Here is a 70,550-nt window from a genome sequence, read left to right as displayed (position 1 = left end):
AACCCGTGTATCTGAGATTCAGGAACTTACTGATCGACAAGCCTGGAGGTACGTGGACACCCGGAGCAACCCAGCCGACGATATAACCCGGGGTAAGACTCTCTTGGAGCTGATGGAGCCAGGTCGTTGGAGTCAAGGGCCGCCGTTCCTAAAGCAGAGCACTGAACACTGGCCAAAGAAGCCTGAGCAGACTACAGCAGTGACTTCAACCGAACTAAAGGGCATCACATTCTGCGGCCTCACAACAGTGGAACCTAATGACAATCTTCCTGATGCTGCTCAGTTCAGTATGTGGACCGACCTGGTGGAAGCCACTCGCCAAGCAAGCCAGAAGGCTCAAGGGGCGGCCCAGGGTTTGAGAAATCACCAAGCTGCAAACCCTCAGGAAGCGGAGACCCTTCTGCTGAGGAGGTCTCAAGCCCATAGCTTCCCAGAGGAGGTCACCGCTCTCAAAGCACAGAAACCTGTGCCAAACCACAGTCGCCTGGTGAGCCTGGCCCCAGAATGGGACCCTTTAACCTGTTTGGTTCGAGTAGGAGGGAGGCTGCGAAGGTTGCAGAACACAAGCCTGGGAGAGATCCATCCGATTGTTCTCGATCCAAAGCACCCAGCAACAAAACTCCTTATCAAACACATGGATGAACGTCTGCTACATCCAGGTACGGAGCGGGTGTATGCAGAATTACGAAGGCAGTATTGGATCTTGCGAGGACGACAAGCTGTTAGACAACATCAACTCAAGTGTCCATCCTGTCAACGCTGGCGAGCTCAACCTAAGGTCCCGCAGATGGCGGACCTGCCACCACAGCGCCTGCGGCTTCTCTGCCCACCTTTCTATTCAACAGGCGTCGACTGTTTTGGCCCTTACCTGGTCAAAATAGGCAGGAGGACGGAGAAGCGCTGGGGCGCCATCTTTAAGTGTCTCACAACCCGCGGCATCCACATAGAACTTCTCAACTCTCTGGATGTAGACGCCTTCCTTCTTGCTCTTCGGCGGTTCATCGCGAGGCGAGGCAGACCGAAAGAGTTACTCTCCGACTGCGGTACTAATTTCCGTGGTGCTGAACGGGAACTTCGTGAGGCTTTCGCAGCCATGGAACCACGGCTGAAGGAACACCTGACGGAGTACCAGATCGACTTCAAGTTCAACCCACCTAGTGCCCCCCACTTTGGTGGAGTGTGGGAAAGAGAGGTCCGTTCCATAAAGGCCGGCCTTCAAGTGGCAGTTGGGAGCCAGTCAGTCTCTGAAGATGTCCTCCACACAACCTTAGTAGAGGTCGAAGGGATCCTCAACTCAAAACCACTAGGGTACGTGTCAGCTGATGTCGCTGACCCGGACCCCATCACTCCTAACATCCTGCTCATGGGGCGGCGGGATGCCTCACTGCCTCAGGTGGCCTATGCTCCAGCATGCATAGGAAGACGGAGATGGCGACACTGTCAAGCACTTGTGGACCAGTTTTGGATCCAGTTCACACGGAACTATTTGCCCACTCTTCAAACACGGCAGAAATGGCAGAAGGCCGTTAACAACATTGCTGTTGACGCGGTCGTTCTGATCGTTGACCCATCGCTTCCCAGAGCTCAGTGGCCGATCGGGAAGGTTTGTAAGACAGTCTCCAGTCACGACGGATGTATCAGGACTGCAGAGGTCTTGGTGAACGGTAAGGTCTACACCAGACCGGTAGCTCGTCTAATCCAGCTCCCTGAGTTCAAGGATGATGCTAATGCTGCATGAAGAATTCCCGTTATTACACATTTGCTGTTCAAATGTGGGGGCGGCTGTTGTGAATTCTTCACGGGAGAATGTCGATGCTTTTATTTTGAAGTTTTATTTTGACAGCGCATGTTGTTTCCGCTTCCGGTACCGCGAATACACGCTACGCGACACGGACAGTAGATCCGTTAGATCGAGTCATTGATGATAAACTCCATCCATCTTTACGGTCATCTTACTGTCCACTATGTAACTCCTTCTGTCAACTAATCTGTAAGCCTACAACGGGTAAATACAGAAGGGTATAAAACAACCAGATGTCCGTGTGTTCTCTGACCGGAACCCTGTAGTGGTCAATGTCCTACAACAAACAGCATCTCCGGGGGGCGAATCCCCAACAAGCTACTAATGGTTTGAAGATAAATAATCTGATGCAAGACCTGTGACATTACAGGTGTTTTTCTCCGTGTGTTCTCACAATGGTCGTCGTTGACGTGTCTGTGGTATTTAATGGCGAACTTTCGGTTTGATTGTGAGGCTGATTGTGAAGCTCCTTGAAGCAGCCCAATCACCCCAAAATCACATGAAGACCTGAACCAGAGCACTCAGGGTCTTTTTCTCACTGTCTAATCGTATGGCCCGAAAGGCGGGCCTTCTGCTGTCTGTCATTCCCCGGATCCCACAAGTGGAGGCCTGGAGGCAGAATTCTATAGTAAGTTGTGCTTATTGAATTAAACCAACCTGCGCTCCCTCAATAGGGAACGTTTAAAGCCAAAGTATGTTGGACATAAAAAGAATCTGACATGGGGGTTTGTGCATAACATCGGAAAACAGAACAATGAGACAAAATGTTCAGTTTACAAATTTATAGAAGAATAAATGGGGTATGAGCAGTGTTGGGTAAGTTATTGAAAATTGGTAATTAGTTACAGTTACTAGTTACTTATTTTAAAAGTATTTAGCTACTAAGGAAATTAACTTTGAAGTTACTTTTATGTCCGCTGTTTAAATGTAAATATGAACAGTGCTATTCATACAACAGACCTATTTATTGAAACCATCAGGGAGGATGCATGTCATCTACAACATACCTCGCTACAAATTTATTAATTTCCCAGTTGATTTATCGGTTGCACTGCGGACCGTGTAGAGTCAAGCTCTGTTTGTTTGCAATGCTGACCGTGTAGAGTCGAGTTCTATTTGTTTGCAATGCGGACCTTGTAGAGTCAAGCTCTGTTTGTAGGCAATGCGGACCTTGTAGAGTCAAGCTCTGGTTGTTGTTGGAAATGCGGACCGTGTAGAGTCAAGCTCTCGTTGTTATCATGCATTTGCTTCTTCAACATCTGTAGGGCTGTCTTTTGCTATCAGCTGAGTCGAAGAGTGTTTTTCCAACAGTTGCTTCATGAGATTTAAATTGATACACTTAGATGAAACCATTATTGAAACCATCAGGGAGGATGCATGTCATCTACAACATACCTCGCAACAAATTCTTTTATTTCCACTTGGTTTATTGGTTGCACTGCGGACCGTGTAGAGTCGAGCTCTATTTGTTTGCAATGCGGACCGTGTAGAGTCGAGCTCTGTTTGTTTGCACTGCGGACCGTGTAGAGTCGAGCTCTATTTGTTTGCAATGCGGACCGTGTAGAGTCGAGTTCTATTTGTTTGCAATGCGGACCGTGTAGAGTCAAGTTCTATTTGTTTGCAATGCGGACCGTGTAGAGTCGAGCTCTGTTTGCAATGCGGACCGTGTAGAGTCAAGTTCTATTTGTTTGCAATGCGGACCGTGTAGCGTCAAGTTCTATTTGTTTGCAATGCGGACCGTGTAGAGTCAAGTTCTACTTGTTTGCAATGCGGACCGTGTAGAGTCAAGCTCTGTTTGTAGGCAATGCGGACCGTGTGGAATCAAGTTCTGTTTGTTTGCAATGCGGACCTTGTAGAGTCAAGCTCTGGTTGTTGTTGGAAATGCGGACCGTGTAGAGTCAAGCTCTCGTTGTTATCATGCATTTGCTTCTTCAACATCTGTAGGGCTGTCTTTTGCTACCAGCTGAGTCGAAGAGTGTTTTTCCAACAGTTGCTTCATGAGATTTAAATTGATACACTTAGATGAAACCATTATTGAAACCATCAGGGAGGATGCATGTCATCTACAACATACCTCGCAACAAATTCTTTTATTTCCACTTGGTTTATTGGTTGCACTGCGGACCATGTAGAGTCGAGCTCTATTTGTTTGCAATGCGGACCGTGTAGAGTCGAGCTCTATTTGTTTGCAATGCGGACCGTGTAGAGTCGAGCTCTGTTTGCAATGCGGACCGTGTAGAGTCGAGCTCTGTTTGCAATGCGGACCGTGTAGAGTCAAGTTCTATTTGTTTGCAATGCGGACCGTGTAGCGTCAAGTTCTATTTGTTTGCAATGCGGACCGTGTAGAGTCGAGCTCTGTTTGCAATGCGGACCGTGTAGAGTCAAGTTCTATTTGTTTGCAATGCGGACCGTTTAGAGTCAAGTTCTATTTGTTTGCAATGCGGACCGTGTAGAGTCAAGCTCTGTTTGTTTGCAATGCGGACCGTGTGGAGTCAAGCTCTGTTTGTTGGCAATGCGGACCGTGTGGAGTCAAGCACTGTTTGTTGGCACTGCGGACCGTGTAGAGTCAATCTCTGGTTGTTGTTGGAAATGCGGACCGTGTAGAGTCAATCTCTGGTTGTTGTTGGAAATGCGGACCGTGTAGAGTCAAGCTCTCGTTGTTATCATGCATTTGCTTCTTCAACATCTGTAGGGCTGTCTTTTGCTATCAGCTGAGTCGAAGAGTGTTTTTCCAACAGTTGCTTCATGAGATTTAAATTGATACACTTAGATGAAACCATTATTGAAACCATCAGGGAGGATGCATGTCATCTACAACATACCTCGCAACAAATTCTTTTATTTCCACTTGGTTTATCGGTTGCACTGCGGACCGTGTAGAGTCGAGCTCTGTTTGTTTGCAATGCGGACCGTGTAGAGTCAAGTTCTATTTGTTTGCAATGCGGACCGTGTAGAGTCGAGCTCTGTTTGCAATGCGGACCGTGTAGAGTCAAGTTCTATTTGTTTGCAATGCGGACTGTTTAGAGTCAAGTTCTATTTATTTGCAATGCGGACCGTGTAGAGTCAAGCTCTGTTTGTTTGCAATGCGGACCGTGTCGAGTCAAGTTCTGTTTGTTTGCAATGCGGACCTTGTAGAGTCAAGCTCTGTTTGTTGGCAATGCGGACCGTGTGGAGTCAAGCACTGTTTGTTGGCACTGCGGACCGTGTGGAGTCAAGCACTGTTTGTTGGCAATGCGGACCGTGTGGAGTCAAGCACTGTTTGTTGGCAATGCGGACCGTGTGGAGTCAAGCACTGTTTGTAGGCAATGCGGACCGTGTAGAGTCAATCTCTGGTTGTTGTTGGAAATGCGGACCGTGTAGAGTCAAGCTCTCGTTGTTATCATGCATTTGCTTCTTCAACATCTGTAGGGCTGTCTTTTGCTATCAGCTGAGTCGAAGAGTGTTTTTCCAACAGTTGCTTCATGAGATTTAAATTGATACACTTAGATGAAACCATTATTGAAACCATCAGGGAGGATGCATGTCATCTACAATATACCTCGCAACAAATTCTTTTATATCCGCTTTGTTTAACGGTTGCACTGCGGACCGTGTAGCGTCAAGTTCTATTTGTTTGCAATGCGGACCGTGTAGAGTCGAGCTCTGTTGCAATGCGGACCGTGTAGAGTCAAGTTCTATTTGTTTGCAATGCGGACCGTGTAGAGTCAAGCTCTGTTTGTTGGCAATGCGGACCGTGTAGAGTCAAGCTCTGTTTGTAGGCAATGCGGACCGTGTGGAGTCGAGCTCTGTTGCAATGCTGACCGTGTAGAGTCGAGTTCTATTTGTTTGCAATGCGGACCTTGTAGAGTCAAGCTCTTTTTGTAGGCAATGCGGACCTTGTAGAGTCAAGCTCTGGTTGTTGTTGGAAATGCGGACCGTGTAGAGTCAAGCTCTCGTTGTTATCATGCATTTGCTTCTTCAACATCTGTAGGGCTGTCTTTTGCTACCAGCTGAGTCGAAGAGTGTTTTTCCAACAGTTGCTTCATGAGATTTAAATTGATACACTTAGATGAAACCATTATTGAAACCATCAGGGAGGATGCATGTCATCTACAACATACCTCGCAACAAATTCTTTTATTTCCACTTGGTTTATTGGTTGCACTGCGGACCGTGTAGAGTCGAGCTCTATTTGTTTGCAATGCGGACCGTGTAGAGTCGAGCTCTATTTGTTTGCAATGCGGACCGTGTAGAGTCGAGCTCTGTTTGCAATGCGGACCGTGTAGAGTCGAGCTCTGTTTGCAATGCGGACCGTGTAGAGTCAAGTTCTATTTGTTTGCAATGCGGACCGTGTAGCGTCAAGTTCTATTTGTTTGCAATGCGGACCGTGTAGAGTCAAGCTCTGTTTGTAGGCAATGCGGACCTTGTAGAGTCAAGCTCTGTTTGTTGGCAATGCGGACCGTGTGGAGTCAAGCACTGTTTGTTGGCAATGCGGACCGTGTAGAGTCAATCTCTGGTTGTTGTTGGAAATGCGGACCGTGTAGAGTCAAGCTCTCGTTGTTATCATGCATTTGCTTCTTCAACATCTGTAGGGCTGTCTTTTGCTATCAGCTGAGTCGAAGAGTGTTTTTCCAACAGTTGCTTCATGAGATTTAAATTGATACACTTAGATGAAACCATTATTGAAACCATCGGGGAGGATGCATGTCATCTACAACATACCTCGCAACAAATTCATTCATTTCCGCGTAATATCTGTTGCACTGCGGACTGTGTAGAGTCAAGCTCTGTTTGTTTGCAATGCGGACCGTGTAGAGTCGAGCTCTGTTTGCAATGCGGACCGTGTGCAATGCGGACCGTGTGGAGTCAAGTTCTGTTTGTTTGCACTGCGGACCTTGTAGAGTCAAGCTCTGTTTGTTTGCAATGCGGACCGTGTAGAGTCAAGTTCTATTTGTTTGCAATGCGGACCGTGTAGAGTCAAGCTCTGTTTGTTGGCAATGCGGACCGTGTAGAGTCAAGCTCTCGTTGTTATCATGCATTTGCTTCTTCAACATCTGTAGGGCTGTCTTTTGCTACCAGCTGAGTCGAAGAGTGTTTTTCCAACAGTTGCTTCATGAGATTTAAATTGATACACTTAGATGAAACCATTATTGAAACCATCAGGGAGGATGCATGTCATCTACAACATACCTCGCAACAAATTCTTTTATTTCCACTTGGTTTATCGGTTGCACTGCAGACCGTGTAGAGTCGAGCTCTGTTTGTTTGCAATGCGGACCGTGTAGAGTCGAGTTGTATTTGTTTGCAATGCGGACCGTGTAGAGTCAAGCTCTGTTTGTAGGCAATGCGGACCTTGTAGAGTCAAGCTCTGTTTGTTGGCAATGCGGACCGTGTGGAGTCAAGCACTGTTTGTTGGCAATGCGGACCGTGTAGAGTCAATCTCTGGTTGTTGTTGGAAATGCGGACCGTGTAGAGTCAAGCTCTCGTTGTTATCATGCATTTGCTTCTTCAACATCTGTAGGGCTGTCTTTTGCTATCAGCTGAGTCGAAGAGTGTTTTTCCAACAGTTGCTTCATGAGATTTAAATTGATACACTTAGATGAAACCATTATTGAAACCATCGGGGAGGATGCATGTCATCTACAACATACCTCGCAACAAATTCATTCATTTCCGCGTAATATCGGTTGCACTGCGGACTGTGTAGAGTCAAGCTCTGTTTGTTTGCAATGCGGACCGTGTAGAGTCAAGCTGTTTGTTGGCACTGCGGACCGTGTAGAGTCAAGCTCTGTTTGTTGGCAATGCGGACCGTGTGGAGTCAAGTTCTGTTTGTTTGCACTGCGGACCTTGTAGAGTCAAGCTCTGTTTGTTTGCAATGCGGACCGTGTAGAGTCAAGTTCTATTTGTTTGCAATGCGGACCGTGTAGAGTCAAGCTCTGTTTGTTGGCAATGCGGACCGTGTAGAGTCAAGCTCTCGTTGTTATCATGCATTTGCTTCTTCAACATCTGTAGGGCTGTCTTTTGCTACCAGCTGAGTCGAAGAGTGTTTTTCCAACAGTTGCTTCATGAGATTTAAATTGATACACTTAGATGAAACCATTATTGAAACCATCAGGGAGGATGCATGTCATCTACAACATACCTCGCAACAAATTCTTTTATTTCCACTTGGTTTATCGGTTGCACTGCAGACCGTGTAGAGTCGAGCTCTGTTTGTTTGCAATGCGGACCGTGTAGAGTCGAGTTGTATTTGTTTGCAATGCGGACCGTGTAGAGTCAAGCTCTGTTTGTAGGCAATGCGGACCTTGTAGAGTCAAGCTCTGTTTGTTGGCAATGCGGACCGTGTGGAGTCAAGCACTGTTTGTTGGCAATGCGGACCGTGTAGAGTCAATCTCTGGTTGTTGTTGGAAATGCGGACCGTGTAGAGTCAAGCTCTCGTTGTTATCATGCATTTGCTTCTTCAACATCTGTAGGGCTGTCTTTTGCTATCAGCTGAGTCGAAGAGTGTTTTTCCAACAGTTGCTTCATGAGATTTAAATTGATACACTTAGATGAAACCATTATTGAAACCATCGGGGAGGATGCATGTCATCTACAACATACCTCGCAACAAATTCATTCATTTCCGCGTAATATCGGTTGCACTGCGGACTGTGTAGAGTCAAGCTCTGTTTGTTTGCAATGCGGACCGTGTAGAGTCAAGCTGTTTGTTGGCACTGCGGACCGTGTAGAGTCAAGCTCTGTTTGTTGGCAATGCGGACCGTGTGGAGTCAAGTTCTGTTTGTTTGCACTGCGGACCTTGTAGAGTCAAGCTCTGTTTGTTTGCAATGCGGACCGTGTAGAGTCAAGTTCTATTTGTTTGCAATGCGGACCGTGTAGAGTCAAGCTCTGTTTGTTGGCAATGCGGACCGTGTAGAGTCAAGCTCTCGTTGTTATCATGCATTTGCTTCTTCAACATCTGTAGGGCTGTCTTTTGCTACCAGCTGAGTCGAAGAGTGTTTTTCCAACAGTTGCTTCATGAGATTTAAATTGATACACTTAGATGAAACCATTATTGAAACCATCAGGGAGGATGCATGTCATCTACAACATACCTCGCAACAAATTCTTTTATTTCCACTTGGTTTATCGGTTGCACTGCAGACCGTGTAGAGTCGAGCTCTGTTTGTTTGCAATGCGGACCGTGTAGAGTCGAGTTGTATTTGTTTGCAATGCGGACCGTGTAGAGTCAAGCTCTGTTTGTAGGCAATGCGGACCTTGTAGAGTCAAGCTCTGTTTGTTGGCAATGCGGACCGTGTGGAGTCAAGCACTGTTTGTTGGCAATGCGGACCGTGTAGAGTCAATCTCTGGTTGTTGTTGGAAATGCGGACCGTGTAGAGTCAAGCTCTCGTTGTTATCATGCATTTGCTTCTTCAACATCTGTAGGGCTGTCTTTTGCTATCAGCTGAGTCGAAGAGTGTTTTTCCAACAGTTGCTTCATGAGATTTAAATTGATACACTTAGATGAAACCATTATTGAAACCATCGGGGAGGATGCATGTCATCTACAACATACCTCGCAACAAATTCATTCATTTCCGCGTAATATCGGTTGCACTGCGGACTGTGTAGAGTCAAGCTCTGTTTGTTTGCAATGCGGACCGTGTAGAGTCGAGCTCTGTTTGCAATGCGGACCGTGTGCAATGCGGACCGTGTGGAGTCAAGTTCTGTTTGTTTGCACTGCGGACCTTGTAGAGTCAAGCTCTGTTTGTTTGCAATGCGGACCGTGTAGAGTCGAGCTCTCTTTGTTTGCAATGCCGTGTAGAGTCAAGCTCTGTTTGTTGGCAATGCGGACCGTGTGGAGTCAAGTTCTGTTTGTTTGCACTGCGGACCTTGTAGAGTCAAGCTCTGTTTGTTTGCAATGCGGACCGTGTAGAGTCAAGTTCTATTTGTTTGCAATGCGGACCGTGTAGAGTCAAGCTCTGTTTGTTGGCAATGCGGACCGTGTAGAGTCAAGCTCTCGTTGTTATCATGCATTTGCTTCTTCAACATCTGTAGGGCTGTCTTTTGCTACCAGCTGAGTCGAAGAGTGTTTTTCCAACAGTTGCTTCATGAGATTTAAATTGATACACTTAGATGAAACCATTATTGAAACCATCAGGGAGGATGCATGTCATCTACAACATACCTCGCAACAAATTCTTTTATTTCCACTTGGTTTATCGGTTGCACTGCAGACCGTGTAGAGTCGAGCTCTGTTTGTTTGCAATGCGGACCGTGTAGAGTCGAGTTGTATTTGTTTGCAATGCGGACCGTGTAGAGTCAAGCTCTGTTTGTAGGCAATGCGGACCTTGTAGAGTCAAGCTCTGTTTGTTGGCAATGCGGACCGTGTGGAGTCAAGCACTGTTTGTTGGCAATGCGGACCGTGTAGAGTCAATCTCTGGTTGTTGTTGGAAATGCGGACCGTGTAGAGTCAAGCTCTCGTTGTTATCATGCATTTGCTTCTTCAACATCTGTAGGGCTGTCTTTTGCTATCAGCTGAGTCGAAGAGTGTTTTTCCAACAGTTGCTTCATGAGATTTAAATTGATACACTTAGATGAAACCATTATTGAAACCATCGGGGAGGATGCATGTCATCTACAACATACCTCGCAACAAATTCATTCATTTCCGCGTAATATCGGTTGCACTGCGGACTGTGTAGAGTCAAGCTCTGTTTGTTTGCAATGCGGACCGTGTAGAGTCAAGCTGTTTGTTGGCACTGCGGACCGTGTAGAGTCAAGCTCTGTTTGTTGGCAATGCGGACCGTGTGGAGTCAAGTTCTGTTTGTTTGCACTGCGGACCTTGTAGAGTCAAGCTCTGTTTGTTTGCAATGCGGACCGTGTAGAGTCAAGTTCTATTTGTTTGCAATGCGGACCGTGTAGAGTCAAGCTCTGTTTGTTGGCAATGCGGACCGTGTAGAGTCAAGCTCTCGTTGTTATCATGCATTTGCTTCTTCAACATCTGTAGGGCTGTCTTTTGCTACCAGCTGAGTCGAAGAGTGTTTTTCCAACAGTTGCTTCATGAGATTTAAATTGATACACTTAGATGAAACCATTATTGAAACCATCAGGGAGGATGCATGTCATCTACAACATACCTCGCAACAAATTCTTTTATTTCCACTTGGTTTATCGGTTGCACTGCAGACCGTGTAGAGTCGAGCTCTGTTTGTTTGCAATGCGGACCGTGTAGAGTCGAGTTGTATTTGTTTGCAATGCGGACCGTGTAGAGTCAAGCTCTGTTTGTAGGCAATGCGGACCTTGTAGAGTCAAGCTCTGTTTGTTGGCAATGCGGACCGTGTGGAGTCAAGCACTGTTTGTTGGCAATGCGGACCGTGTAGAGTCAATCTCTGGTTGTTGTTGGAAATGCGGACCGTGTAGAGTCAAGCTCTCGTTGTTATCATGCATTTGCTTCTTCAACATCTGTAGGGCTGTCTTTTGCTATCAGCTGAGTCGAAGAGTGTTTTTCCAACAGTTGCTTCATGAGATTTAAATTGATACACTTAGATGAAACCATTATTGAAACCATCGGGGAGGATGCATGTCATCTACAACATACCTCGCAACAAATTCATTCATTTCCGCGTAATATCGGTTGCACTGCGGACTGTGTAGAGTCAAGCTCTGTTTGTTTGCAATGCGGACCGTGTAGAGTCAAGCTGTTTGTTGGCACTGCGGACCGTGTAGAGTCAAGCTCTGTTTGTTGGCAATGCGGACCGTGTGGAGTCAAGTTCTGTTTGTTTGCACTGCGGACCTTGTAGAGTCAAGCTCTGTTTGTTTGCAATGCGGACCGTGTAGAGTCAAGTTCTATTTGTTTGCAATGCGGACCGTGTAGAGTCAAGCTCTGTTTGTTGGCAATGCGGACCGTGTAGAGTCAAGCTCTCGTTGTTATCATGCATTTGCTTCTTCAACATCTGTAGGGCTGTCTTTTGCTACCAGCTGAGTCGAAGAGTGTTTTTCCAACAGTTGCTTCATGAGATTTAAATTGATACACTTAGATGAAACCATTATTGAAACCATCAGGGAGGATGCATGTCATCTACAACATACCTCGCAACAAATTCTTTTATTTCCACTTGGTTTATCGGTTGCACTGCAGACCGTGTAGAGTCGAGCTCTGTTTGTTTGCAATGCGGACCGTGTAGAGTCGAGTTGTATTTGTTTGCAATGCGGACCGTGTAGAGTCAAGCTCTGTTTGTAGGCAATGCGGACCTTGTAGAGTCAAGCTCTGTTTGTTGGCAATGCGGACCGTGTGGAGTCAAGCACTGTTTGTTGGCAATGCGGACCGTGTAGAGTCAATCTCTGGTTGTTGTTGGAAATGCGGACCGTGTAGAGTCAAGCTCTCGTTGTTATCATGCATTTGCTTCTTCAACATCTGTAGGGCTGTCTTTTGCTATCAGCTGAGTCGAAGAGTGTTTTTCCAACAGTTGCTTCATGAGATTTAAATTGATACACTTAGATGAAACCATTATTGAAACCATCGGGGAGGATGCATGTCATCTACAACATACCTCGCAACAAATTCATTCATTTCCGCGTAATATCGGTTGCACTGCGGACTGTGTAGAGTCAAGCTCTGTTTGTTTGCAATGCGGACCGTGTAGAGTCGAGCTCTGTTTGCAATGCGGACCGTGTGCAATGCGGACCGTGTGGAGTCAAGTTCTGTTTGTTTGCACTGCGGACCTTGTAGAGTCAAGCTCTGTTTGTTTGCAATGCGGACCGTGTAGAGTCAAGTTCTATTTGTTTGCAATGCGGACCGTGTAGAGTCAAGCTCTGTTTGTTGGCAATGCGGACCGTGTAGAGTCAAGCTCTCGTTGTTATCATGCATTTGCTTCTTCAACATCTGTAGGGCTGTCTTTTGCTACCAGCTGAGTCGAAGAGTGTTTTTCCAACAGTTGCTTCATGAGATTTAAATTGATACACTTAGATGAAACCATTATTGAAACCATCAGGGAGGATGCATGTCATCTACAACATACCTCGCAACAAATTCTTTTATTTCCACTTGGTTTATCGGTTGCACTGCAGACCGTGTAGAGTCGAGCTCTGTTTGTTTGCAATGCGGACCGTGTAGAGTCGAGTTGTATTTGTTTGCAATGCGGACCGTGTAGAGTCAAGCTCTGTTTGTAGGCAATGCGGACCTTGTAGAGTCAAGCTCTGTTTGTTGGCAATGCGGACCGTGTGGAGTCAAGCACTGTTTGTTGGCAATGCGGACCGTGTAGAGTCAATCTCTGGTTGTTGTTGGAAATGCGGACCGTGTAGAGTCAAGCTCTCGTTGTTATCATGCATTTGCTTCTTCAACATCTGTAGGGCTGTCTTTTGCTATCAGCTGAGTCGAAGAGTGTTTTTCCAACAGTTGCTTCATGAGATTTAAATTGATACACTTAGATGAAACCATTATTGAAACCATCGGGGAGGATGCATGTCATCTACAACATACCTCGCAACAAATTCATTCATTTCCGCGTAATATCTGTTGCACTGCGGACTGTGTAGAGTCAAGCTCTGTTTGTTTGCAATGCGGACCGTGTAGAGTCGAGCTCTGTTTGCAATGCGGACCGTGTGCAATGCGGACCGTGTGGAGTCAAGTTCTGTTTGTTTGCACTGCGGACCTTGTAGAGTCAAGCTCTGTTTGTTTGCAATGCGGACCGTGTAGAGTCAAGTTCTATTTGTTTGCAATGCGGACCGTGTAGAGTCAAGCTCTCGTTGTTATCATGCATTTGCTTCTTCAACATCTGTAGGGCTGTCTTTTGCTACCAGCTGAGTCGAAGAGTGTTTTTCCAACAGTTGCTTCATGAGATTTAAATTGATACACTTAGATGAAACCATTATTGAAACCATCAGGGAGGATGCATGTCATCTACAACATACCTCGCAACAAATTCTTTTATTTCCACTTGGTTTATCGGTTGCACTGCAGACCGTGTAGAGTCGAGCTCTGTTTGTTTGCAATGCGGACCGTGTAGAGTCAAGCTCTGTTTGCAATGCGGACCGTGTAGAGTCAAGCTCTGTTTGTAGGCAATGCGGACCTTGTAGAGTCAAGCTCTGTTTGTTGGCAATGCGGACCGTGTGGAGTCAAGCACTGTTTGTTGGCAATGCGGACCGTGTAGAGTCAATCTCTGGTTGTTGTTGGAAATGCGGACCGTGTAGAGTCAAGCTCTCGTTGTTATCATGCATTTGCTTCTTCAACATCTGTAGGGCTGTCTTTTGCTATCAGCTGAGTCGAAGAGTGTTTTTCCAACAGTTGCTTCATGAGATTTAAATTGATACACTTAGATGAAACCATTATTGAAACCATCGGGGAGGATGCATGTCATCTACAACATACCTCGCAACAAATTCATTCATTTCCGCGTAATATCTGTTGCACTGCGGACTGTGTAGAGTCAAGCTCTGTTTGTTTGCAATGCGGACCGTGTAGAGTCGAGCTCTGTTTGCAATGCGGACCGTGTGCAATGCGGACCGTGTGGAGTCAAGTTCTGTTTGTTTGCACTGCGGACCTTGTAGAGTCAAGCTCTGTTTGTTTGCAATGCGGACCGTGTAGAGTCAAGTTCTATTTGTTTGCAATGCGGACCGTGTAGAGTCAAGCTCTGTTTGTTGGCAATGCGGACCGTGTAGAGTCAAGCTCTCGTTGTTATCATGCATTTGCTTCTTCAACATCTGTAGGGCTGTCTTTTGCTACCAGCTGAGTCGAAGAGTGTTTTTCCAACAGTTGCTTCATGAGATTTAAATTGATACACTTAGATGAAACCATTATTGAAACCATCAGGGAGGATGCATGTCATCTACAACATACCTCGCAACAAATTCTTTTATTTCCACTTGGTTTATCGGTTGCACTGCAGACCGTGTAGAGTCGAGCTCTGTTTGTTTGCAATGCGGACCGTGTAGAGTCGAGTTGTATTTGTTTGCAATGCGGACCGTGTAGAGTCAAGCTCTGTTTGTAGGCAATGCGGACCTTGTAGAGTCAAGCTCTGTTTGTTGGCAATGCGGACCGTGTGGAGTCAAGCACTGTTTGTTGGCAATGCGGACCGTGTAGAGTCAATCTCTGGTTGTTGTTGGAAATGCGGACCGTGTAGAGTCAAGCTCTCGTTGTTATCATGCATTTGCTTCTTCAACATCTGTAGGGCTGTCTTTTGCTATCAGCTGAGTCGAAGAGTGTTTTTCCAACAGTTGCTTCATGAGATTTAAATTGATACACTTAGATGAAACCATTATTGAAACCATCGGGGAGGATGCATGTCATCTACAACATACCTCGCAACAAATTCATTCATTTCCGCGTAATATCTGTTGCACTGCGGACTGTGTAGAGTCAAGCTCTGTTTGTTTGCAATGCGGACCGTGTAGAGTCGAGCTCTGTTTGCAATGCGGACCGTGTGCAATGCGGACCGTGTGGAGTCAAGTTCTGTTTGTTTGCACTGCGGACCTTGTAGAGTCAAGCTCTGTTTGTTTGCAATGCGGACCGTGTAGAGTCAAGTTCTATTTGTTTGCAATGCGGACCGTGTAGAGTCAAGCTCTGTTTGTTGGCAATGCGGACCGTGTAGAGTCAAGCTCTCGTTGTTATCATGCATTTGCTTCTTCAACATCTGTAGGGCTGTCTTTTGCTACCAGCTGAGTCGAAGAGTGTTTTTCCAACAGTTGCTTAATGAGATTTAAATTGATACACTTAGATGAAACCATTATTGAAACCATCAGGGAGGATGCATGTCATCTACAACATACCTCGCAACAAATTCTTTTATTTCCACTTGGTTTATCGGTTGCACTGCAGACCGTGTAGAGTCGAGCTCTGTTTGTTTGCAATGCGGACCGTGTAGAGTCAAGCTCTGTTTGCAATGCGGACCGTGTAGAGTCAAGCTCTGTTTGTAGGCAATGCGGACCTTGTAGAGTCAAGCTCTGTTTGTTGGCAATGCGGACCGTGTGGAGTCAAGCACTGTTTGTTGGCAATGCGGACCGTGTAGAGTCAATCTCTGGTTGTTGTTGGAAATGCGGACCGTGTAGAGTCAAGCTCTCGTTGTTATCATGCATTTGCTTCTTCAACATCTGTAGGGCTGTCTTTTGCTATCAGCTGAGTCGAAGAGTGTTTTTCCAACAGTTGCTTCATGAGATTTAAATTGATACACTTAGATGAAACCATTATTGAAACCATCGGGGAGGATGCATGTCATCTACAACATACCTCGCAACAAATTCATTCATTTCCGCGTAATATCGGTTGCACTGCGGACTGTGTAGAGTCAAGCTCTGTTTGTTTGCAATGCGGACCGTGTAGAGTCGAGCTCTGTTTGCAATGCGGACCGTGCGCAATGCGGACCGTGTGGAGTCAAGTTCTGTTTGTTTGCACTGCGGACCTTGTAGAGTCAAGCTCTGTTTGTTGTTGGAAATGCGGACCGTGTAGAGTCAAGCTCTCGTTGTTTTCATGCATTTACCCACAATGCAACGGGGCAGCTTTGGCCTGTTTTTAAAAAACAAAAAAATGTTATGGTTGCACCATGACTGAGTCAACTCTGGACGACTACAAATAGGGGCAGTGGTTCAGCATTTGCGTAGAGCTCCGTGATTCCTCTCTGATGTGGTCGGGTTGTTATCTCAGTGATGCATGTGTACCCATAGGCTCACCGCGGTACGAGCAACACCATTTGCAATTAAAGGGTATATAGCTGCCTCTGATGTGGGGATGTGGTTCCCCCGCACAGGACGGTCCCTACCGCACAGGACCGATGCGATGCGGTACACTTGTTTGCTGAGGAGCTCCTCCGACCGCGACATATAGGAGAGCTCATTTTAAAATCCCAAAACAATCAAACTGTAAAATGAAGCACCGTTCTAAATAGAAACGCAAATCGACATTGGTATGGGCAGTGTGTTTAGAACTGTTTACATATTTCTTTACAACATAGAATGATTTGCATTTTACGATATTAATGCAAAATGATACTTTTTTCCAGTAAATATTTAATATTTATTTCAACATTTAGCATAATAAGTACATCTTTACTTACCGGCCCCCAGACTCCAGTCTCCGCCCGTACCGGCCCCCAGACTCCAGTGTCCGCCCGTACCGGCCCCCAGACTCCAGTCTCGGGGCCACGGGGTAATGAGGTGACGTGCCCTCAGCCGCCTCAACACTAACCACCTCCAGTTCCTCAGAGCTGGATGGCTGCGTGAGTGGTGCTTCATCCTGGGTGGAAGAACCCGCCACGCATGATTACGATGCTCGGTTTGAGGCCCTGGATGTTGGCAGTGGATGGCCCGAGTATGGTTTGCGGACCTGATATCTCTCCTCGTCGGTTCTCCTTTGCAGATTCCGAACAGGGTGGACTTGCTTTCGCAGGCGTCGGGGTCCATCGTTCACCCCCGCCTGGAGCTATGGAGACTATGGGTGTGGCCTCTGAGGGGGCCCGCCTCAAAGGATCTGGTCTCTCAATCAAGGTTCGTCTCCGGTGCTCCGTTCGAGCCCATCAAAGAGGTCGCAGTGAAATATGTGGCTCTTAAGACCATCTTCCTATGAGGGGCCGTTAAGGACTTAACTACTGAGACACTCTCACACACTATTGAGACACTCTCACACACACTATTGAGACACTCATGCCATCACACTAGTGTGCGTGAGAGCATTTCACTATACAACGTGAGGGCATTTCACTATACAACATGAGAGCATCTCACTATACAGTGTGAGAGAATCTCAGTTACACCGGAAAAGTAGATACAATGTAGGGTGACCATATCCATAACACCATAAAAAAGGACAATATTTCGTGAGGCTCTAAATCAGGGGTGTCAAAGTCGTTTCAGGTTAGCGGGGGTGGCGCGGACGTTACGGCCAGAGAGGGGGGGCGACAGTTTTCCCAGCGCAACTCCAAAAAAGGAGGATAAATACGCGTCAGGGCATTGCAAATCAGGACGGTCCAACATCCCCCTAATACAAGTAGTCAATTTCACAGAAGTCTGGCCGAGAACAGGCTGCTGTCTGCGGCGTGAGATGAGGCTGACCGCCCGGTGCTGGAGGCATCAGATGGTCCCGTTAACTACACCTCACATCTCCGACATCCTCAATGGATTTTTTTACGATGGCTGAATGTTAACAAACCGAACGCAGAAATGTTGCTTAAACATCTAATTTCTCCCCTGAAAACGTCCCGAAATGACATTCCGTCCCTTGAATATGATAGTATTTATGAACTTGGACGGGCGAGCCCGGACTTCAAGGCATGTGAAGGAAGGGCGTATGATTGGCGCATTGCGCTGTTCAAAAGCAGCGCTCTTTTCTTCCGCCTTCTGGTGTAACTGAGATGCTCTCACGTTGTATAGTGAGATGCTCTCACGCACTCCAGTGAGATGGCATGAGTGTCTCAATAGTGTCTGTGAGAGTGTCTCAGTAGTGTGTATGAGTGTGTCTCAATAGTGTGTATGAGAGTGTCTCAGTAGTGTGTGTGAGAGTCTCAGTAGTGTGTGTGAGAGTGTCTCAGTAGTGTGTATGAGAGTGTCTCAGTAGTTAAGTCCTAAACGGCCCCTCATAGTGTAGAGTCAAGCTCTGTTTGTTTGCAATGCGGACCGTGTAGAGTCAAGCTGTTTGTTGGCACTGCGGACCGTGTAGAGTCAAGCTCTGTTTGTTGGCAATGCGGACCGTGTGGAGTCAAGTTCTGTTTGTTTGCACTGCGGACCTTGTAGAGTCAAGCTCTGTTTGTTTGCAATGCGGACCGTGTAGAGTCAAGTTCTATTTGTTTGCAATGCGGACCGTGTAGAGTCAAGCTCTGTTTGTTGGCAATGCGGACCGTGTAGAGTCAAGCTCTCGTTGTTATCATGCATTTGCTTCTTCAACATCTGTAGGGCTGTCTTTTGCTACCAGCTGAGTCGAAGAGTGTTTTTCCAACAGTTGCTTCATGAGATTTAAATTGATACACTTAGATGAAACCATTATTGAAACCATCAGGGAGGATGCATGTCATCTACAACATACCTCGCAACAAATTCTTTTATTTCCACTTGGTTTATCGGTTGCAATGCAGACCGTGTAGAGTCGAGCTCTGTTTGTTTGCAATGCGGACCGTGTAGAGTCGAGTTGTATTTGTTTGCAATGCGGACCGTGTAGAGTCAAGCTCTGTTTGTAGGCAATGCGGACCTTGTAGAGTCAAGCTCTGTTTGTTGGCAATGCGGACCGTGTGGAGTCAAGCACTGTTTGTTGGCACTGCGGACCGTGTAGAGTCAATCTCTGGTTGTTCTTGGAAATGCGGACCGTGTAGAGTCAAGCTCTCGTTGTTATCATGCATTTGCTTCTTCAACATCTCTAGGGCTGTCTGTCTCTACCAGCTGAGTCAAAGAGTGTTTTTCCAACAGTTGCTTCATGAGATTTAAATTGATACACTTAGATGAAACCATTATTGAAACCATCGGGAGGATGCATGTCATCTACAACATACCTCGCAACAAATTCATTCATTTCCGCGTAATATCGGTTGCACTGCGGACTGTGTAGAGTCAAGCTCTGTTTGTTTGCAATGCGGACCGTGTAGAGTCGAGCTCTGTTTGTTTGCACTGCGGACCTTGTAGAGTCAAGCTCTGTTTGTTTGCAATGCGGACCGTGTGGAGTCAAGCACTGTTTGTTGGCAATGGGACCGTGTAGAGTCAAGCTCTGTTTGTTTGCAATGCGGACCGTGTAGAGTCGAGCTCTGTTTGTTTGCAATGCCGTGTAGAGTCAAGCTCTGTTTGTTGGCAATGCGGACCGTGTGGAGTCAAGTTCTGTTTGTTTGCACTGCGGACCTTGTAGAGTCAAGCTCTGTTTGTTTGCAATGCGGACCGTGTGGAGTCAAGCACTGTTTGTTGGCAATGGGACCGTGTAGAGTCAAGCTCTGTTTGTTTGCAATGCGGACCGTGTAGAGTCGAGCTCTGTTTGTTTGCAATGCCGTGTAGAGTCAAGCTCTGTTTGTTGGCAATGCGGACCGTGTGGAGTCAAGTTCTGTTTGTTTGCACTGCGGACCTTGTAGAGTCAAGCTCTGTTTGTTTGCAATGCGGACCGTGTAGAGTCAAGTTCTATTTGTTTGCAATGCGGACCGTGTAGAGTCAAGCTCTGTTTGTTGGCAATGCGGACCGTGTAGAGTCAAGCTCTCGTTGTTATCATGCATTTGCTTCTTCAACATCTGTAGGGCTGTCTTTTGCTATCAGCTGAGTCGAAGAGTGTTTTTCCAACAGTTTCTTCATGAGATTTAAATTGATACACTTAGATGAAACCATTATTGAAACCATCAGGGAGGATGCATGTCATCTACAACATACCTCGCAACAAATTCTTTTATTTCCACTTGGTTTATCGGTTGCACTGCAGACCGTGTAGAGTCGAGCTCTGTTTGTTTGCAATGCGGACCGTGTAGAGTCGAGTTGTATTTGTTTGCAATGCGGACCGTGTAGAGTCAAGCTCTGTTTGTAGGCAATGCGGACCTTGTAGAGTCAAGCTCTGTTTGTTGGCAATGCGGACCGTGTGGAGTCAAGCACTGTTTGTTGGCAATGCGGACCGTGTAGAGTCAATCTCTGGTTGTTGTTGGAAATGCGGACCGTGTAGAGTCAAGCTCTCGTTGTTATCATGCATTTGCTTCTTCAACATCTGTAGGGCTGTCTTTTGCTATCAGCTGAGTCGAAGAGTGTTTTTCCAACAGTTGCTTCATGAGATTTAAATTGATACACTTAGATGAAACCATTATTGAAACCATCGGGGAGGATGCATGTCATCTACAACATACCTCGCAACAAATTCATTCATTTCCGCGTAATATCTGTTGCACTGCGGACTGTGTAGAGTCAAGCTCTGTTTGTTTGCAATGCGGACCGTGTAGAGTCGAGCTCTGTTTGCAATGCGGACCGTGTGCAATGCGGACCGTGTGGAGTCAAGTTCTGTTTGTTTGCACTGCGGACCTTGTAGAGTCAAGCTCTGTTTGTTTGCAATGCGGACCGTGTAGAGTCAAGTTCTATTTGTTTGCAATGCGGACCGTGTAGAGTCAAGCTCTGTTTGTTGGCAATGCGGACCGTGTAGAGTCAAGCTCTCGTTGTTATCATGCATTTGCTTCTTCAACATCTGTAGGGCTGTCTTTTGCTACCAGCTGAGTCGAAGAGTGTTTTTCCAACAGTTGCTTCATGAGATTTAAATTGATACACTTAGATGAAACCATTATTGAAACCATCAGGGAGGATGCATGTCATCTACAACATACCTCGCAACAAATTCTTTTATTTCCACTTGGTTTATCGGTTGCACTGCAGACCGTGTAGAGTCGAGCTCTGTTTGTTTGCAATGCGGACCGTGTAGAGTCAAGCTCTGTTTGCAATGCGGACCGTGTAGAGTCAAGCTCTGTTTGTAGGCAATGCGGACCTTGTAGAGTCAAGCTCTGTTTGTTGGCAATGCGGACCGTGTGGAGTCAAGCACTGTTTGTTGGCAATGCGGACCGTGTAGAGTCAATCTCTGGTTGTTGTTGGAAATGCGGACCGTGTAGAGTCAAGCTCTCGTTGTTATCATGCATTTGCTTCTTCAACATCTGTAGGGCTGTCTTTTGCTATCAGCTGAGTCGAAGAGTGTTTTTCCAACAGTTGCTTCATGAGATTTAAATTGATACACTTAGATGAAACCATTATTGAAACCATCGGGGAGGATGCATGTCATCTACAACATACCTCGCAACAAATTCATTCATTTCCGCGTAATATCGGTTGCACTGCGGACTGTGTAGAGTCAAGCTCTGTTTGTTTGCAATGCGGACCGTGTAGAGTCGAGCTCTGTTTGCAATGCGGACCGTGCGCAATGCGGACCGTGTGGAGTCAAGTTCTGTTTGTTTGCACTGCGGACCTTGTAGAGTCAAGCTCTGTTTGTTGTTGGAAATGCGGACCGTGTAGAGTCAAGCTCTCGTTGTTTTCATGCATTTACCCACAATGCAACGGGGCAGCTTTGGCCTGTTTTTAAAAAACAAAAAAATGTTATGGTTGCACCATGACTGAGTCAACTCTGGACGACTACAAATAGGGGCAGTGGTTCAGCATTTGCGTAGAGCTCCGTGATTCCTCTCTGATGTGGTCGGGTTGTTATCTCAGTGATGCATGTGTACCCATAGGCTCACCGCGGTACGAGCAACACCATTTGCAATTAAAGGGTATATAGCTGCCTCTGATGTGGGGATGTGGTTCCCCCGCACAGGACGGTCCCTACCGCACAGGACCGATGCGATGCGGTACACTTGTTTGCTGAGGAGCTCCTCCGACCGCGACATATAGGAGAGCTCATTTTAAAATCCCAAAACAATCAAACTGTAAAATGAAGCACCGTTCTAAATAGAAACGCAAATCGACATTGGTATGGGCAGTGTGTTTAGAACTGTTTACATATTTCTTTACAACATAGAATGATTTGCATTTTACGATATTAATGCAAAATGATACTTTTTTCCAGTAAATATTTAATATTTATTTCAACATTTAGCATAATAAGTACATCTTTACTTACCGGCCCCCAGACTCCAGTCTCCGCCCGTACCGGCCCCCAGACTCCAGTGTCCGCCCGTACCGGCCCCCAGACTCCAGTCTCGGGGCCACGGGGTAATGAGGTGACGTGCCCTCAGCCGCCTCAACACTAACCACCTCCAGTTCCTCAGAGCTGGATGGCTGCGTGAGTGGTGCTTCATCCTGGGTGGAAGAACCCGCCACGCATGATTACGATGCTCGGTTTGAGGCCCTGGATGTTGGCAGTGGATGGCCCGAGTATGGTTTGCGGACCTGATATCTCTCCTCGTCGGTTCTCCTTTGCAGATTCCGAACAGGGTGGACTTGCTTTCGCAGGCGTCGGGGTCCATCGTTCACCCCCGCCTGGAGCTATGGAGACTATGGGTGTGGCCTCTGAGGGGGCCCGCCTCAAAGGATCTGGTCTCTCAATCAAGGTTCGTCTCCGGTGCTCCGTTCGAGCCCATCAAAGAGGTCGCAGTGAAATATGTGGCTCTTAAGACCATCTTCCTATGAGGGGCCGTTAAGGACTTAACTACTGAGACACTCTCACACACTATTGAGACACTCTCACACACACTATTGAGACACTCATGCCATCACACTAGTGTGCGTGAGAGCATTTCACTATACAACGTGAGGGCATTTCACTATACAACATGAGAGCATCTCACTATACAGTGTGAGAGAATCTCAGTTACACCGGAAAAGTAGATACAATGTAGGGTGACCATATCCATAACACCATAAAAAAGGACAATATTTCGTGAGGCTCTAAATCAGGGGTGTCAAAGTCGTTTCAGGTTAGCGGGGGTGGCGCGGACGTTACGGCCAGAGAGGGGGGGCGACAGTTTTCCCAGCGCAACTCCAAAAAAGGAGGATAAATACGCGTCAGGGCATTGCAAATCAGGACGGTCCAACATCCCCCTAATACAAGTAGTCAATTTCACAGAAGTCTGGCCGAGAACAGGCTGCTGTCTGCGGCGTGAGATGAGGCTGACCGCCCGGTGCTGGAGGCATCAGATGGTCCCGTTAACTACACCTCACATCTCCGACATCCTCAATGGATTTTTTTACGATGGCTGAATGTTAACAAACCGAACGCAGAAATGTTGCTTAAACATCTAATTTCTCCCCTGAAAACGTCCCGAAATGACATTCCGTCCCTTGAATATGATAGTATTTATGAACTTGGACGGGCGAGCCCGGACTTCAAGGCATGTGAAGGAAGGGCGTATGATTGGCGCATTGCGCTGTTCAAAAGCAGCGCTCTTTGCTTCCGCCTTCTGGTGTAACTGAGATGCTCTCACGTTGTATAGTGAGATGCTCTCACGCACTCCAGTGAGATGGCATGAGTGTCTCAATAGTGTCTGTGAGAGTGTCTCAGTAGTGTGTATGAGTGTGTCTCAATAGTGTGTATGAGAGTGTCTCAGTAGTGTGTGTGAGAGTCTCAGTAGTGTGTGTGAGAGTGTCTCAGTAGTGTGTATGAGAGTGTCTCAGTAGTTAAGTCCTAAACGGCCCCTCATAGTGTAGAGTCAAGCTCTGTTTGTTTGCAATGCGGACCGTGTAGAGTCAAGCTGTTTGTTGGCACTGCGGACCGTGTAGAGTCAAGCTCTGTTTGTTGGCAATGCGGACCGTGTGGAGTCAAGTTCTGTTTGTTTGCACTGCGGACCTTGTAGAGTCAAGCTCTGTTTGTTTGCAATGCGGACCGTGTAGAGTCAAGTTCTATTTGTTTGCAATGCGGACCGTGTAGAGTCAAGCTCTGTTTGTTGGCAATGCGGACCGTGTAGAGTCAAGCTCTCGTTGTTATCATGCATTTGCTTCTTCAACATCTGTAGGGCTGTCTTTTGCTACCAGCTGAGTCGAAGAGTGTTTTTCCAACAGTTGCTTCATGAGATTTAAATTGATACACTTAGATGAAACCATTATTGAAACCATCAGGGAGGATGCATGTCATCTACAACATACCTCGCAACAAATTCTTTTATTTCCACTTGGTTTATCGGTTGCAATGCAGACCGTGTAGAGTCGAGCTCTGTTTGTTTGCAATGCGGACCGTGTAGAGTCGAGTTGTATTTGTTTGCAATGCGGACCGTGTAGAGTCAAGCTCTGTTTGTAGGCAATGCGGACCTTGTAGAGTCAAGCTCTGTTTGTTGGCAATGCGGACCGTGTGGAGTCAAGCACTGTTTGTTGGCACTGCGGACCGTGTAGAGTCAATCTCTGGTTGTTCTTGGAAATGCGGACCGTGTAGAGTCAAGCTCTCGTTGTTATCATGCATTTGCTTCTTCAACATCTCTAGGGCTGTCTGTCTCTACCAGCTGAGTCAAAGAGTGTTTTTCCAACAGTTGCTTCATGAGATTTAAATTGATACACTTAGATGAAACCATTATTGAAACCATCGGGAGGATGCATGTCATCTACAACATACCTCGCAACAAATTCATTCATTTCCGCGTAATATCGGTTGCACTGCGGACTGTGTAGAGTCAAGCTCTGTTTGTTTGCAATGCGGACCGTGTAGAGTCGAGCTCTGTTTGTTTGCACTGCGGACCTTGTAGAGTCAAGCTCTGTTTGTTTGCAATGCGGACCGTGTGGAGTCAAGCACTGTTTGTTGGCAATGGGACCGTGTAGAGTCAAGCTCTGTTTGTTTGCAATGCGGACCGTGTAGAGTCGAGCTCTGTTTGTTTGCAATGCCGTGTAGAGTCAAGCTCTGTTTGTTGGCAATGCGGACCGTGTGGAGTCAAGTTCTGTTTGTTTGCACTGCGGACCTTGTAGAGTCAAGCTCTGTTTGTTTGCAATGCGGACCGTGTGGAGTCAAGCACTGTTTGTTGGCAATGGGACCGTGTAGAGTCAAGCTCTGTTTGTTTGCAATGCGGACCGTGTAGAGTCGAGCTCTGTTTGTTTGCAATGCCGTGTAGAGTCAAGCTCTGTTTGTTGGCAATGCGGACCGTGTGGAGTCAAGTTCTGTTTGTTTGCACTGCGGACCTTGTAGAGTCAAGCTCTGTTTGTTTGCAATGCGGACCGTGTAGAGTCAAGTTCTATTTGTTTGCAATGCGGACCGTGTAGAGTCAAGCTCTGTTTGTTGGCAATGCGGACCGTGTAGAGTCAAGCTCTCGTTGTTATCATGCATTTGCTTCTTCAACATCTGTAGGGCTGTCTTTTGCTATCAGCTGAGTCGAAGAGTGTTTTTCCAACAGTTTCTTCATGAGATTTAAATTGATACACTTAGATGAAACCATTATTGAAACCATCAGGGAGGATGCATGTCATCTACAACATACCTCGCAACAAATTCTTTTATTTCCACTTGGTTTATCGGTTGCACTGCAGACCGTGTAGAGTCGAGCTCTGTTTGTTTGCAATGCGGACCGTGTAGAGTCGAGTTGTATTTGTTTGCAATGCGGACCGTGTAGAGTCAATCTCTGTTTGTAGGCAATGCGGACCTTGTAGAGTCAAGCTCTGTTTGTTGGCAATGCGGACCGTGTGGAGTCAAGCACTGTTTGTTGGCAATGCGGACCGTGTAGAGTCAATCTCTGGTTGTTGTTGGAAATGCGGACCGTGTAGAGTCAAGCTCTCGTTGTTATCATGCATTTGCTTCTTCAACATCTGTAGGGCTGTCTTTTGCTATCAGCTGAGTCGAAGAGTGTTTTTCCAACAGTTGCTTCATGAGATTTAAATTGATACACTTAGATGAAACCATTATTGAAACCATCGGGGAGGATGCATGTCATCTACAACATACCTCGCAACAAATTCATTCATTTCCGCGTAATATCGGTTGCACTGCGGACTGTGTAGAGTCAAGCTCTGTTTGTTTGCAATGCGGACCGTCGAGCTCTGTTTGCAATGCGGACCGTGCGCAATGCGGACCGTGTGGAGTCAAGCTCTGTTTGTTTGCAATGCGGACCGTGTAGAGTCGAGCTCTGTTTGCAATGCGGACCGTGTGCAATGCGGACCGTGTGGAGTCAAGTTCTGTTTGTTTGCACTGCGGACCTTGTAGAGTCAAGCTCTGTTTGTTTGCAATGCGGACCGTGTAGAGTCAAGTTCTATTTGTTTGCAATGCGGACCGTGTAGAGTCAAGCTCTGTTTGTTGGCAATGCGGACCGTGTAGAGTCAAGCTCTCGTTGTTATCATGCATTTGCTTCTTCAACATCTGTAGGGCTGTCTTTTGCTACCAGCTGAGTCGAAGAGTGTTTTTCCAACAGTTGCTTCATGAGATTTAAATTGATACACTTAGATGAAACCATTATTGAAACCATCAGGGAGGATGCATGTCATCTACAACATACCTCGCAACAAATTCTTTTATTTCCACTTGGTTTATCGGTTGCACTGCAGACCGTGTAGAGTCGAGCTCTGTTTGTTTGCAATGCGGACCGTGTAGAGTCAAGCTCTGTTTGCAATGCGGACCGTGTAGAGTCAAGCTCTGTTTGTAGGCAATGCGGACCTTGTAGAGTCAAGCTCTGTTTGTTGGCAATGCGGACCGTGTGGAGTCAAGCACTGTTTGTTGGCAATGCGGACCGTGTAGAGTCAATCTCTGGTTGTTGTTGGAAATGCGGACCGTGTAGAGTCAAGCTCTCGTTGTTATCATGCATTTGCTTCTTCAACATCTGTAGGGCTGTCTTTTGCTATCAGCTGAGTCGAAGAGTGTTTTTCCAACAGTTGCTTCATGAGATTTAAATTGATACACTTAGATGAAACCATTATTGAAACCATCGGGGAGGATGCATGTCATCTACAACATACCTCGCAACAAATTCATTCATTTCCGCGTAATATCGGTTGCACTGCGGACTGTGTAGAGTCAAGCTCTGTTTGTTTGCAATGCGGACCGTGTAGAGTCGAGCTCTGTTTGCAATGCGGACCGTGCGCAATGCGGACCGTGTGGAGTCAAGTTCTGTTTGTTTGCACTGCGGACCTTGTAGAGTCAAGCTCTGTTTGTTGTTGGAAATGCGGACCGTGTAGAGTCAAGCTCTCGTTGTTTTCATGCATTTACCCACAATGCAACGGGGCAGCTTTGGCCTGTTTTTAAAAAACAAAAAAATGTTATGGTTGCACCATGACTGAGTCAACTCTGGACGACTACAAATAGGGGCAGTGGTTCAGCATTTGCGTAGAGCTCCGTGATTCCTCTCTGATGTGGTCGGGTTGTTATCTCAGTGATGCATGTGTACCCATAGGCTCACCGCGGTACGAGCAACACCATTTGCAATTAAAGGGTATATAGCTGCCTCTGATGTGGGGATGTGGTTCCCCCGCACAGGACGGTCCCTACCGCACAGGACCGATGCGATGCGGTACACTTGTTTGCTGAGGAGCTCCTCCGACCGCGACATATAGGAGAGCTCATTTTAAAATCCCAAAACAATCAAACTGTAAAATGAAGCACCGTTCTAAATAGAAACGCAAATCGACATTGGTATGGGCAGTGTGTTTAGAACTGTTTACATATTTCTTTACAACATAGAATGATTTGCATTTTACGATATTAATGCAAAATGATACTTTTTTCCAGTAAATATTTAATATTTATTTCAACATTTAGCATAATAAGTACATCTTTACTTACCGGCCCCCAGACTCCAGTCTCCGCCCGTACCGGCCCCCAGACTCCAGTGTCCGCCCGTACCGGCCCCCAGACTCCAGTCTCGGGGCCACGGGGTAATGAGGTGACGTGCCCTCAGCCGCCTCAACACTAACCACCTCCAGTTCCTCAGAGCTGGATGGCTGCGTGAGTGGTGCTTCATCCTGGGTGGAAGAACCCGCCACGCATGATTACGATGCTCGGTTTGAGGCCCTGGATGTTGGCAGTGGATGGCCCGAGTATGGTTTGCGGACCTGATATCTCTCCTCGTCGGTTCTCCTTTGCAGATTCCGAACAGGGTGGACTTGCTTTCGCAGGCGTCGGGGTCCATCGTTCACCCCCGCCTGGAGCTATGGAGACTATGGGTGTGGCCTCTGAGGGGGCCCGCCTCAAAGGATCTGGTCTCTCAATCAAGGTTCGTCTCCGGTGCTCCGTTCGAGCCCATCAAAGAGGTCGCAGTGAAATATGTGGCTCTTAAGACCATCTTCCTATGAGGGGCCGTTAAGGACTTAACTACTGAGACACTCTCACACACTATTGAGACACTCTCACACACACTATTGAGACACTCATGCCATCACACTAGTGTGCGTGAGAGCATTTCACTATACAACGTGAGGGCATTTCACTATACAACATGAGAGCATCTCACTATACAGTGTGAGAGAATCTCAGTTACACCGGAAAAGTAGATACAATGTAGGGTGACCATATCCATAACACCATAAAAAAGGACAATATTTCGTGAGGCTCTAAATCAGGGGTGTCAAAGTCGTTTCAGGTTAGCGGGGGTGGCGCGGACGTTACGGCCAGAGAGGGGGGGCGACAGTTTTCCCAGCGCAACTCCAAAAAAGGAGGATAAATACGCGTCAGGGCATTGCAAATCAGGACGGTCCAACATCCCCCTAATACAAGTAGTCAATTTCACAGAAGTCTGGCCGAGAACAGGCTGCTGTCTGCGGCGTGAGATGAGGCTGACCGCCCGGTGCTGGAGGCATCAGATGGTCCCGTTAACTACACCTCACATCTCCGACATCCTCAATGGATTTTTTTACGATGGCTGAATGTTAACAAACCGAACGCAGAAATGTTGCTTAAACATCTAATTTCTCCCCTGAAAACGTCCCGAAATGACATTCCGTCCCTTGAATATGATAGTATTTATGAACTTGGACGGGCGAGCCCGGACTTCAAGGCATGTGAAGGAAGGGCGTATGATTGGCGCATTGCGCTGTTCAAAAGCAGCGCTCTTTGCTTCCGCCTTCTGGTGTAACTGAGATGCTCTCACGTTGTATAGTGAGATGCTCTCACGCACTCCAGTGAGATGGCATGAGTGTCTCAATAGTGTCTGTGAGAGTGTCTCAGTAGTGTGTATGAGTGTGTCTCAATAGTGTGTATGAGAGTGTCTCAGTAGTGTGTGTGAGAGTCTCAGTAGTGTGTGTGAGAGTGTCTCAGTAGTGTGTATGAGAGTGTCTCAGTAGTTAAGTCCTAAACGGCCCCTCATAGTGTAGAGTCAAGCTCTGTTTGTTTGCAATGCGGACCGTGTAGAGTCAAGCTGTTTGTTGGCACTGCGGACCGTGTAGAGTCAAGCTCTGTTTGTTGGCAATGCGGACCGTGTGGAGTCAAGTTCTGTTTGTTTGCACTGCGGACCTTGTAGAGTCAAGCTCTGTTTGTTTGCAATGCGGACCGTGTAGAGTCAAGTTCTATTTGTTTGCAATGCGGACCGTGTAGAGTCAAGCTCTGTTTGTTGGCAATGCGGACCGTGTAGAGTCAAGCTCTCGTTGTTATCATGCATTTGCTTCTTCAACATCTGTAGGGCTGTCTTTTGCTACCAGCTGAGTCGAAGAGTGTTTTTCCAACAGTTGCTTCATGAGATTTAAATTGATACACTTAGATGAAACCATTATTGAAACCATCAGGGAGGATGCATGTCATCTACAACATACCTCGCAACAAATTCTTTTATTTCCACTTGGTTTATCGGTTGCAATGCAGACCGTGTAGAGTCGAGCTCTGTTTGTTTGCAATGCGGACCGTGTAGAGTCGAGTTGTATTTGTTTGCAATGCGGACCGTGTAGAGTCAAGCTCTGTTTGTAGGCAATGCGGACCTTGTAGAGTCAAGCTCTGTTTGTTGGCAATGCGGACCGTGTGGAGTCAAGCACTGTTTGTTGGCACTGCGGACCGTGTAGAGTCAATCTCTGGTTGTTCTTGGAAATGCGGACCGTGTAGAGTCAAGCTCTCGTTGTTATCATGCATTTGCTTCTTCAACATCTCTAGGGCTGTCTGTCTCTACCAGCTGAGTCAAAGAGTGTTTTTCCAACAGTTGCTTCATGAGATTTAAATTGATACACTTAGATGAAACCATTATTGAAACCATCGGGAGGATGCATGTCATCTACAACATACCTCGCAACAAATTCATTCATTTCCGCGTAATATCGGTTGCACTGCGGACTGTGTAGAGTCAAGCTCTGTTTGTTTGCAATGCGGACCGTGTAGAGTCGAGCTCTGTTTGTTTGCACTGCGGACCTTGTAGAGTCAAGCTCTGTTTGTTTGCAATGCGGACCGTGTGGAGTCAAGCACTGTTTGTTGGCAATGGGACCGTGTAGAGTCAAGCTCTGTTTGTTTGCAATGCGGACCGTGTAGAGTCGAGCTCTGTTTGTTTGCAATGCCGTGTAGAGTCAAGCTCTGTTTGTTGGCAATGCGGACCGTGTGGAGTCAAGTTCTGTTTGTTTGCACTGCGGACCTTGTAGAGTCAAGCTCTGTTTGTTTGCAATGCGGACCGTGTAGAGTCAAGTTCTATTTGTTTGCAATGCGGACCGTGTAGAGTCAAGCTCTGTTTGTTGGCAATGCGGACCGTGTAGAGTCAAGCTCTCGTTGTTATCATGCATTTGCTTCTTCAACATCTGTAGGGCTGTCTTTTGCTATCAGCTGAGTCGAAGAGTGTTTTTCCAACAGTTTCTTCATGAGATTTAAATTGATACACTTAGATGAAACCATTATTGAAACCATCAGGGAGGATGCATGTCATCTACAACATACCTCGCAACAAATTCTTTTATTTCCACTTGGTTTATCGGTTGCACTGCAGACCGTGTAGAGTCGAGCTCTGTTTGTTTGCAATGCGGACCGTGTAGAGTCGAGTTGTATTTGTTTGCAATGCGGACCGTGTAGAGTCAATCTCTGTTTGTAGGCAATGCGGACCTTGTAGAGTCAAGCTCTGTTTGTTGGCAATGCGGACCGTGTGGAGTCAAGCACTGTTTGTTGGCAATGCGGACCGTGTAGAGTCAATCTCTGGTTGTTGTTGGAAATGCGGACCGTGTAGAGTCAAGCTCTCGTTGTTATCATGCATTTGCTTCTTCAACATCTGTAGGGCTGTCTTTTGCTATCAGCTGAGTCGAAGAGTGTTTTTCCAACAGTTGCTTCATGAGATTTAAATTGATACACTTAGATGAAACCATTATTGAAACCATCGGGGAGGATGCATGTCATCTACAACATACCTCGCAACAAATTCATTCATTTCCGCGTAATATCGGTTGCACTGCGGACTGTGTAGAGTCAAGCTCTGTTTGTTTGCAATGCGGACCGTCGAGCTCTGTTTGCAATGCGGACCGTGCGCAATGCGGACCGTGTGGAGTCAAGTTCTGTTTGTTTGCACTGCGGACCTTGTAGAGTCAAGCTCTGTTTGTTGTTGGAAATGCGGACCGTGTAGAGTCAAGCTCTCGTTGTTTTCATGCATTTACCCACAATGCAACGGGGCAGCTTTGGCCTGTTTTTAAAAAACAAAAAAATGTTATGGTTGCACCATGACTGAGTCAACTCTGGACGACTACAAATAGGGGCAGTGGTTCAGCATTTGGGTAGAGCTCCGTGATTCCTCTCTGATGTGGTCGGGTTGTTATCTCAGTGATGCATGTGTACCCATAGGCTCACCGCGGTACGAGCAACACCATTTGCAATTAAAGGGTATATAGCTGCCTCTGATGTGGGGATGTGGTTCCCCCGCACAGGACGGTCCCTACCGCACAGGACCGATGCGATGCGGTACACTTGTTTGCTGAGGAGCTCCTCCGACCGCGACATATAGGAGAGCTCATTTTAAAATCCCAAAACAATCAAACTGTAAAATGAAGCACCGTTCTAAATAGAAACGCAAATCGACATTGGTATAGGCAGTGTGTTTAGAACTGTTTACATATTTCTTTACAACATAGAATGATTTGCATTTTACGATATTAATGCAAAATGATACTTTTTTCCAGTAAATATTTAATATTTATTTCAACATTTAGCATAATAAGTACATCTTTACTTACCGGCCCCCAGACTCCAGTCTCCGCCCGTACCGGCCCCCAGACTCCAGTGTCCGCCCGTACCGGCCCCCAGACTCCAGTCTCGGGGCCACGGGGTAATGAGGTGACGTGCCCTCAGCCGCCTCAACACTAACCACCTCCAGTTCCTCAGAGCTGGATGGCTGCGTGAGTGGTGCTTCATCCTGGGTGGAAGAACCCGCCACGCATGATTACGATGCTCGGTTTGAGGCCCTGGATGTTGGCAGTGGATGGCCCGAGTATGGTTTGCGGACCTGATATCTCTCCTCGTCGGTTCTCCTTTGCAGATTCCGAACAGGGTGGACTTGCTTTCGCAGGCGTCGGGGTCCATCGTTCACCCCCGCCTGGAGCTATGGAGACTATGGGTGTGGCCTCTGAGGGGGCCCGCCTCAAAGGATCTGGTCTCTCAATCAAGGTTCGTCTCCGGTGCTCCGTTCGAGCCCATCAAAAAGGTCGCAGTGAAATATGTGGCTCTTAAGACCATCTTCCTATGAGGGGCCGTTAAGGACTTAACTACTGAGACACTCTCACACACTATTGAGACACTCTCACACACACTATTGAGACACTCATGCCATCACACTAGTGTGCGTGAGAGCATTTCACTATACAACGTGAGGGCATTTCACTATACAACATGAGAGCATCTCACTATACAGTGTGAGAGAATCTCAGTTACACCGGAAAAGTAGATACAATGTAGGGTGACCATATCCATAACACCATAAAAAAAGGACAATATTTCGTGAGGCTCTAAATCAGGGGTGTCAAAGTCGTTTCAGGTTAGCGGGGGTGGCGCGGACGTTACGGCCAGAGAGGGGGGGCGACAGTTTTCCCAGCGCAACTCCAAAAAAGGAGGATAAATACGCGTCAGGGCATTGCAAATCAGGACGGTCCAACATCCCCCTAATACAAGTAGTCAATTTCACAGAAGTCTGGCCGAGAACAGGCTGCTGTCTGCGGCGTGAGATGAGGCTGACCGCCCGGTGCTGGAGGCATCAGATGGTCCCGTTAACTACACCTCACATCTCCGACATCCTCAATGGATTTTTTTACGATGGCTGAATGTTAACAAACCGAACGCAGAAATGTTGCTTAAACATCTAATTTCTCCCCTGAAAACGTCCCGAAATGACATTCCGTCCCTTGAATATGATAGTATTTATGAACTTGGACGGGCGAGCCCGGACTTCAAGGCATGTGAAGGAAGGGCGTATGATTGGCGCATTGCGCTGTTCAAAAGCAGCGCTCTTTGCTTCCGCCTTCTGGTGTAACTGAGATGCTCTCACGTTGTATAGTGAGATGCTCTCACGCACTCCAGTGAGATGGCATGAGTGTCTCAATAGTGTCTGTGAGAGTGTCTCAGTAGTGTGTATGAGTGTGTCTCAATAGTGTGTATGAGAGTGTCTCAGTAGTGTGTGTGAGAGTCTCAGTAGTGTGTGTGAGAGTGTCTCAGTAGTGTGTATGAGAGTGTCTCAGTAGTTAAGTCCTAAACGGCCCCTCATAGTGTAGAGTCAAGCTCTGTTTGTTTGCAATGCGGACCGTGTAGAGTCAAGCTGTTTGTTGGCACTGCGGACCGTGTAGAGTCAAGCTCTGTTTGTTGGCAATGCGGACCGTGTGGAGTCAAGTTCTGTTTGTTTGCACTGCGGACCTTGTAGAGTCAAGCTCTGTTTGTTTGCAATGCGGACCGTGTAGAGTCAAGTTCTATTTGTTTGCAATGCGGACCGTGTAGAGTCAAGCTCTGTTTGTTGGCAATGCGGACCGTGTAGAGTCAAGCTCTCGTTGTTATCATGCATTTGCTTCTTCAACATCTGTAGGGCTGTCTTTTGCTATCAGCTGAGTCGAAGAGTGTTTTTCCAACAGTTTCTTCATGAGATTTAAATTGATACACTTAGATGAAACCATTATTGAAACCATCAGGGAGGATGCATGTCATCTACAACATACCTCGCAACAAATTCTTTTATTTCCACTTGGTTTATCGGTTGCACTGCAGACCGTGTAGAGTCGAGCTCTGTTTGTTTGCAATGCGGACCGTGTAGAGTCGAGTTGTATTTGTTTGCAATGCGGACCGTGTAGAGTCAAGCTCTGTTTGTAGGCAATGCGGACCTTGTAGAGTCAAGCTCTGTTTGTTGGCAATGCGGACCGTGTGGAGTCAAGCACTGTTTGTTGGCAATGCGGACCGTGTAGAGTCAATCTCTGGTTGTTGTTGGAAATGCGGACCGTGTAGAGTCAAGCTCTCGTTGTTATCATGCATTTGCTTCTTCAACATCTGTAGGGCTGTCTTTTGCTATCAGCTGAGTCGAAGAGTGTTTTTCCAACAGTTGCTTCATGAGATTTAAATTGATACACTTAGATGAAACCATTATTGAAACCATCGGGGAGGATGCATGTCATCTACAACATACCTCGCAACAAATTCATTCATTTCCGCGTAATATCGGTTGCACTGCGGACTGTGTAGAGTCAAGCTCTGTTTGTTTGCAATGCGGACCGTGTAGAGTCGAGCTCTGTTTGCAATGCGGACCGTGTGCAATGCGGACCGTGTGGAGTCAAGTTCTGTTTGTTTGCACTGCGGACCTTGTAGAGTCAAGCTCTGTTTGTTTGCAATGCGGACCGTGTAGAGTCGAGCTCTCTTTGTTTGCAATGCCGTGTAGAGTCAAGCTCTGTTTGTTGGCAATGCGGACCGTGTAGAGTCAATCTCTGGTTGTTGTTGGAAATGCGGACCGTGTAGAGTCAAGCTCTCGTTGTTATCATGCATTTGCTTCTTCAACATCTGTAGGGCTGTCTTTTGCTATCAGCTGAGTCGAAGAGTGTTTTTCCAACAGTTGCTTCATGAGATTTAAATTGATACACTTAGATGAAACCATTATTGAAACCATCGGGGAGGATGCATGTCATCTACAACATACCTCGCAACAAATTCATTCATTTCCGCGTAATATCGGTTGCACTGCGGACTGTGTAGAGTCAAGCTCTGTTTGTTTGCAATGCGGACCGTGTAGAGTCGAGCTCTGTTTGCAATGCGGACCGTGTGCAATGCGGACCGTGTGGAGTCAAGTTCTGTTTGTTTGCACTGCGGACCTTGTAGAGTCAAGCTCTGTTTGTTTGCAATGCGGACCGTGTAGAGTCGAGCTCTCTTTGTTTGCAATGCCGTGTAGAGTCAAGCTCTGTTTGTTGGCAATGCGGACCGTGTGGAGTCAAGTTCTGTTTGTTTGCACTGCGGACCTTGTAGAGTCAAGCTCTGTTTGTTTGCAATGCGGACCGTGTAGAGTCAAGTTCTATTTGTTTGCAATGCGGACCGTGTAGAGTCAAGCTCTGTTTGTTGGCAATGCGGACCGTGTAGAGTCAAGCTCTCGTTTTTATCATGCATTTGCTTCTTCAACATCTGTAGGGTTGTCTTTTGCTACCAGCTGAGTCGAAGAGTGTTTTTCCAACAGTTGCTTCATGAGATTTAAATTGATACACTTAGATGAAACCATTATTGAAACCATCAGGGAGGATGCATGTCATCTACAACATACCTCGCAACAAATTCATTTATTTCCGCTTGGTTTATCGTTTGCACTGCGGACCGTGTAGAGTCAAGCTCTGTTTGTTTGCAATGCGGACCGTGTAGAGTCAAGCTCTGTTTGTTTGCAATGCGGACCGTGTAGAGTCAAGTTCTGTTTGTTTGCAATGCGGACCGTGTAGAGTCAAGCTCTGTTTGTTTGCAATGCGGACCGTGTGGAGTCAAGTTCTGTTTGTTTGCAATGCGGACCGTGTAGAGTCAAGCTCTGTTCTTTGGCAATGCGGACCGTGTGCAGTCATGTTCTGTTTGTTTGCAATGCGGACCGTGTAGAGTCAAGCTCTGTTTGTTGGCAATGCGGACCGTGTGGAGTCAAGTTCTGTTTGTTTGCACTGCGGACCTTGTAGAGTCAAGCTCTGTTTGTTGGCAATGCGGACCGTGTGGAGTCAAGCACTGTTTGTTGGCACTGCGGACCGTGTAGAGTCAATCTCTGGTTGTTGTTGGAAATGCGGACCGTGTAGAGGTAAGCTCTGTTTGTTGGCAATGCGGACCGTGTAGAGTCAAGCTCTCGTTGTTATCATGCATTTGCTTCTTCAACATCTGTAGGGCTGTCTTTTGCTACCAGCTGAGTCTAAGAGTGTTTTTCCAACAGTTGCTTCATGAATATGAATATAATATGAATATAAACATAAATTCGAATATGAATATGAATAGAAATATTTCTAGAGGTCGCTCTAGAGACATTTTTCTATACCCAAAAGTGAGACCCCAAATTTTTTTTTAAAAATTCTCCTTGTCTGCAAGTGTTAATATTTCACAAAAGAGAGTAACAAACTCATTTAGTTACTAAAATTGTAATGAAATAATTTGTTACATGCTCGTTACCGCTAAAAGTAGTGGAATTACAGTAACGCGTTACTTTGGTATGAATGACACAAATACTTAAAATTTAAAACAATATTAACCCACTGTAATGTCCACCGCCACGATAGACGCCATAAAATTTGTTTTAAAAAAAGACAAACTTTTAATTAATTAATAATTTTAATATGAACTATTTTTAAATTGACTTACATGTTTAGATTAAAATATATATATATATTTGTTTGTATTGTATACATTAAGTCTTTTTAAGCACAGAACTAGGTTTGAGAATGATACGCAACTAGAAATCAGTTTCCCTAAATAATGAAATGAATCATATTATTTTGAAAAAGACATTTTCGACTCCACTACAGATGTCACAAATATGCAGATGAGGCACTCGGGTGTCAAGATGACGCCACGAGGTGCAACGCCATTCTCCATGTTAAGTTCATTTGCGCTGGAAACGAGTGAACTCCCCTCTTTCTAAAGAGCGTGAATCAAAGACCTGTTGAGAGGAGTTTATTTTGGGAGCCTCCTTCATTCCGCTGTCAGCCTGTTGCTGCTGGAACAACAGTCTGACATGAACAAAGTGCAACGCGTCTCTGTCAGTTTCAAGTGGCTGTCTGTTGGTTTCATCAGCTTAATCAGGTCCAACTGTGACTGAGATTGACAGGGCATATGTCAAGCGTCGATGTGTCACGGAGCGCCGCGTGTTTCCAGGAGGATGCTTTTTCAACCTTCCCTTATTAATCCTGCAAAAAAAAGGAGAATATTCCCTCGTGCTTTTGTCATTGCCTTGATTTCCCTCATTCAGCCCTCCACACTCGCACCAAGGAGCCGCCGCCACAACGGAGGCAAACAAAATCCTATTCATCCACATTGATGTGAGGGCGTAGCTTTTCCTTGATTTGACTTTGGGATTTGAGTTTATACGTGCACGTATCAGTTGTGCGGTTAATGGTTAATTACTTACATCAGTGTTACTGTGTTGTGGACTTTGCTTGTGTTTTATGATGCTCTTTGTGATTTGCCTTGTAAATGAAACCTTTCCTGACAGAAACATTTCATTCAAGCATAAAGAACATGGTCAGAAAGATGATTGTTGATTTGTGTAAAGTGGATTGTTGTGAGGATGCAGGAGTTGGCTCCACATATCCGAGTGAGCTTCTCATGTTAAACCCTCAGGCTTCAGTTCACATCTGCAGCTGGAATAACAGTCCACACATCTCAATCAAAGTTGGATTCATGAATAATTTATGTAGTTGTTGGTGAGTCTCTTTAAAGTTAACTGGAGTGTCTTTGTAGTCATTTGACACTTTTTAGTTTTGGTAAGTTTTCTTGTTTCCCCATTTTTTAAGACTCATTGTTTCTCTTTGCAGCACTTTTGCATGTCTTTTGTAACAGTTTTTGGTCTTTCTGTTTCTCTTGGTAGTAATGATAATGCTAATAATGAATTATCATGTCTTTATTACCTTGACAAATGCTTCCAAAGTGGTTTGACAGACAAAACAAATCAGAACAGAAGGCAACACAACCGAAGGCCTTAAGGTGGAGGCCAAACAAATCAAATCAAACCCAAGGCAAAGTTTGCACCAGTACAATATTTCAAACTTTTTATTTAAATGCATCATTATCATTTTAAAAATAAAAAACAAAAGAGAACATCATAATATCTGATTGTTTAGGTGTCCTTGAATGTCATTTTGTAGGTGATGGCCACGGGGGCCCCAGCCCCTTAAGGCCCCGGTGCAGCCTAATGGAATCATGTTATTGTAGTAATGAGGGTTTTTACTTTGTGTAAACTGATGAGTTGAACTACGAAACCCACGCACGCAAAACCTGTGATGAAAAAAAATGAGACCACATCAGTTATTCTTCTTCTTCAGCTTCATGGGGACACAAAAGTTTTGATCTGACAGCAGCAGCAAGAAAAAAAAGGTGTCCCGGAGAAGTTGGGGATCAATCCTTCTTTGACTGAGAGTGAAGTCCTTTAAGCAGCCGGATGCAGGAGGCCTCTACACGCCTGGATGTGACTGTCATACGTCACTCACTGTCACTGTCACTGCGGCTCAGGAGCACAGCAGGAGCACGGCAAACACCGACGCTCCATCTCAAAATCTTATGAGAACAAAACGCTGAAGAAGAAACCAAGTCTTTCCCAGGGTGGAGGAAAGCGGTCGCCCCGTCGGAGACTGGATTCCGAGGGCAACGTGGACGCCAAGGAGACGACCTCCGGACCCGAAGCCTCAGTCACGACCCGTCCGGGGGCACGTGGCTCTTTTGGTAATCATTATCCAGCATTTTGTAAACCTTTTAAATCCCAGCGAGCAGATCAGCGATCAGTAAAACATTCACCGCTGTGTCTCCTGCGGTCCGAGCACACTCTTTATTATGTGCCAGCAGAGAGATAAGACCGATAAAGTTTTCACCTTGTGGAACGTTTATTACGCTGTGTCCCGAGTTCTTTTATGAGCTGTTTTTTTGTTGTTATTATTTTTAAATCCTCAATGCAACATGTTTCAGGGTTGATCCCCTGAAAGCTGCTTTGCATGAACGTCTGGATCCAGGTTCATTTTTCACCTAAAAGAGAAATCCATCATAGCAACAATATGGTTTGTTCTAATAAAGCGGAGTTCTGTGGAGACCAAGACTGTCGGAAAGCCAACGTAGCCTCGTAAACGCGAGTTTATTGTGGCTTAGACCTTCAGACGCATGGTCCGATGTGGAACACGTCGGATACAAAGCTAATCTATTAATAAACAGTGTTACGTTGACACCACCTTTGGCAGCTAACATGCCTTCGGCCCGGGCAGCTCAGGCTGGACGCAAAAAGAAAAGCAGGAGCCGATGGACCCGCTCAATGACATCTCACGGTACAAAGATCGACGAGAACAAAGCGCCTGGTCGCCCTTGGACACCGGTTCGAAGGTCGTCCCACCCCACGCCTCGGTGCTCCCGGTTCCCTCTCTGGTCCGACTCGTCTGTTAGCCGTTGTGTGAGGCTGGACAAAGGGGGAAGAGTTCTCACATGAATACGTAGCTCATATATCATTTAGGTATCCCCTCTTCTGCATCTCCACCCCCCCCCCCCTCCCCACCTCTCCCTGCCCCCCCCTCTCCTTCCTTTGGCTGAAGCTAAATGTCTCGAGCGAGATAACATCGCAGTAGGAAATTCCGCCTGTGTTGCCAGACTGCTCAGTTTTCTCCCCAGGGCTGGCAACAAAGTGCGTCCTTCATGAGCGCCTCTGCAGCGCTCGGGATCTCCTCTCATCCTCGGTGAGCCCGGTCGAGAAAAAAAATATATAAAGACCCGCCGGCGAAACCCAACGCCGGCGCTCCCAGCTCCACGCTGGCCTGTGGGATTACTACAAAGCCTCCAGAAAGTCCAGCCTACGATCTGACGGTTACCCCCGACAGTGTGGACGGCCCGTAGGCATCGGCTGTGTCCTCCATGAAGTGCAATACTGGGCTTCTGATTGTGTTAAAATGTGGTAATTATATCGCCTCAAAGGTGTATGGGAGGGGGGTTGTTGCATTTGGGCATTGGGCCTGTTTCCAGTCTTTGTGCAAACTGCTCTGGGCTGAGGTTTCACTCTAAGCTCTGAGAGTAAAATAGATCCATTCCCCAGTTGTCTGGTCAGTTTGACTTGACACCTGAAGCCAGAAGGGCTCTTGGTTGAGAGAAAGTAGCCCTGATACCTCATCACGAAACAAACGGCTCTGGTCAAGCTCCTGTTTTAGAAAAGAAAGTCAAAGTCACTGAAAGAAATCTGTGTTTCCTTCGATCTCTTACTACACGAGAACGTGTCAGCCAGTCGGCCCTTCAGGTGGCTTCTACGCCGTGTAAAGCCCTGTAGTCCGTAACGCCACAACACACGCGGCCACCGTGGTAACCTAACAGTTACCTTCGGCTTTGCGGAGATTAGTGGCTTGTCGGGACGAGATGTTTGCGCACCGCGTGCTGCGAAGGCTTTGTGTGTTTAGGGATGTGTCTCTAGATGTGGAGAGTCGGTGCCGTGAGCGCCCCGAGGCCGGCTGACGGGAAGGAAAAAGGAGCGGCTTGCCGGGGTCAACGCCGGGTGACCTCCGGAGTTCAGGGGTCGAATTCAAAAAGTCCAAGGCAGAACGTTTTTTGGAGGACGAGACATCGAGCTTCCCTCAAACCACCTGCAGCTGTTGGCAGTGTGCCACAGGTCAAAACTCAACGTTCACCACAGTAATTTCCTTTAATTCATTTCCTACGATGCTAAAAATCAGCCCGGCTTCCTTAAATTCATCACCCACATTTTTTTCCCAAATTAGAAAACGATATATTGTCGACTTATAATTAGTTTAAAGCACTGAGATATTTTGCACACTGGTGACTGGATTCAAAATTAAAACGACTATTTCTGGCCAAATGACACCGTTGGATGAAATTGAGTCAAACGATTTGTGGAAATTTTTCATTTTTAAAGCCAGACCTGAAAATGAGTTGAGCTGCAAACAGACAGAGCCGCCGCCTTCATTTGCAGACTGAAAGCCATTAGTCAGCCGTTACATATTGACATTTCTATTGTGGCCTGATCATTCACCCCCCCCCCCCCCCTCGGCCCCCCTCCAATTGTCCAGCCTCTGATGGCACTATCTCGCAAACGAGGGCCCTCGCAGCTGCAATCCATGTCAAGCGCCACACCAATCGCACCTGTTGTCAGACTTATTTGAGGGGAGATAAGGTTAATTACGTGGTTGGTGCTTTATCATCACTAAGTGACATACCTGGAGTTTGTACAGGGGGGGGGCACTTCAGGAATGCAATTCAGTTGGCTGGAATTGTTAAAAAAGAGAATGCTTTATCTTCAACGCTCGCTGTGTCCCTCGTTTGCAAAAACCTTAAATGCAAAAGTTCAGCAGCTTTTCACTTCAAAGAATGAATTTTTAAACCCAATTAGTGAGAGGTAAGTTTCACATTCAATGTGGTAGCATTTAATTATAGTTCTATTATAGTTTTAAAAAATCAAACTGATTAGTTTCTTCTTTAGGCTTGTTTTTACATTACAATTTAACCCTTTCGTCTCTTCGTCTTCTCCCTCCTCACATGCACCTTTTTTATCTTTTGACTCGGGCTCCGCCCCCTTTGCGAAGCGGTTAAATGGCGACTTTATTATTTTAACGCAGCCGGTCACTTAAATTCAAGAATTGTTACTTCCGGTATCACATCACGAGTGCTGCTCCTTCCGTCCGTTTTAATCCAAAATGTATTTATTCGTCTCCTAACTTACTCTGTACTCACTGAAACCTAAACTTAAGTATTTTTTACTTTCTTTAAAATACTTCTGCTTCTGCTCAGTACTGAATACTGTTTTCATTTAACAAGCGTTAGTTGATATTTGTTGCTGGACATCCAAAAATGAGCACTAATTAAAAGAAGTACCTGATATCAACTGTATTTCTTTTTTTTATACTTTAATACTTGCATTTTCACTCACTCCTTTTCACAGAACCATGATCTACAAAAGAATCCTGCATCGAGGTCTTTAAATTGTCGTTTATCATACATTTGCATGAATTGGTGCGTCTGCACACACTGTGCAGCGTGAGTAAATTAGGGAGAAACTGTTTCTTAAGTGGCCAACATGGTAAATATTAGCAGAGAGAGAGACTGTTTACCTTCTGTGCAGATGTGTGTATTTGTGTGTGGGATGTCTTCATGAGTGTGCGTGTGTTTATTAACCCGCCTTCACGAATGTGTATGTTAGTGAGATTTTTACCAAATGAGTGAATCGAGGCCACTTCAACCCTCCAGGAAATAAGGAGAGCTTTTAGACGCACATGTTATTTTAAGCCCAAATTACACATCATCTGATATCCTCTCCAAATGGCTTTTCCAGCTTCACTGCTCCGAGTGCTCTGAGGCAGAAGGACAGCGGTGAAGAGCCGCCGGCAGGTTTTACAGCGGCATGAAGAAAAGTAGAAGAAAAAAGGTCCAAGGCCAGGAGGGAAAACCGCCAAATCCCCAATTCCCCCCCCGAGAAGGAGAGGACAAGGAGGGGATGCTCGGCTACTCAGCTCCGCTTCAAACATTTACACTCACGGCTTCGCCACTTCAGGGAAGTTGATCTTCCCAAATCCTTCGAGGCTCCATTTGTGGAAGGTGGATGTTTTCAAGGCATCCGGTGTGATTTTAACAGAGAGGTGTACGTGTAAACATCTTTAATTCACAAAAATGACCTTTTATCTCCATCGGGTCCGGGAACATTTTTTATTTCACGCGTGTGTGACCCGGTTGTGACCCGGTTGTGACCCGGTTGTGACCCGTGTGGGAGCCACGGCTCAGAGTCCTGAAGGCCAAACACTGAAGGAACACTGAAGGCCTTCAACATGTTCTTCTGAAGGAAAGCGCCTTGTGAACGAGAGGAAATCCAGCGGCTGTCGCCCAGCTCTTAATGAATCCTCCGCTGTGTGCGAGGACACAGGAGGGGGGGGTGTTTGTGGGGGGGGGACGTCATCGGCCCTGAAGAAAGAGCGTAATCACAAACATGCCGGCGGCGCTGTTTCCTGAAGCACGGCCTCCTCAGCGCTTAACCACGCCAGCAGAACAAGCGGCAATTTAGAGGGGCTGGCTGTAACATGAGGTGTTAGGATCAGGGGGGAAGTGGATGCAAACTGCTTGTGTGTCACGTTTTTTCATTTAATGCTTCTCTCTCGTGATGTTTATTTAGGGACTCATAATCCCTTCACTTTATAATGTTTTTATACAGTACTTTATGCTATTTTTAAAGATCATTCTGCCTCCACCTCGACACAATGGGCCTGAAAGATATTAGTCATCTAAAATTTCCAGAAACAGCTTGATGATATTTACGATTTGTTATTGCACTGCAAAGAAGAATAAAGGGAAATGTTCTTAAGGGGAACCAGGTTCCCTTCAAACCTTCTTTTATCTGCAAACTTTAGAGAGTTTTGTGATACAGAACCACATATATTTGTATCCCTTTGACTCCCTAATGGCCTTGAACGTATTTCTTGGGTCCCTTTGTCCTTCAGTCTCATTTAGTAACAAAAGTGTCAGGTCTCAAATCCCTCTGTTCTTATCTCCAGCCTTTTTCACTGGACTTCAGTGTCGACTTTTCTTCCTTCTACTTCGTTACAATAAAGCGGCGAGATGATCGCTCCCTTCAACAAAGATTTGTGGGACTCAATTTGAGGGTAACAAATAAGCCTATTTTATATTTTGGACCTCTTATCTAGCGGCTTGGAGAGCGTGTGTGTGTGCGTGTGCGTGTGTGTGTGTGTGTGTGTGTTGGCTGTCATGATCCTGCCCAGCAGTGTAGACTGATTGGATGGGAGGGTTTTGTGTCACTGTTTGCTCTGGTTAATGAGCGGAAGGAAGGTGAGCCAATACAATACACACACTGTGTCAACAGAGGGACACTGTCAGGGGGTGTGTGTGTGTGTGTGTGTGTGTGTGTGTGTGTGTGTGCGCGCTGTCGAGGGTGACTGCTTTAAGCCTCATATCCCTCCTCGGGCTGATTAGCTCTTTAAGTCAACAGGCAGTAAACCAGCGGAGGAATCTCACCTGTGGAAGGGAGGAATTCTCCATCCATCACGGATCCATTTCACGCTTCCACTCCGTGAGACAACACTCTGCAGAGTAAAGCTCACTTTCTCTGTTTCCACAAGTGAAAAATCAAAAACTCTGTGTTATGTGAGTTATCATCCGACCTAAAGACATTTTTTGACCTCTGCCCCGTCTACGCGCTTTAGCATCGTTGCCGTTCTTTTCCCAAATATGGATGCGTGTGGGTTTTTTTCTTCATATAGTCATTCAGACGCTGATTATTTATCCCCCCGGTGAGAACTCGGTGACAGGGACGTTCCCTCGGAGATCTCAGAGACTTTGTCCAGACTTAAAGAAAGTAAACATCTTCAGAAGTCGGGGGGGGGGGGGGGGCTTCTCGTCTCGGAGTCTTGCGTCAGATCTAATTACACTCAGGCCCCTCCGTCTCCGGCACACACATGAAGCTTCAAATCAAGGGGGTGTCACCCAGGGGGGGGGAGCGAGGCCACTCTTTATTTTAACACGTGTTTACTTGCCAGCGTCAATGCTCAGCAGGAGTTGTGGGTTCTAATGAAACTGGGTCAGGTTGAATATTAGCAAATCCAGAACCCAGAGGTGCTGGGAAGATGAAGACCATGTTCTGTATGTGTGTGCCAGCGGGGGGGAGGGGGGGGCATCACATTCAAGGCTGCTCCCACACCACGCTGCACCCCAGAGAGGATCCTCCGATTTACATCAATCTGTCAATCTCCATGAATATTTCTTTTTGCTTTGTTTTGCTCGGCCTGTTTGGTAGTTTTCTAAACTAGTTTAGTTTTGTGCTAAAATGCTAAAATTCCAGTAAATGTCTCTTTGTTTCTATTTAGTTTTGCATGTTTTATACCACGTTTCTGCCAATAACAAATAAGTCATGACGCAAAGTTTATGAATTTAGACCTAAAGATCACGACCCCCAAACGTCCCGTCGGCGTGTCATTCTCCTGCATTCATCAACAGCAGTGACATCAGGACACACTGGACACCAACCAGTTCCTTCTCTCCAACTGCTCTCGATGGCCGGAGAGGCGAGACACATTTTGGGGGCGCTTTGTGCCCCGCAACGGCACGCGCTAACGTTTGGCGCCGCGACGCGAGTGAACTTTGTGAACTTTGAGAAGACGGCGAGGCCAAACTTCCCATGAGGCGGTCACAAAGACAAACACGCCTCAGTAACCCTGTGAGAACCTCCCCCCCACCTCCTTCTCTTCCTCCTCCTCCTCCTCCCCTCCCTCGCCCTGTCCTTTGGCGTGGTGAACTCTGAGAGCCCTGGGAGAGTCGGCGCGGAGCAGAGAGCGGCTAGCGCGGAGGTGAGATAAAGGAGCGGCGGGGCGGGCGGCCCAGAGAGGGCAGAAACCCACTTCTAAACAGATGCAGTAATTCCATTTCCAGCCCTTCAAATTTGGTATGCAGGGGGCGGGGGGGGAAGCGCGTAACCCTAAACCTGCTATCGGCGCTGCACACAGAAGGCGGGGGGCGAAGGCGACAGTTGGTGGCCGGGGCCGCCGGCTCTATCGGCCTTGTTAATCAATACGGCTTCCAGTGTGACAGACAGCGGTCGCTGTAACCGATGCGCGGCCGGAGGAGGAGGAGGAGGAGGAGGAGGAGGAGGAGGAGGCAGCTGTTTCCCTCCACAACCTCCGGGGGCCCACATAGACGGCTGGCCCGACAGGAGGCCCCTGGATCGGCCCCCGAAAAGACCCTGCACGAGCAGTGCAACGTCCGAGGAGTCTCTCTCAGTCACAGAAAAACTTCAACTAAACGCCGTAGCCCCCCCCCCCCCCATGCAGAATCATGCACGCTGGCGTCAGGTGTTGTTTGGTGTGGTTGCTATGTGGTTGCTATGGGGACTAATTGAAGGTAACGGGGGCTTACTGTTGAGTTGAGTCTCGGTCAACGGAGTCCCGAGGCTTTGAGGAGAGAACGTCTACTGGTTATAAATGACATTATTTTCCAAATCCCTGGACGATGATGATTCATCACAGGTGACACGTCCACGTGTGGCACCTTGGGGTGAAAATGTTGTGTTTCCAGCCCGGTTGACCGAGCTGAAGAGGATAAAAAACGGTGACCAAACAGCCGGATGTCAGTGTTTATTTTATGATCCAGAGGCAAAGCGAGTTCATTAGTTAATGGAAACAAATACGAGTTTTTGATTGTTTTGTCTTGTTATGAGAAATGTGTAATAGGAGAAGACCGTGAAGTTAGAAGAAAGACTCTCAAGCTGAATTCATCCAGAAGCGTTTTAAGTAACAGATCAAAATGATATTTTCACGAAACACCTCCACCCGCCTGGGACCCCAAACTGAGCTACAACAAGCCCCCTTTAGCAAATATTGGCGTTTGGGGCTAATTGGGTCTTATTGGAACAACCCTGCGCATTAAAAACCCGTCTGACAAACAGTCCCACCTCATTTAAAGTGGAGGAATCCAATGAGACGTGCAAATGACTTTAATTAGTGCTATCACAAAGCCGGGTCGGCCCCCGCCGGCTTCTTTCCTTTAAGCTGAGCTCTGAAAGTGTGGATACACAAACACACACACACAAACACACACACACACACACACACACACAGTTGTGTTTTTGGGGGCCCAGTGGTGTGTCCTGGTGATCGCCGGCCCAGCATGCTCCGAGTGAAACATCGGCCCCAGAGTTTAGACAAACAGCCCCTCCCTCCCTTTAGACAAAGACGCCCCCCCCCCCCCTGCTGTGAGCTAACAAGACCACATTAACCTCCCTTACCACACACACACACACACGTCCTCCCTCTGTCCCCGTTGCGTGTTCTCTTACTGTAACACGTGTGGACACGTGTTTTTTTCCCGTCTCATTCTTTGTCGTCCAGCTGGGAGACGCGTGTCCACGCAGCGTCCGACTGAGAGGAGACAGGAAGTCATGAGTGACATCACAGCGCGGCCAATTCAATCAGATCAAACCATCGTCTTGAACCAGAGTGCTCGGATTTTATCCAGAATTATTCTTTAATTCTCTGGTATATTGCTGAATTGAACCGTGTAAACACTTGATCTCTTACAATTTACATTTGCATCTGACCATTACTGCCTGTTTTACCTTCACTTATTAACAGTTTTATAAGTAACATAACAACACAGGACACTATTGAACAGTTAATAAAATGGTGGGTCCTCCAATGAACTACTGTAATGTAAAAAGTTAGATTGTTTAACTGTCTTCATTTATTTAAATATTTGTGTGTGGTGTAAAAACATTAATTTTCTCACAACAGGAAACTAAACTAAAAAAAGTCTACTGTTAAACAAAAAAGTTTGGCCCCCACGTGGCTGAACAAAAGGTTTTCCTCACCGCGATAAAACAGACAATGAAATAAGATTCTGGACTCTAAACCGTAACAATGATGCTTTAAAGGGGTTTTTATTGCACAGCTTTTCTTTGTGCAATAACCTTATGAATGATTTGAATGTCCTGACTTCCTTTGGTGTTCTTTTTAAGAGTAAAAAACATCAGATCAACTGGAATAAGGAAACATGAGGAACCTGTATCTCTGAATAAAGCCTAAATAATATGTCTGTACAATGCCTCACAATAAAGAAATGTAATCAATGCCTGTATCTACACATGTTCTGCAGATACAAATGAACATGTTTGGGTACAAGAACATAGTGATTGTCAGTGCCTCACTCAATATGAGCAGAGACATATTTAATATAAACTCAAGTATCATGAAACGCCCCCAGGAGTGCTTTTATTTTTATTTTATTTTTTTATTGTGATACTTCCTGTATCTGTATGATGTATAATGAGTGAGGTAGACTCCTTACTGCTGTCTGTATGTTAATCACATGTCTCCCTAATGCATCTATTGTATGATAATTGCCCCTCTCCTTGTTGTTTTTACAGGAGTGTGTTAACAGAGACAACCCGATTAAAACCTTCCTCCAGGGTGAACATTTTAAACAAACACACAATATACGAAGCGCTTGGTTGACTTGTTCCCCCCCCCCTCCCCGCCCATGCCGGAGGTGTGTCCTCGCCTCTGCTGTATAAAACCCAACGCACCCACCAGTGGAGGACCATGCACAGACAGCCACGGTGCAGCAGTCACACAAAGGGGGAGAGAGAGAGAGCGAGAGAGAGGGGAGACTAGACTGTGTGAAAGTCGCGGACCATCACAAACTATCAGCTGCTGTCTCTGGCATGACGTCTGCAGCCTCCCTGGATTAAGCACGATGGAGAGGAGCATCCCGGGATGGTGCGCGCTGGTGGCCCTGGTCGTGCACGGCACGGTCTGCATGGCGGCCAAGGAGCTCCAGTGCCAGGAGATCTCCGTGCCTCTGTGCAAGGGGATCGGCTACAACTACACCTACATGCCCAACCAGTTCAACCACGACACGCAGGACGAAGCCGGCCTGGAGGTGCACCAGTTTTGGCCGCTGGTCGAGATCAAGTGCTCCCTGGACCTGCGCTTCTTCCTGTGCAGCATGTACACGCCGATCTGCCTGGAGGACTACAAGAAGCCGCTGCCGCCGTGCAGGAGCGTGTGCGAGCGAGCCAAGGCTGGCTGCGCTCCGCTCATGAGGCAGTACGGGTTCCCGTGGCCAGACCGGATGAGGTGCGACCTGCTGCCCGAGCAAGGCAACCAGGACACGCTGTGCATGGACTACAACCGCAGCCAGACCACCACGGCTTCCCCCGCGCCGGCGAAGCCGACCAACCGGCCCGCGAAGCCGTACATCCCCAGGAAGAAGGGCGGCTACGGCGGCGGCGGCGGCGGCGGCATACCCGGGAAGCACAAACCGGCGGCGTCCCCGTGCGAGCAGGGATGCTTCTGCCGCGCGCCCATGGTGCCGGTGACCGGCGACGGGCACCCGCTGCACAACCGCGTCAAGACGGGTCAGATCCTGAACTGCGCCGTGCCGTGCCGTAACCCGTACTTCACCCAGGAGGAGAGGGCTTTCACCGCCTTCTGGATCGGTCTGTGGTCCGTCCTGTGTTTCGTCTCCACCTTCGCCACCGTGGCGACCTTTTTGATCGACATGGAGCGGTTCAAGTACCCGGAGCGGCCCATCATCTTCCTCTCCGCGTGCTACATGTTCGTGTCCGTCGGGTACATCGTGAGGCTGATCGCGGGGCACGAGGAGGTGGCGTGCAACCGGGAGAACGGCGCGGAGCACATCCACTACGAGACCACGGGTCCTGCGCTCTGCACCATCGTCTTCCTGCTCATCTACTTCTTCGGCATGGCCAGCTCCATCTGGTGGGTGATCCTGTCCCTCACCTGGTTCCTCGCCGCCGGCATGAAGTGGGGGAACGAGGCGATCGCCAGTTACGCGCAGTACTTCCACCTGGCAGCCTGGCTCATCCCCAGCATGAAGTCCATAGCGGTTCTGGCTTTGAGCTCCGTGGACGGGGACTCCGTGGCCGGGATCTGCTACGTGGGGAACCAGAATCTGGATAACCTGCGGGGTTTCGTGTTGGCCCCGCTGGTCATCTACCTGTTCATCGGGACCATGTTTCTGCTGGCCGGGTTCGTCTCCCTGTTCAGGATCAGGAGCGTCATCAAGCAAGGGGGCACCAAGACTGACAAGCTGGAGAGGCTCATGATCCGGATCGGGGTTTTCACGGTCCTGTACACCGTCCCGGCCACCGTCATAGTGGCCTGCTACTTTTACGAGCAGCATAACAGACAAGCGTGGGAAATCACGCACAACTGCACCTGCATGACGGAGCCGAGCGGGTCGAGGCCGGACTACGCCGTGTTCATGCTCAAGTACTTCATGTGCCTCCTGGTGGGCATCACGTCGGGGGCCTGGATCTGGTCCGGCAAGACCCTCGACTCGTGGAGGACTTTTTGCACGCGCTGCTGCTGGGGGAGCAAAGCCTCCGCGGGCTCCATGTACAGTGACGTCAGCACGGGGCTGACCTGGAGGTCCGGGACGGCCAGCTCGGTGTCCTGCCCCAAACAGATGCCCCTGTCCCGGGTCTGAGCGAGGGAGGGAGGGAGGGGGGCTGTGTCAGTTGACACTTGAGACTTAAAACCAGCGCATATCAGCTCTTTTAAGGGGGGGGGGGGGGTAAATGAGTCACAGAACGCAAAACTGCCGGTTTGGACGCAGCTCTGGTCACGTGCGCTCCTCTCATGGACTCAAAGAAGAGAAATGTGCTCATCTGCGCTTCGCTAAAAGTTATGAGATAAGTTTGGACCCTCTTTGCCTTATCCAAATGCCGTCCATGGGTGTGAATAGAGGAGGGGAGGGGGCGGGGGGGGGGTAATTGTGTCGGGATTGTCCATCAGCGTGTTGTAATTAGCACATTAATGAGCGCCTAATGGCTTCTCTTTAAATAATGAGGCCGTCAGCAGCAGAACAATGTACCTCTGCAGGAAGAATGCGGAGGCTTATCTGAGCTTAATTGAATGCTCGCAGCCGACGAGATGCCCCCCATCGATAGGTTGTGTGGTGCAGCAGCTCCTCTCCCCCCTCCCGGGAAGAACCGCAGTGTCTTAGACTCAGAGGAGTCACAATGGGGCTGATCTCCTTCTCGTGTTGTACATGTTTAATCGGTGCCTTAACACTGTTTCTTACGGGTCGCATTTGCGCGTAAAGTGTATTTATATAATTATTGGTGTACATTTGTAAATTAAAATGACGAGATTGTAAATATGTATAATTTCCACATTGATAGAACATTTATTTTGAGAATAAAACCAACTTTTATTGAAATGTTGTCCCGGTCTTTCTCGCCGACACTTAGTTGTGGGTTCGGAGGCTGATGGAGATTTAACGTTTGTGGTTAAGTTGTGTGATGGATTGTGTTACTTTTGCCTCGGGGACCACGGGGGATGTGACAGCCCCCCCCCCCCCCCCCCGGAGAGGCAGCTTCACGAGAGACCCGCGGTGAACGTCGGCATGGCAACGGGGTCCCTGCAGGGGGTCCCCTCGGTTTATGCCCCCCGCCCTGATCCGGGCTTAATGTGTCACGTTTAACCACATTTTAAAGTGTTTTCCTGGTTGAACAGGTGGATCCGAGCTGGGGGGAGAAATGAGAATAAGAAGTCATTTTAACAGTTTTCTCAAGAAAAGGAAAGCTCTTAAATTTCAATTCTAAAGCTTGTTTATTGTGAACGTTGAAGGGGGGGGGGGGGCACTTGGTTCGTTTGGGCCTCAGAACACCTCCCCGTCGTTCATACGATCACGGTGTGACAGGGGGGGGGTTACAACCTGCACCCCCTCACTGAAGGTGGACGGAGTTGGCGTAAGCTGCATTAGGGCGCCACCTTGTGGTCAAAGGACGGCAGAGCGCATCCATCACGATGAAAACACGTCCAGAAAGTTTGTTTCTAGAGGTTGTCTCAAAGTACTCGGCCTCAACCTTCATCTTTATTATTATTTGGATTTATCTTTGGAATTACTTTTAAAACTCGGCTTAATCGGTCCAACATATAGTGCATTGTTTATTATATTTATTTACTTTTACACTAAAGGACCTGTTGTATATAGTATATAGCAAGTAATAGCTGTGGAATAGAATATAATGAAGTAAACCACCAACCAGCTACATCCCACAGAGCTCTGCTTGTCCAAACCCCCCCGAGCCCAAATAATGACATCACTCACATTAAGAGACAGCAGCCTCTCTCGCTCCGTCCAACGCTTGTTACCCATGAGACAAGTTGGCTTCCTCTTCCAGTGTGTGTGTCTGTGTGTGTGGGGGGGGGGGGGGCATGTTCCCTCTAGCCCAAAGGCAACAAAAAACCCAGCGGAGGAAATGAGTTGAGAGGTCGCGTCTGCTCCATCTCCCTCTAACACAAACAAGGCGTCGACCTTCTGGGACGAGGCCGGATCCCGTTGGTGGAATTCAGAGGCTCCGTCCTCTCCTCCGCTGGCCGGAATGTTCCTGAATGCCGTCTTTGTCTGTTGATCTAATGATCCGTCTGACTGATTGGGTTGGAATAAATCACGTTAAGACGTGCGAGCGGCCGTGAGGGGGTCACATGCTGCGGCGCCGAGCGGCTGGGATGCGCCTGGCTTTCAACAGCGGCCATTGTCCCCGTCGCGGCTGATTTATAATGTGGTCTATAGACAAGCATCTCTTCAATCAATCAATCAAAGAAGGGTTGTCAATCACACTGACATAATATATACACTCACCGGCCACTTTATTAGGTACCCCATGCTAGTAACGGGTTGGACCCCCTTTTGCCTTCAGAACTGCCTCAATTCTTCGTGGCATAGATTCAACAAGGTGCTGGAAGCATTCCTCAGGGAGTTTGGTCCATATTGACATGATGGCATCACACAGTTGCTGCAGATTTGTCGGCTGCACATCCATGATGCGAATCTCCCGTTCCACCACATCCCAAAGATGCTCCATTGGATTGAGATCTGGTGATTGTGGAGGCCATTTGAGTACAGCGAACTCATTGTCATGTTCAAGAAACCAGTCTGAGATGATTCCAGCTTTATGACATGGCGCCTTATCCTGCTGAAAGTAGCCATCAGAAGTTGGGTACATTGTGGTCATAAAGGGATGGACATGGTCAGCAACAATACTCAGGTAGGCTGTGGCGTTGCAACGATGCTCAATTGGTACCAAGGGGCCCAAAGAGTGCCAAGAAAATATTCCCCACACCATGACACCACCACCACCAGCCTGAACCGTTGATACAAGGCAGGATGGATCCATGCTTTCATGTTGTAGACGCCAAATTCTGACCCTACCATCCGAATGTCGCAGCAGAAATCGAGACTCATCAGACCAGGCAACGTTTTTCCAATCTTCTATTGTCCAATTTCGATGAGCTTGTGCAAATTGTAGCCTCAGTTTCCTGTTCTTAGCTGAAAGGAGTGGCACCCGGTGTGGTCTTCTGCTGCTGTAGCCCATCTGCCTCAAAGTTCGACGTACTGTGCGTTCAGAGATGCTCTTATGCCCACCTTGGTTGTAACGGGTGGTTATTTGAGTCACTGTTGCCCTTCTATCAGCTCGAACCAGTCTGGCCATTCTCCTCTGACCTCTGGCATCAACAAGGCATTTCCGCCCACAGAACTGCCGCTCACTGGATGTTTTTTCTTTTTCGGACCATTCTCTGTAAACCCTAGAGATGGTTGTGCGTGAAAATCCCAGTAGATTAGCAGTTTCTGAAATACTCAGACCAGCCCTTCTGGCACCAACAATCATGCCACGTTCAAAGTCACTCAAATCACCTTTCTTCCCCATACTGATGCTCGGTTTGAACTGCAGGAGATTGTCTTGACAATGTCTACATGCCTAAATGCACTGAGTTGCCGCCATGTGATTGGCTGCTTAGAAATTAAGTGTTAACGAGCAGTTGGACAGGTGTACCTAATAAAGTGGCCGGTGAGTGTATGTATATGTTTGTATGTTAGTAATCAGAAGCCCGTTTAGTGGACGCAGAGCTCCAACAACTGGGCTCCGATATTCTGTCTCTTTTGGCTCTACTTTGGGCCTCAGTAATGTGTGAAGATGGACGACATGTGGAAGCCAAAACATCTTGATCGCACCCCCCACCCCTCCACCCTCCCCCGGGTTTCCCTCCATGCAAGTGGTAGGAGGCATGGGCCACACTCAGAGGTCAAAGTTCACGTCCTGCATTCCTCCCGTAGATGTTCCTGTCAGCTATGGTTCTGGGATGTGTGAGGCTCACTCTGTCTATATACATGTATTTATACATAGATATATCTACAGATATATAGACATCTCGCATGCTTGCGTGACAAGGCATGCAGTGTGATGGGTGTGCAGGTGAGAGGTCAAAGGTCACGTTTTGCAGCCTTTCTGGTATTCTGGGGGACAAGAAAAGCAGCAGGAGAAACATCTTCATCTCCGGGTTCTGCTGGAAAACACAAGTCCTGCTGCTGTGCTGCTAGGACTCCTGACTGGATCATGAATGATTCCACCCTTAAGAGGGCAGAACAGGACGCCCCGAGAGGGGGGGGCAGGGGGGGGGGAATGGACCTTCCCCGGCAGGTCAGCTTGAAAGAACAACACCAATGATGATGGGAAGTGTGGAATCTCCACCTGTTCAGCTTCCGTTTTGACCCTTTTTCTCCCTCCTGAAGGATCCATCTTTGAAATAAGTTGGGGTGCCCACTAGACAGGGGGGTGGGGGGGCGCAGCGTATAACAGGCTCTTTGGCGGGTTTATAATCAAATAAAAGCTATAAAAAAGCTAAAAATCATCAATCATCACGACAAGGCCTCCAAGCCACAGAAAGCGATGACTCTCTGATCCCTCGTATTCCTCTTCCAGACCCCCACCATCAACATCAAAGGGAGCCCTCACCTCCCCCCCCCCCCCCTTTACCTCAGAGGTAAAGACGATGGCGGGTAATCAATATTTCTTTTGCCTGAGACGTCCTCTCTGATGTGCAGTTGTTTTCCTCCTACTTCTCAATCTCCTCCGCCTGTCACCCATGAGATCTGAGGGTGTTATTGGGGGGGGGGGGGGGGGGCTGAGCAATATATCTTATATGAGACTAGACACCGTCTTCTTCATATCATAAGATACAGTAGGTTGTCTTTTGTGGGTTCATTCACTGCAGCCTTTTACAATTGATTTAGTTTTTATTATTATTGCACATTATTTAGTGTAATTTCATACAGATTTTGATGCGGTTGTTTAGGTTATCATTTACATTTTTACATATTTTTTAAATTCTAATTTCACTGACATTTGAATGTTTTACCAGGGTTCATTTATTCAGTGTATTTCATGTTTAAATTGGTGATTAAAGTCTGCTCAGCTTCTTTCTGTTTTGTCTTGTTTTTGTTGTTTGTTTTGTGTAAATTATTTGAAAATTGTATTTATTTGAAAGGTAGTAATTAAAGAAAACTCTCCACTGTCTACTGATACCCACTCAAAACCTCAAATCTGGACATTTTATTATTTTATTATTTTTATACTAAACAATTTATATCAACATCATGGCACCATTTATGTTGGACTTTTACATATCTCTTTTAAAACAACTGATGATGAAAACAAGGTAATACAATTTCCATATGTAAAGACAAATATTTTATATATTAATATATCAACTGAAAGTTGTATTATTGCACATCTTTTCAGCACTTTTCAATCCTTTTAACTAAATCTCACAGTGCTCTCATGTATATTGCAGTTTTTAGCTTTGACCACTAGGTGGCAGTACAGGGACCACTATCCTCAGGTTGCAAAATGAAGTCAAGCAGAAACTGTGAGATACGATTATAATGGGAGGGAGTTTGGAGTTATTGAACCTTTTCATCTGATATTTTTTTAGAAATGTCGTCATCGCTGCATGAATGAAGATAAATGAGCTAATTTGTGTCCCACGGGTCAAGCGGTCGGGACTTTGCTAGCATGCTGGGGCTAAGGCTAAATGACGGAGGCCAGGGGGTCGAAGGTCTGGTGTCATCCGAGCAGGGGGTTGTCTCCGTCAGTCAGGTCGCAGCTGGGTTCGAGGTCAGAGGTCAGCTCAAACTCGATCATCCAGACAGCAGCTGAGCCTCAAGGTCAGCCTGTGTTGTTCTCGCTGAGACGACTCGGGGCTGCGAAACAAAGTGTGACGCGAGTGAGAGGAAACGTCAGAGTGGATCCGTCAATTCATCCGACGGATTTTATTATCATCAGTTGAGTGGCATTCGGGTCGGCGTGTATTTAAAAAACAGACCAGTGACCAACAACAAACTAACGGGAAGATTTGGACGTGACGGTTGACCTTCGATCTGGTAGTTTAGGAAAGTCCTTCGCATGTCAGTGCAACTTAACTCTCATTTTCGGTCCCTCGTCTCCTCCAACTTCTGATTCCCTACAGTTTGCTAAAGCAGGATGTTCCTCTGTGTGTGACACACGGGGCAATAAAAGGCTTGTGTTTCGCTACATCTTGTTGTTCCACCTTTGGTTTCTGTTCTTGTGGCATTTATGAAAGCAAAAGAAACACCAAAACAAGAATTTAAAAGCTGCATAAGGCCTTTTCTCCCCCCCCCCCCCCTCGGTCCACTACACCCACGCCCTCTTGTCTGGAGACTCCCTGCTATCAGACTGTTGGACCCAGTTCGTCCCCACTGTGTCCCGGTCCGTCCTTGTCCCACCCGTTGGCGTCCCGGGGTCCGGTCCTCTGTCGGGGCGGGGGGGCAGGGGAGGTCTCAGCTGGCCGTGGAGGACGAAGTCAGCGGGCACTTCGTTGCCAAGGGGACCGGGGGGCCGGGACGTCTCCACCGCGAGGCCGAGTCTCCGGGTCGAGGGGACGCCGCTGTCCTCCGCGGTGGTTGTCGTGGAATGCGCGCTGCTCTTCTCCTCCTCCGTCGACCCCTCCCTCCTCCTCCTCCTCCTCCTCCAGGTCACCGCGGCCTTCACGGTGCTCGCCAGGTCCGCCAGACTCAGCAGGACGGACAGCGAGGCCAGCCCCAGCATGAGGTGGAGCATCATGGTCTTCTCCGTGGGTCTGGAGACGAAGCACTCCACGCCGAACGTGCAGGGGGCCTCGTGGCAGCGGAAGCTCTGCGGAACGGACGAACCGAAGAGGAGGAGCTGCCCGGCGCCGAACGCCACCTCCAGGAGGACGCGCAGCACCACGGCCAGGAAGTAAGCGCGGTGGAAGCGTGGCGCCTCCCGCTCGGGGTGCAGCTGGGGAGGCGGGGCCGGGGACCCTCCGTCGCGGGGAGGCGGCAGCGCTTCGTGCACGACGTAGGCGGCGAACAGCGCGTGGGGGACGCACAGCAGGACCAGGTGGAGGAGCCAGAGGCGGAGGACGGACACGGGGGAGAAGGCGTCGAAGCACACGGTGGAGCAGCACGGCTGGACGGCGTTGCAGGTGAAGCGCTCCTGCTCGTCGCCGAAGAGGGTGGAGCCGGCCAGCAGGAGGAGGAGCAGGCGGAGGAGCAGCATCAACGCCCACCACGTTTTGCCTCCAGGTGGAGAAGAGATGATGAAGTTACGATGAAGGACGGATCAAAGGAGGAGAGAGGCAAACACGTGGGATGGAATAATCAAAAGAAGCAATCATTTAAAAACTAAATCATACTAATCATCACTCCAGTTGTTGTCAAATAAAAAACAAGCATTTACAAAAAACACTTCCTTCCATCTACTATCTGATAATTGTTTAGATTGACAAGTTTTAACTGGAATTATTTCGCAATAAAATACGGTATTATTGAGGTAAAGGATGAGATACAATATTTCCACAGTGGAATACTGTTAAATCATCGTGACATACCAGCACAACTAAAATGAATAAACAAATGAAATGACAGTTACTTCCTGTGAACGCAGTGCAACTGTAGTTTACAATATTTTACTGTAAATACACAATCCGAAAAAACTGAGAAAAGTGAAACTGTTTGCTGTTTATTTGGATTAACACAAGTTTAATTAGAGGAGAAATAAACATGAAACAAAAGAAGCGTACCTATAAAGGAGACGTTGTGACTCATAGTGATCAGGAGCAGATCTCTGGCCCCCGTCGTCCTCATTGTTCAGCGCCGACCCGGACCCCCCAGGACAGAACCCTCGAGAAGAGAGAGGTGGGAGCCGCTGTCCCCGTCCACACTGTCCCAGAACAATACACCAGGCGCAGGTCACCTCTGAGGTTTTCTTACTGCGTCCCTCGTGGTCTCTGGGGCCGGGACGCGTGCGGCGAGCTATTCTTACCGGGACGCCATCAAAGCATAGCTGGGATGTCGAGGCACCTTCCTGGATGCTGACAATCAGCCTGTAATAGAACCCATGAAGCCGAGGGACACGGCTCTTTTGCATATGCGTGTAGGGAGTCTGCCTCAACGTTAAAAAATGAATATTAAATCATCCATTTGCCTTTTTAACAATTTAACACACTTTTATTTTTGCCGTTTCATTGTGTGTTCAAAATTATACGTTTTTTCAACGTTGCTTTGGAGCTTCTGCAATTTGAATTGGCCCGTGGAAAAAAAAAGATACCTGATTAACTGCTTAAAGTCCATGATGAAAGAAAGTTAAGAAATATCATGATGGATGGATGAAGAATACTGAATCCGAAGCTCTGCTTTAGCCTTTATTTCGTGTTACACGTAATTAATTGTTTGATTAATCACTTCCTTTTTTGTGTTATCTGTTCCGTCTCCTTTCATCAGCCGTCTCGTTCGTTTTAATGATCTAATTTGGAACCCGGAGTGTCCATGTAGGAGCAACACGAGGAACCAGAAGACGAAGCGGACTACCTGAGTATCCAGTTGTACGCCAGAAATACTGTAAACCTTGAACAAAAATACTCAGTTAACAAAACACTTTAGTTGTTCTAAGACAAAGGAAATAAATACGCGAGAGGCTGCTTTCAGTTAATCTCACACCATGAAAGCAGAGGAAACAACACGTTGAGTCGCTGCGTTACGTCCTCGGAGACCTTCTCAGGTGGCCTGAAGCTCTCCTCCCTCCTCAGGAATCCCCCCCCCCTTTTGGCCTTCACATCCCACGGTCCCACGGCGCACAGAGTCAGACGCCGTTCTCAGGTCTCACCCGCCAAAATAAAGTGTCCAGCGTGTGTGTCCCCCCCCCCCCCTCCCCCGGCGCTGTGCCAGTGTTCGGCGTGTGGCGGAGTGACGGCGCTCAGGAGAGGATGGCGGGGACCCATCTGACCCCACACAGGTGGTCGGTGCTGGCTGAGCGCTTCCTTGCCGCTCGCCGCGCGTCCTCGTGCTTGTCGTCGCAGAGCCTGGAGATCGCCTGAAGAGACATTTCAGTCGTTGTTAAACGGGAAAAACGAGCGTTATGCTCATGTTTAAAAGAGCCATGAAGGCGCCTGACCTCCAGCTTGTGGGCCTTGTCCCGGCCGAGCGGCTCCAGGGGGAAGCTGAGGTTGTTGGACTCGGACAGCGAGCGCAGGTCGAAGTAGTACTTGGCGTAGACGCTGGACGTCACGTTGATGTTGAACTGCAGCAGCTCCAGGAACTGCCGCTCCAGCTCGTTCCTGTCGGAGGGGGGGGGGGGGGGGCAGCTTTACTTCTACCCTCTGCACCAATGTTTGTGTGCATTTGAATCTGTTGAAGTGAGCTCACATGTCCTCCACGGCGACGTCCTTGAGGATCTGGCAGTAGTCGACGTTCCACACGGCCTGGTCGTCCCACACCTTGGAGGCCAGCAGGATGGCCCCCAGGACCATCCTCTTCCAGTTCCCCGGGCCGATGGCGATCTCCGCGTAGGTCAGCAGCCTCTCCAGGTAGATCTGCCCGAGAACAACCAACGGAAGGGGAGGGGGAGGAGGAGCTCAGAGGAAGAACAGCGGGGGGGCGCGGCGTCCTGAAGGAGTCTCACCAGCGTGACGATGGCGCACTCGGCGGTGAGCTGAGCCGAACTGAACAGCGTCCGGACGAACCGGTAGATCTGCTTCTGCTCCGGGTGCCGCTGGTCGTAGTCCGCCGGCACCTCGGATTTCTGGGGGGGGGGGGGGGGGGGCGAGGTGAGGTGAGGAGGCGAGGGGGGATGTGCAGGAATAAGTAAGGGGAGGAGAGAAAGGAGCACAGTGACCTCACGTGACCCGACGAGGTCAACCCACTGAGAAGAGTAAAGACGCGTCTTACTGTGAGAGGATGAAGCTTCTCGTCGAATATGTCCTGCACCGTCCCTCCCTCCGGTTCCCTGGCATGACAAAGGAAAACTTGAATTGTGATGTTCTATAAATAATAATTAAATTAGTAAATGTGAAGCTTGTAGCGGTTAAAGTTGACATCTTTTTTAGTTTTTGGCTCATTGGAAATATCGTGCAAACAACTGATATTAACTCAACTGCAATAGAATTGTATGTATTTTTCCTAATGATAAAAACCTCTGTTGTTTAATGCAAACAATCCAAATTCCAGGTTTCAGTAAAGTTAACGAAATGCAGGACGTTCTGCTGAAAGTCGCCACCTGTTCTTGATGTGGTAGTAAACCGCCAGGGCCACGCTGTGGAGAGGAAGCAACGAAACAACGCGTTGACATCTTGGAACACGACGGCGGAGAATCGTCGTTTAAAGCTGCCACGGCGCTTTTTACCATTTGATGGTGTTCTTGAGGTGCGGCTGGCTGACCGTGTTCTCGTCTAAGAAGATGGTGGAGCAGGAGCTGTACTTCCGCTTTGTCGTTTCATGCTACACACACACACACACACACACAGGGGTCAACGTGCAACATGACAATGTGTCCCTTTGCCTTTTGTGGAGACATTTAGTCCGTTTTAAAGTCGTGAACTTACATTATTGATGAGGAGACTTTTTCGTTTATCTCGCGCTAAAAGCAGAAAAACAGGGAAATCAGTCAATTCAATTTCTTCTGCTTCGACAACCAGCAGCGACCAACAAGACGCAGCAGTGCTTTGTCACTTCAGTGGGCGGTGGAAGGCGAGACAGAAGATAAAGGTGCCCTCACACCACCAGAGGGCCTCCCTGTTCCTGCAGGGCACAACAACAACAACAACAACAGCGTTCTGCTGCCTCCTGATACGACTTCAGGTGGGACTTAAAACTTAAACTTGTGTTCCCATCGCATCTAAATGACCAAAGCCCCGTAAAAGTAGCTTTTACAAAAACAACTTATTCAGTTTTTAAACCATATTTGCACAAAGACAATATTTGATCATAGGAGTCACTTCCTGCCACTTCGGGGTATTTGTTGAAAGAAAAAGAAAAAGGCGACAATAAAGTCTGCTTTATCCTTTGAAGCCACGAAGAAGAAAGTGGGTCACTAACATGTGACATTTTATCCAAAGACAAGAACAAATATTGCAAATAACAAGTAACTGAAAACATTGTGATTGTTCACACCTGCCACAAGTCTGACTTATTTCAATGTTTCCGTCTAATATTCATCGCATGGCACATAAATGCAGAGAAACTATAAGCCTGTACAGAAAAAAGATGTAACATTATTGAATATTATCTCTGTTTGAGACTAAGGGTTACATTTAAAAGAAGAAAGTCACTTTTCATCTGCTTCAACATTAAAGCTTGTATTGCCATACTGTTGTCAGGGTGATGAACTAAAGCTCATCTCTCATTTAGAAGCCTCCGGGCGTCGGCATGAATTATCAGGCTGCTCTGGGATCAGTGCTCCAAAAAATACACCATTATTCTCCCTTATCTTCTCATCCTGATCACGTTTGTGACACGTCGTCACTTCCTGTCGCCATGGAAGGGATTCAGGAGCGGCAGCTACTCACCGCCGCGCTGGGATTTGCTGAGGAACATGGTGCCGGCCCGCGGGTGGTCCGCCATGCTTGACTCTGGGAACACAAAGCATTCCTCACTTAATGAACACACCCCCCTCCCCCCAAAACGCTGACCAGGGGGGGGCCACAGTGCTGTAATCGTCTCACACGACGTCGGGTCGATAGTCAGCACAGAAGCATAAACCCATGTCTGCTGGAAGTAACGTGGCGTCCTCACGGGGCCTCATCGCCACAACGAAGGAGCAAAAGTCTGCAGCCGCTAAATTAGTTATCGGCATATTATTTACCGAGAGACAAAGGAAATAAATAAAACGTAACTGCATATGAAAAATAACCCGTTGAGAATGTATAACTTGTGACATAAAAGAGTGCCGAAGTTATGGGAATAAATATGAAATATGCAATAATTCTATTTTTGACCAAAACACCTCAAAAGAAACAACATCATCCTGCTGAAAAGCAGCGTGTTAGCATTGTCACTGTTAGCATGCTAACTTTAGCCTTTAGCTGAGCCTGTGAGTACGATGTCACAGAAAAGCCACAAGTCACAGTTTTGATGACTTTCTTTCTTCTTTTTCACAGTCGGCACCATTTAAAGAACAAAAAGCCCCTCTACAGCCTCCAGGGAATCAACACGCTTTGTTGTCTTTGTTCGTTCTGTAGCCGCTCGTAGCCTTAAGTTTGCATCGTGAGCGTCGGATTCACAGCGAGGGGAAGTGGCTTCAAAGGGAGGCCTGGAGAACATATTTTACATGTGTAAAAGTAGCGTTTGTGGAAAAAAGGGGGATTTGTATAGAGACAAACGAGTTTATTATTAGGAATGCCACTTGAGGGCCACCGTGAAGACGCTGCTGGTGGTGACTGGTGAAGTGCGGCAGAAGGCCTCTCTGAGGCATCTGTGCGTTTCACTCCACTGGAAATAGAATCAAAAGAGCATTCTGCTCATTTGAGCCCAAATACCCGCTGACACCACCGGGCGGAATGGACTGAGCTCGGATTACAGTTTAGCGCCTTATGAAACAGTATCGCTGCATCCGGGCCGATTTCAACACGCGTTCTCGTATTACATCACAAACCGGAGGCGTGCTGTGACATCACAGTTCAACGCCAGGGATCCCAAATCTGTGAAGGCTGTGGTTTCTGGAGTCTTGCCCCATTTCAAACATTTAGCGTTCCACGTTTTGTAGAAACGAGGCGTCTGGGAAGCCGTGATGGACTTGGATCAACAATCGAGTGACAAGAATTCAGTGAACTGTCTTTAAAGTGCAAAGATAAGACAACTAAATAATGTGCACAGCATGTAAAGCCTCTTTTGTCGTTTTTTTTAACAACATTGACTCTTTGGGGCCTTTGGGTCAATAGTTTTACCCCTTAAACCAACAGGGTTAAAGAGACTTGATGCGGGACACTTTAACGAAGACTGAAGGCGAGCGTCCGTGAAACCGGAGCCGCCGACCTGCTCTCACGTCATGAATTATGTACCCGGGTCCAACAACAGGCGCCGATCCAAAGCTGCACGGCAGCAGTTCTGATGTCCTCAGTATGTTCTGATGTTTTGAGACCCCAGGGGACGTCGCTTCAGTCGCTGCGTCTTCTGCGAACGCGGCGCCGCTCTCGGTTACCTGCGTTTGGTTTGAAGGTCGCATCGACCCTGTCCTTTTGTCCCCTTGTCCCCTTGTCCCCTTGTACCCTTGTCCCGGCGGCTTACTGTCTGTCTCTGACGTTCAAAACCTCTTTCAGGGTTGTGTTTTCAGATTTTCAGAGCTGAAATTTACTCTGTGCAGAACTTTAAGAGTTCCATATTTTACTCCAAGTGCCGGGTGGAAGAAAGGCTAAAGGCCCCCAGGGGCCAAACTCGGCATGTGACCTAAAAGTCTAAATCCCACATGGCGCCTTTAAATAATACCTGAATTCTTTACTGAATCTGGAATCCAAACTCAGGATGAATGAATCAAATGAATTGAGACGTTGGTGAGACACATCTCCGACATGAAGGTGACCCCAGCCTGTGGTGACTGCTCAGTCGTGCCTGTCAATCACTTCACAGAGACGGGGGGGGGGTTCAGATGTGCGACGTATACAACGTACTTTGGTTGTTGTGGGTTTGCAGGATTCTGAATTTTACAAACTGAATACATGGAGGTCAGGAAGAGATTAATAACATCAGCTGGCTTTTAAAGAAGTCGGACCTATGGGACCTATGTTCTCGTCTAAGAAGATGGTGGAGCAGGAGCTGTACTTCCGCTTTGTCGTTTCATGCTACACACACACACACACACACACAGGGGTCAACGTGCAACATGACAATGTGTCCCTTTGCCTTTTGTGGAGACATTTAGTCCGTTTTAAAGTCGTGAACTTACATTATTGATGAGGAGACTTTTTCGTTTATCTCGCGCTAAAAGCAGAAAAACAGGGAAATCAGTCAATTCAATTTCTTCTGCTTCGACAACCAGCAGCGACCAACAAGACGCAGCAGTGCTTTGTCACTTCAGTGGGCGGTGGAAGGCGAGACAGAAGATAAAGGTGCCCTCACACCACCAGAGGGCCTCCCTGTTCCTGCAGGGCACAACAACAACAACAACAACAGCGTTCTGCTGCCTCCTGATACGACTTCAGGTGGGACTTAAAACTTAAACTTGTGTTCCCATCGCATCTAAATGACCAAAGCCCCGTAAAAGTAGCTTTTACAAAAACAACTTATTCAGTTTTTAAACCATATTTGCACAAAGACAATATTTGATCATAGGAGTCACTTCCTGCCACTTCGGGGTATTTGTTGAAAGAAAAAGAAAAAGGCGACAATAAAGTCTGCTTTATCCTTTGAAGCCACGAAGAAGAAAGTGGGTCACTAACATGTGACATTTTATCCAAAGACAAGAACAAATATTGCAAATAACAAGTAACTGAAAACATTGTGATTGTTCACACCTGCCACAAGTCTGACTTATTTCAATGTTTCCGTCTAATATTCATCGCATGGCACATAAATGCAGAGAAACTATAAGCCTGTACAGAAAAAAGATGTAACATTATTGAATATTATCTCTGTTTGAGACTAAGGGTTACATTTAAAAGAAGAAAGTCACTTTTCATCTGCTTCAACATTAAAGCTTGTATTGCCATACTGTTGTCAGGGTGATGAACTAAAGCTCATCTCTCATTTAGAAGCCTCCGGGCGTCGGCATGAATTATCAGGCTGCTCTGGGATCAGTGCTCCAAAAAATACACCATTATTCTCCCTTATCTTCTCATCCTGATCACGTTTGTGACACGTCGTCACTTCCTGTCGCCATGGAAGGGATTCAGGAGCGGCAGCTACTCACCGCCGCGCTGGGATTTGCTGAGGAACATGGTGCCGGCCCGCGGGTGGTCCGCCATGCTTGACTCTGGGAACACAAAGCATTCCTCACTTAATGAACACACCCCCCTCCCCCCAAAACGCTGACCAGGGGGGGGCCACAGTGCTGTAATCGTCTCACACGACGTCGGGTCGATAGTCAGCACAGAAGCATAAACCCATGTCTGCTGGAAGTAACGTGGCGTCCTCACGGGGCCTCATCGCCACAACGAAGGAGCAAAAGTCTGCAGCCGCTAAATTAGTTATCGGCATATTATTTACCGAGAGACAAAGGAAATAAATAAAACGTAACTGCATATGAAAAATAACCCGTTGAGAATGTATAACTTGTGACATAAAAGAGTGCCGAAGTTATGGGAATAAATATGAAATATGCAATAATTCTATTTTTGACCAAAACACCTCAAAAGAAACAACATCATCCTGCTGAAAAGCAGCGTGTTAGCATTGTCACTGTTAGCATGCTAACTTTAGCCTTTAGCTGAGCCTGTGAGTACGATGTCACAGAAAAGCCACAAGTCACAGTTTTGATGACTTTCTTTCTTCTTTTTCACAGTCGGCACCATTTAAAGAACAAAAAGCCCCTCTACAGCCTCCAGGGAATCAACACGCTTTGTTGTCTTTGTTCGTTCTGTAGCCGCTCGTAGCCTTAAGTTTGCATCGTGAGCGTCGGATTCACAGCGAGGGGAAGTGGCTTCAAAGGGAGGCCTGGAGAACATATTTTACATGTGTAAAAGTAGCGTTTGTGGAAAAAAGGGGGATTTGTATAGAGACAAACGAGTTTATTATTAGGAATGCCACTTGAGGGCCACCGTGAAGACGCTGCTGGTGGTGACTGGTGAAGTGCGGCAGAAGGCCTCTCTGAGGCATCTGTGCGTTTCACTCCACTGGAAATAGAATCAAAAGAGCATTCTGCTCATTTGAGCCCAAATACCCGCTGACACCACCGGGCGGAATGGACTGAGCTCGGATTACAGTTTAGCGCCTTATGAAACAGTATCGCTGCATCCGGGCCGATTTCAACACGCGTTCTCGTATTACATCACAAACCGGAGGCGTGCTGTGACATCACAGTTCAACGCCAGGGATCCCAAATCTGTGAAGGCTGTGGTTTCTGGAGTCTTGCCCCATTTCAAACATTTAGCGTTCCACGTTTTGTAGAAACGAGGCGTCTGGGAAGCCGTGATGGACTTGGATCAACAATCGAGTGACAAGAATTCAGTGAACTGTCTTTAAAGTGCAAAGATAAGACAACTAAATAATGTGCACAGCATGTAAAGCCTCTTTTGTCGTTTTTTTTAACAACATTGACTCTTTGGGGCCTTTGGGTCAATAGTTTTACCCCTTAAACCAACAGGGTTAAAGAGACTTGATGCGGGACACTTTAACGAAGACTGAAGGCGAGCGTCCGTGAAACCGGAGCCGCCGACCTGCTCTCACGTCATGAATTATGTACCCGGGTCCAACAACAGGCGCCGATCCAAAGCTGCACGGCAGCAGTTCTGATGTCCTCAGTATGTTCTGATGTTTTGAGACCCCAGGGGACGTCGCTTCAGTCGCTGCGTCTTCTGCGAACGCGGCGCCGCTCTCGGTTACCTGCGTTTGGTTTGAAGGTCGCATCGACCCTGTCCTTTTGTCCCCTTGTCCCCTTGTCCCCTTGTACCCTTGTCCCGGCGGCTTACTGTCTGTCTCTGACGTTCAAAACCTCTTTCAGGGTTGTGTTTTCAGATTTTCAGAGCTGAAATTTACTCTGTGCAGAACTTTAAGAGTTCCATATTTTACTCCAAGTGCCGGGTGGAAGAAAGGCTAAAGGCCCCCAGGGGCCAAACTCGGCATGTGACCTAAAAGTCTAAATCCCACATGGCGCCTTTAAATAATACCTGAATTCTTTACTGAATCTGGAATCCAAACTCAGGATGAATGAATCAAATGAATTGAGACGTTGGTGAGACACATCTCCGACATGAAGGTGACCCCAGCCTGTGGTGACTGCTCAGTCGTGCCTGTCAATCACTTCACAGAGACGGGGGGGGGGTTCAGATGTGCGACGTATACAACGTACTTTGGTTGTTGTGGGTTTGCAGGATTCTGAATTTTACAAACTGAATACATGGAGGTCAGGAAGAGATTAATAACATCAGCTGGCTTTTAAAGAAGTCGGACCTATGGGCCCTTGTGCCAGTGTGCACATCTGCTCCATCTTCATTATCATTTCCCCCAACGGGAGGATGTTGTTATTCTAGCCGCCTTATACTGTTTCAACAACACACACAGACACACACACACACACACACACACACACACTGACCCAGCTTAAACAAACAGAATGTGACGTGCACACACATGAGGAAGAGAGACCTCTGATCACATGAACTTCTTCTTCAGCACTCAGAACATCTTTAATTCACAATGACGGTAAAATGACGTGTTCATGTAGTTTAGGTGCTTCCCTTTATCCTGAAAAGGGCTTTTTGTTTGGGTCTTTTGAGTTAATCCCAGACCAACTATTTTCATCCAAAGATGTTTGTTATCTTTTTGTTTTCCTCTCTTCCTGCATTTATTTATTTAGTGAGACACTAAACTAAACCGTGACCGGCCTCGTCGTCTCTGAGCTGATGAGGAGCAGCTGATTTAAAAAGAGGAATGAAAGAAACGCGTCAATGACCCGCTGAGTGACAGCGCTGGTGTGTTTATGTACATTTGAAGAGGGGCCTGTCATGGCAACATGCTTAATTAATTCTCTCCTCTCTGTTGTCTAAGGGGGGGGGGGAGGGGGCACGAGATAAAGCAAGAAGGGGAGAATCCAAAGGTGAATCAGTTTTACATTTCCAGTCGCTCTTGATCTGTTATGCAGAGATGACAGATGAGACCAGTGCAGTAAGGACGGGGACAGCGTTACGCTACAATCCAGCAGGAAAAAAAACACCAACCAAAGCGACCTCAGGGAAGACCGTCAGCTGACCGGGGGGGGGGGGGGGGGCGGGGGGGCTCACAGAGGCCGCAGTCATCATCAGAACACAGTGGGCTCTGTCGAAGGAAGGCCGAGCGAGTGACGTCTCCATCTCCTGCCTCCAGGTCGGGCAGTCAGCCCCCATTCGACAGAAGCCCCCCCTCACCCAAGCGTCGAGTATATTTCAACGTTTGAATGCGAAGCTTACTGGATCATCATCATCATCAAATAGTCTATAAAATTAGAACTACTAGCCCACATTCCTGTGACACATGCTGACAAAAAAACTGCAACTTTCATCACAGTTCGGAAGCTTTTCAAACCAGAGAAAAACGTAATTCCTCCAAAACTAATCTGTTCTCTGCAGCTCTGCAGCTCTGCAGGGGGGGGGGGCAACGGCGTGGTGCACCGAGGAGATTATGCGTTCCTAAAAAACAGACGGGTCGTCCCAGGACTCCAAACAGCGACGTAATAGTCCCAACGCACAGAGAGCGTGGCCACAGAGCATCTGTGCAGATGTGGACCTTATGTAATGATCAATTACTGACTGCAATCATCTCTTTATGTGGGACAGCTGGTCCAAACAATAAATAACTTTTCCCTTCTTCTAAAGGCTTCTAATGCACATCCTCATGCATCATTCTTTCATACAGTATAAATATAAAGTATATTATATATATAAATAATATAGAGAAACAGATGTTAATGTGAGTCATCGAAAGCCTTCTAGAACAAAGACACCATCTTCCTGCACTAGAGCCAAAGAAAAGGTCCATTTGGATGTGACCTACAAAGTAAAAGCACATTTCTTTACCTGCTATTAAAGATCTATTAAATCAAATGTAAGAACAATTGACTTTGATCCCCATGCAGATAACTTCATGGGTATGTTGGTGTGCTTTGGATTGTTTAATCTATTGCCATTAATATTATTAAAGCTCAGAAATGTTAATTACCTTCTGTGATTCGAGCCTGAGGACCCTTTTTAAAACCAGATGATGCATCTCAAGGGCTTCATCCTCTGATTCAATTATGAAATAAAAGGTAGGCAGTACGTAGATGTGTATCTATACACCACAATATCCCGTGATTCATTAAACTAATGCATATTTGAGGTTGAATGTACTCTGGTCCACCTCCCAGCGGACTCTTCAGTATTTGTGAGATTCTGTCTCATGATGTCTTTGAAGGCACCACGTCACACTCTCAATTAAGGCGTCAATTCATTGGCAACAGCGCGTCCCCGGTGGCTATCTGATCTGGCACAGGCTCACAGCTGCCTCTCTGCGCCCCTCTTTGAGGGGGGGGGGGGCTCTATCTGATGGTGCACTCCGTAATGAAGCCCACTAATCCAACCTGCCGGCGACACATCAGACACGCTGCACGACGTCCTCTCAGCACGTCCCCGGGTGTCGGAGAGGGGGGGGCCACGTGGGGGGGGGGGGGGGCATCTGGCAGTATGTATGCAATGATCCAAGTGATGGATTGGAGGAGTAATGCTATGATGCCAGAGACAACAACATAAGCACCTCCCATAACACTGACACTACTCACAAGAGGAAATGACATCACGGATCAATGGACCACAGGTGACCACGGCGCAGGTCAGTGGAAGCCTTCATGGCTACGAGCCCCTCTACTCACGAAACATTTCATCAGACATTTCAGAATCAGAACCCATCGAATCCGCTCCCGATGTGACGGACTGGCTGTAAATCTACAGGCGCACTGCAGTGTGAATGGCTCCATTGTGATGCATATCAGCGTGGATGGAGGGGGCTGAGCTCCATGGCTGCAGCTTCTGTCAAACGCAGGCCGAAGACAAAGAGCAGCACAAAGGAGACACATGGGGGGGTGACATGTTTCTGCCGGTCACTCCAGACGTGTACACTAGGAGAAGATCTGACAGAGATCCCTGGAGAGGTCAAAGGGCATCATCCCAGATTTGAAAATGAAGGATCTCTTATTTTGAAGGCCATGTACTGTATGTGTAATATGCAGATTCACATGTTCAAAACAGATCGATGGATACCTAGATTTATTACACTGTACTTCCTGCGAGCCAAAAATAAGATTATACGTTATACTTTTATTCAAGTGTTTTTGGTTTTGCAATAAAAGGTAAGTATTGACCTACAAATTATTTTTGCCTTTTCGATACCTTTCCGGTTTTGTTTGAGTCCTTCTGGGATGTTTGCTGACATCTAGTGAATATCCTTAAGTTAGTAAACTCTGGTGTTTTTACCGTCCACGTTCTCCCGGTCGCTGATGTGCTGCAGGTTGCATCCCGTCTCCTCCCCGCTGAGCTCCGGGTCCTGGCGGTACGACTCCAGCCGGGAGTGCGTGTTCCTGCGGAGCTTTGGGCTGGAAGGCACGCAGCAGGAGGTCGTGCTCCCCATCTCCCCCCCCCCCCCCCCCCCCTCCCTTCCCTCAGAGGTTCAGCGTTAACGGTCCTTCCCGCTGAAATAGGAAACTTCCCGATCCACCGGACACCACCGGAGCGCCCGTGGATCCCGATGTCCGCGGAGAGGCGTGACGCACGGGGGGGGGGGGGGGGGGGGGGGGTGAAGGTGTTACTCCCACGCCCTCCCGCCTCTAGCCCGAGCACCGCGTAGCAGGACGCATCCCGCTGCTCCGTGTGTTGTGGCTGGCTGTGAGGGAGGGGTGCAAATCCCGAGAAAAGGTTCCGGTTCAAGTGGGTGGTTACACATGACAGGAGGGGGGGGGGGGGGGGGGGGGGGGGGGAGACGAGACCGTGATTCGCTGCTGATGAAGCAGAAATATGGATCTATTTCTCTTGTGTTGATCCAAACAGCAGCCCAGTCCTTTAGTACTCACGTTGTTGACGGGTCATTGTCGGGCGACATTGTATCTGATAAGAGAGTCGTTTAAACTTTTAGTGCATTTAAATAATAAACACAACCTGTAAT

General features: G+C 47.4%; 3 protein-coding genes across 6 annotated transcripts; 1 reads left to right on the top strand and 2 right to left on the bottom strand.

The window, feature by feature from the left end:
• The first annotated feature begins 48,220 nt into the window (after positions 1–48,220).
• Positions 48,221–50,169, top strand: LOC119209476 (frizzled-8-like). The gene has a single exon (XM_037458864.2). The coding sequence runs from the start codon at positions 48,360–48,362 to the stop codon at positions 50,115–50,117; it is 1,758 nt and encodes a 585-aa protein (XP_037314761.2). The 5' UTR covers positions 48,221–48,359; the 3' UTR covers positions 50,118–50,169.
• A 4,440-nt stretch (positions 50,170–54,609) lies between these two features.
• LOC119209477 (gap junction delta-4 protein-like) lies at positions 54,610–57,998 on the bottom strand. The gene is made up of 2 exons (XM_037458865.2): positions 57,542–57,998; positions 54,610–57,038 (listed from the first exon to the last, which is right to left on the bottom strand). The coding sequence occupies exons 1-2, from the start codon at positions 57,603–57,605 to the stop codon at positions 56,131–56,133; spliced, it is 972 nt and encodes a 323-aa protein (XP_037314762.2). The 5' UTR covers positions 57,606–57,998; the 3' UTR covers positions 54,610–56,130.
• A 151-nt stretch (positions 57,999–58,149) lies between these two features.
• On the bottom strand, positions 58,150–70,157 carry LOC119209475 (cyclin-Y-like). Of its 4 annotated transcripts, none has more exons than XM_037458861.2 (9): positions 69,866–70,157; positions 63,673–63,707; positions 60,139–60,233; positions 60,013–60,048; positions 59,685–59,742; positions 59,419–59,538; positions 59,163–59,329; positions 58,912–59,074; positions 58,150–58,830 (listed from the first exon to the last, which is right to left on the bottom strand). In XM_037458861.2, the coding sequence occupies exons 1-9, from the start codon at positions 70,017–70,019 to the stop codon at positions 58,714–58,716; spliced, it is 945 nt and encodes a 314-aa protein (XP_037314758.1). In that variant the 5' UTR covers positions 70,020–70,157; the 3' UTR covers positions 58,150–58,713. The 4 variants fall into 4 exon arrangements, with proteins under 4 accessions (XP_037314758.1, XP_062413663.1, XP_037314760.1 ...); XM_062557679.1 differs by lacking the exons at positions 63,673–63,707; positions 69,866–70,157 and adding exons at positions 60,338–60,372; positions 61,301–63,476; XM_037458863.2 differs by lacking the exons at positions 63,673–63,707; positions 69,866–70,157 and adding exons at positions 60,338–60,372; positions 61,301–61,313 and having other exon boundaries at positions 59,930–60,048.
• Positions 70,158–70,550: the final 393 nt, after the last annotated feature.

Source organism: Pungitius pungitius, chromosome 15 (assembly GCF_949316345.1).
Source record: "Pungitius pungitius chromosome 15, fPunPun2.1, whole genome shotgun sequence".
NCBI classification, from domain to species: Eukaryota; Metazoa; Chordata; class Actinopteri; order Perciformes; family Gasterosteidae; genus Pungitius; species Pungitius pungitius.
This window is presented reverse-complemented; position numbering and strand designations above follow the sequence as displayed.

Excerpts from the sequence above, each read along its gene's own strand:
- LOC119209476 (XM_037458864.2), top strand. The coding sequence starts at position 48,360 with ATGGAGAGGAGCATCCCGGGATGGTGCGCGCTGGTGGCCCTGGTCGTG.
- LOC119209477 (XM_037458865.2), bottom strand. The coding sequence starts at position 57,605 with ATGAGGACGACGGGGGCCAGAGATCTGCTCCTGATCACTATGAGTCAC. Across the intron at positions 57,039-57,541 it reads TCACAACGTCTCCTTTATAG|GCAAAACGTGGTGGGCGTTG; the intron begins GTACGCTTCTTT and ends CTCCACCTGGAG.
- LOC119209475 (XM_037458861.2), bottom strand. The coding sequence starts at position 70,019 with ATGGGGAGCACGACCTCCTGCTGCGTGCCTTCCAGCCCAAAGCTCCGC. Across the intron at positions 59,075-59,162 it reads GACGTCGCCGTGGAGGACAT|GAACGAGCTGGAGCGGCAGT; the intron begins GTGAGCTCACTT and ends CCCCTCCGACAG. Across the intron at positions 58,831-58,911 it reads ACAAGGCCCACAAGCTGGAG|GCGATCTCCAGGCTCTGCGA; the intron begins GTCAGGCGCCTT and ends ATGTCTCTTCAG.